Source organism: Triturus cristatus, chromosome 1_1 (genome assembly GCF_964204655.1).
Source record: "Triturus cristatus chromosome 1_1, aTriCri1.1, whole genome shotgun sequence".
NCBI classification, from domain to species: domain Eukaryota; kingdom Metazoa; phylum Chordata; class Amphibia; order Caudata; family Salamandridae; genus Triturus; species Triturus cristatus.
Window position 1 is genome coordinate 380573061 of NC_140579.1, and position 70292 is coordinate 380643352.

A 70292-nucleotide genomic window follows, 5' to 3' on the forward strand; every position below is an offset into this window, starting at 1 on the left:
AGCCAGAGAACAAGGTCAGCAGATCTGCTTTAGAGGGAGAGAAACAGGTCAGCAGAGCTGTTGTAGAGCCAGAGAACCAGATCAGCAGATCTGCTCTAGAGCCTAAGAACCAGGTCAGCAGAGATGCTCTAAACTCAGAGAACCAGGTCAGGAGATCTGTTTTACAGCCATAGAATCAGGTCAGCAGAGCTGCTTTAGAGCCAGAGAACCAGGTCAGCAGAGCTGCTCTTGAGCCTAAGAACCAGGTCAGCAGAGCTCCTTCAGAGGGAGAGAACAAGGTCAGCAGAGCAGCTTAACAGCCAGAGAACCAGGTCAGCAGAGCTGTTTTAGAGCCAGACAACCAGGTCAGCAGAGCTGCTTTAGAGTCAGAGAACCAGGTCAGCAGAGCCGTTGTAGAGCCAGACAACCAGGTCAGCAGAGCTGCTCTAGAGCCTTAGAACCAGGTCAGCAGAGCTGCTCTAGAGCCAGAGAAACAGGTCAGAAGAGCTGCTTTAGAGGGAGAGAACCAGTTCAGCAGAGCCGCTTTACAGCCAGAGAACCAGGTCAGCAGAGCTGATTTACAGCCAGAGAACCAGGTCAGCAGAGCTGCTTTAGAGCCAGAGAACGAGGTCAGCAAAGCTGCTCTAGAGCCTTAGAAGCAGGTCAGTAGAGCTGCTGTAGAGTCAGAGAACCAGGTCAGTAGAGGTGCTGTAGAGCCAGAGAACCAGGTCAGCAGAGCTGCCTTAGAGCAAGATAACCAGGTCAGCAGAGCCGTTGTAGAGCCAGAGAACCATGACAGCAAAGCTGCTCTAGAGACTAACAACCAGGTCAGCAGAGCTGCTCTAGACCCAGAGAACCACGTCAGCAGAGCTGTTGTAGAGCCAGAGAACCAGGTCAACTGAGCTGCTTCAAAGCCAGAGAACCAGGCCAGCAGAGATGCTTTAGAGACAGAGAACCAGGTCAGCAGAGCTGCTTTAGAGCCAGAGAACCAGGTCAGCAGATCTGCTCTAGAGCCTAAGAACCAGGTCAGCAGAGATGCTCTAGAGTCAGAGAACCAGGTCAGGAGAGCTGTTTCACAGCCATTGAAGCAGGTCAGCAGAGCTGCTTTAGAGCCAGAGAACCAGGTCAGCTGAGCTGCTCTTGAGCCTAAGAACCAGGTCAGTAGAGCTGCCATAGAGCAAGAGAACCAGGTCAGCAGAGCCGTTGTAGAGCCAGAGAACCATGACAGCAGAGCTGCTCTAGAGCCTAACAACCAGGTCAGCAGAGCTGCTCTAGAGCCAGAGAACCAGGTCTGCAGAGCTGCTCTAGAGCCTAATAACCAGGTAAGCAGAGCTGCTCTAGAGCCAGAGAACTAGGTCATCAGAGCTGTTGTAGAGCCATCGAAACCACGTCAACAGAGCTGCTTTAGAGCCACAGTACAAGGTCAGCAGAGCTGCTTTAGAGGGAGAGAAACAGGTCACCAGAGCCGTTGTAGAGACAGACAACCAGGTTAGCAGAGCTGCTCTAGAGCCTAAGAACCAGGTCAGTAGAGCTGCTCTAGAGCCAGAGAACCAGGTCAGCAGAGCTGCTGTAGAGCCATAGAAACTAGGTGAACAGAGCTGTTTTAGAGCCAGAGAACAAGGTCAGCAGAGCTGCTTTAGAGGGAGAGAAACAGGTCAGCAGAGCTGTTGTAGAGCCAGAGAACCAGGTCAACTGAGCTGCTTCAAAGCCAGAGAACCAGACCAGCAGAGATGCTTTAGAGACAGAGAACCAGGTCAGCAGAGCTGCTTTAGAGCCAGAGAACCAGGTCAGCAGAGCCGTTGTAGTGCCAGAGAACCAGGTCAGCAGAGCCGTTCTAGAGCCAGAGAACCAGGTCGGAAGAGCTGCTCTAGAGCCTAAGAACCAGGTCAGCAGAGCTGCTCTTGAGCCAGAGAACCAGGTCAGCAGATCTGCTCTAGAGCCTAAGAACCACGTCAGCAGAGCTGCTCTTGAGCCAGAGAACCAGGTCAGCAGATCTGCTCTAGAGCCTAAGAACCAGGTCAGCAGAGATGCTCTAGAGTCAGAGAACCAGGTCAGGAGAGCTGTTTCACAGCCATTGAAGCAGGTCAGCAGAGCTGCTTTAGAGCCAGAGAACCAGGTCAGCAGAGCTGCTCTTGAGCCTAAGAACCAGGTCAGTAGAGCTGCTCTAGAGCCAGAGAACCAAGTCAGCAGAGCTGCTGTAGAGCCATAGAAACTAGGTTAACAGAGCTGCTTTAGAGCCAGAGAACAAGGTCAGCAGAGCTGCTTTAGAGGGAGAGAAACAGGTCAGCAGAGCTGTTGTAGAGCCAGAGAACCAGGTCAGCAGATCTGCTCTAGATCCTAAGAACCAGGTCAGCAGAGATGCTCTAAACTCAGAGAAACAGGTCAGGAGAGCTGTTTTACAGCCATAGAATCAGGTCAGCAGATCTGCTTTAGAGCCAGAGAACCAGGTCAGCAGAGCTGCTCTTGAGCCTAAGAACCAGGTCAGCAGAGCTCCTTCAGAGGGAGAGAACAAGGTCAGCAGAGCAGCTTAACAGCCAGAGAACCAGGTCAGCAGAGCTGTTTTAGAGCCAGACAACCAGGTCAGCAGAGCTGCTTTAGAGTCAGAGAACCAGGTCAGCAGAGCCGTTGTAGAGCCAGACAACCAGGTCAGCAGAGCTGCTCTAGAGCCTAAGAACCAGGTCAGCAGAGCTGCTCTAGAGCCAGAGAAACAGGTCAGAAGAGCTGCTTTAGAGGGAGAGAACCAGTTCAGCAGAGCCGCTTTACAGCCAGAGAGCCAGGTCAGCAGAGCTGATTTACAGCCAGAGAACCAGGTCAGCAGAGCTGCTTTAGAGCCAGAGACCGAGGTCAGCAAAGCTGCTCTAGAGCCTTAGAAGCAGGTCAGCAGAGCTGCTGTAGAGTCAGAGAACCAGGTCAGTAGAGGTGCTGTAGAGCCAGAGAACCAGGTCAGCAGAGCTGCCTTAGAGCAAGATAACCAGGTCAGCAGAGCCGTTGTAGAGCCAGAGAACCATGACAGCAAAGCTGCTCTAGAGACTAACAACCAGGTCAGCAGAGCTGCTCTAGACCCAGAGAACCACGTCAGGAGAGCTGTTTTACAGCAATAGAAGCAGGTCAGCAGAGCTGCTTTAGAGCCAGAAAACCAGGTCAGCAGAGCCGTTGTAGAGTCAGAAAACCAGGTCAGCAGAGCTGCTCTAGAGCATAAGACCCAGGTCAGCAGAGCTGCTTTAGAGCCAGAGAACCAGGTCAGCAGAGCCGCTTTAGAGCCAGAGAACCAGGTCAGCAGAGCCATTGTAGAGCCAGAGAACCAGGTCAGCAGAGCTGCTCTAGAGCCTAAGCATCAAGTCAGCAGAGCTGCTCTTGAGCCAGAGAACCAGGTCAGCAGAGCTGCTCTAGAGCAAGAGAAGCAGGTCAGCAGAGCCGTTGTAGAGCCAGAGAACCATGACAGCAGAGCTGCTCTAGAGCCTAACGACCAGGTCTGCAGAGCCGCTCTAGAGCCTAAGAACCAAGTCAGCAGAGCTGCTCTAGAGCAAGAGAAGCAGGTCAGCAATGCCGTTGTAGAGCCAGAGAACCATGACAGCAGAGCTGCTCTAGAGCCTAACAACCAGGTCAGCAGAGCTACTCTAGAGCCAGAGAACCAGGTCTGCAGAGCTGCTCTAGAGCCTAAGAACCAAGTCAGCAGAGCTGCTCTAGAGCCAGAGAAACCACGTCAACAGCGCTTCTTTAGAGCCAGAGTACATGGTCAGCAGAGCTGCTTTAGAGGGAGAGAAACAGGTCAGCAGAGCCGTTGTAGAGACAGACAACCAGGTCAGCAGAGCTGCTCTAGAGCCTAAGAACCAGGTCAGTAGAGCTGCTCTAGAGCCAGAGAACCAAGTCAGCAGAGCTGCTGTAGAGCCATAGAAACTAGGTTAACAGAGCTGCTTTAGAGCCAAAGAACAAGGTCAGCAGAGCTGCTTTAGAGGGAGAGAAACAGGTCAGCAGAGCTGTTGTAGAGCCAGAGAACCAGGTCAGCAGATCTGCTCTAGAGCCTAAGAACCAGGTCAGCAGAGATGCTCTAAACTCAGAGAACCAGGTCAGGAGAGCTGTTTTACAGCCATAGAAGCAGGTCAGCAGAGCTGCTTTAGAGCCAGAGAACCAGGTTAGCAGAGCTGCTCTTGAGCCTAAGAACCAGGTCAGCAGAGCTCCTTTAGAGGGAGAGAACAAGGTCAGCAGAGCAGCTTAACAGCCAGAGAACCAGGTCAGCAGAGATGCTCTAGACTCAGAGAACCAGGTCAGCAGAGCTGCTCTTGAGCCTAAGAACCGGGTCAGCAGAGCTCCTTTAGAGGGAGAGAACAAGGTCAGCAGAGCAGCTTAACAGCCAGAGAACCAGGTCAGCAGAGCTGTTTTAGAGCCAGACAACCAGGTCAGCAGAGCTGCTTTAGAGTCATAGAACCAGGTCAGCAGAGCCGTTGTAGAGCCAGACAACCAGGTCAGCAGAGCTGCTCTAGAGCCTAAGAACAGGTCAGCAGAGCTGCTCTAGAGGCAGAGAAACAGGTCAGAAGAGCTGCTTTAGAGGGAGAGAGCCAGTTCAGCAGATCCACTTTACAGCCAGAGAACCAGGTCAGCAGAGCTGATTTACAGCCAGAGAACCAGGTCAGCAGACCTGCTTTAGAGCCAAAGAACCAGGTCAGCAGAGCTGCTTTAGAGCCAGAGAACCAGGTCAGCAAAGCTGCTCTAGAGCCTTAGAAGCAGGTCAGCAGAGCTGCTGCCGAGTCAGAGAACCAGGTCAACAGAGGTGCTGTAGAGCCAGAGAACCAGGTCAGCAGGGCTGCCGTAGAGCAAGAGAACCAGGTCAGCAGAGCCGTTGTAGAGCCAGAGAACCATGACAGCAAAGCTGCTCTAGAGACTAACAACCAGGTCAGCAGAGCTGCTCTAGACCCAGAGAACCCGGTCAGGAGAGCTGTTGTACAGCCATAGAAGCAGGTCAGCAGAGCTGCTTTAGAGCCAGAGAACCAGGTCAGCAGAGCCGTTGTAGAGTCAGAAAACCAGGTCAGCAGAGCTGCTCTAGAGCATAAGAACCAGGTCAGCAGAGCTGCTTTAGAGCCAGAGAACCAGGTCAGCAGAGCCGTTGTAGAGCCAGAGAACCAGGTCAGCAGAGCTGCTCTAGAGCCTAAGAATCAAGTCAGCAGAGCTGCTCTTGAGCCAGAGAACCAGGTCAGCAGAGCTGCTATAGAGCAAGAGAAGCAGGTCAGCAGAGCCGTTGTAGAGCCAGAGAACCATTACAGCAGAGCTGCTCTAGAGCCTATCAACCAGGTCTGCAGAGCTGCTCTAGAGCCTAAGAACCAGGTCAGCAGAGCTGCTCTAGAGCAAGAGAAGCAGGTCAGCAATGCCGTTGTAGAGCCAGAGAACCATGACAGCAGAGCTGCTCTAGAGCCTAACAACCAGGTCTGCAGAGCTGCTCTAGAGCCTAAGAACCAGGTCAGCGGAGCTGCTCTAGAGCCAGAGAAACCACGTCAACTGAGCTGCTTCAAAGCCAGAGAACCTGGCCAGCAGAGATGCTTTAGAGACAGAGAACCAGGTCAGCAGAGCTGCTTTAGAGCCAGAGAACCAGGTCAGTTACAGGAATCTGTCTATGGGACTGCCGTTCCTGCTTCCAGCAGCGCCACTGGTGATCACCACCGATGCATCTCTGGCGGGCTGGGGAGCTGTCCTTCAGGACCTCCGAGTAAGCGGCAAATGGTCAGATCAGGAGCAGCATCTCCATATCAATCTTCTGGAGTTGAGGGCTGTGTATCTAGCGCTACAAGCCTTTTTACCACGCATCCAGAACTCCCAGGTGCTCTTCAGAACGGACAACACCACGACAATGCACTATCTCAACAAACAGGGAGGAACGCGTTCGCTCACTCTATCACGCGAATCGCAAAAGATCTGGAACTGGCTTGTTCTCCATGGGATCCCTCTCAGAGCGGACTATGTCCCGGGCAAGGACAAAACCATTGCAGACGCCCTAAGCAGACAGAAATCCCCCTCCCACGAACGGGAGCTCGACGAGAATACGCTAACGCACATATTCTCAGAATGGGGAGTCCCAGGAATCGACCTGTTTGCCACCATGGAGAACGCCAAATGCCCAAACTACGCAAGCTGGCATCCCCAACCAAGGTCACTCGGAAATGCCTTTTCCATCGGCTGGTTCAGCGTATTTGCGTACGCTTTTCCGCCGTTCCCGATGATTTCCAGGGTCCTCAGGAAGATGAAGGCGGAGCCTTGTACCCTGATCCTAATTGCCCCGTTCTGGCCGAGGCAGCACTGGTTCTCGGACCTTCATCGCCTCTCCATCAGGACACCGATTCGTCTGAAACAGCACCCGAACCTGCTGACAATGTCCAACGGGCAGGTGCAATTCCCGAACCTGCAATCGCTCAGGTTATCGGCCTGGCTCCTGAGCACAGGGAGTTCTGTCATCTAAACATCCCGCAGGACTGCAGGGACGTGCTGGCAAAAGCGAGGGCGGACAGTACCAACAAAACCTACTCTCTCAAATGGAAACGCTTCTGCGTATGGTGTTCAGAGAAAGGCCTGAGACCACTCCATATCACACCTGAACAGATATTGCCATATCTGCTACACTTGGCACAGTCGGGATTGGCGCATGCATCCATAAAGGTGCATCTGGCGGCCATTTCACGTTTTACCCCAATCCTTTGTCCAGCTCGCCCCAGGTCCGGGGCTGGTGTGCCCCAGGACCGGATTGAACTGGCATATGCACCGAGGCTCCTTGTGAGCCTCAGGCATGTCTGGTTTCTTTCAAGCCCTACCTGACCAATACACAAAATCCTGTCTGGGGTGGTGCACGCACCTCCCCTGGCAGGAAACCCTTTGTCCACACCGCCCAAGCTGGAAGGGCTCCCAGCAGCAGGAGGGCAGACTTGTGTCTGTGGTGGCAGCATCCATTTTGTGGAGCTGTGGCTGTGTCTGATTTTACCCGGGTTCCAGGTACTGTACATGTCGTGTCCCTCTAGAAGGGTGAAATGCTAACCCCGTCGCCAGAATTGGCGAGGGGTTAGTATTCCAATTCGTATGACACCTTACTCGACATGTTTTGATAAAGCCAAACCAAAGATAGCATTTAACCGCGAGGTTCATAATGCACTTAAGAGTATATGGTATGGCGATATCTGGAAACAGTAAAAGGAAGTGGTTCCGATCACTGCAGACAGGCTCAGCTCATGCCAGAGCACCATCTCACATGAATCCAAGCACTCTGCCTTCAGGATTGTTAAGGCCTGCCATAGGAGTGACTTATAGGTTGACATGTGTCCCATTTAAGGTTAGGTATAGGTATACTACACCTAAGTAAGAGGTGGTTACACCAACTTACCCCAGCTGAGTGATCAGCCAGTTGTGTCAAATTGATAGGCCAGGCCAGGGGTGGCACAATACATGCTTCAGCCCCTGGTAGGCCTTAGATACACCAATGCCCTGGGTACCTAGTGTACACTGGTACAAGGGGCTCACAGGGTGATCTAGTTCCAATTGGTCATGCACCTAAAGTGCATAGTGTGAATTTAGTAGAGAGAACAGCAGGCTGGGGGTCTGATTAGCAGGCCCACAGCCTAAATATGTCAAAAACCAGTGAAGCAAAAAGCAAGAATTTGGGGTGACCATAGGATAGCAGACCCTACTCTCCTACACAACCCCCCCCCCAAACGCAGGGACATTAAACTAGCCTTGACCAGTCTCGTCTTCATGTCCTAAGTGGAAGTACCTGGAGAGACAATCTGCATTCCCATGGTCTGTACCTGGCCGGTGCTCCACTGTAAAGTCCATCCCCTGTAGGGAAATGGACTACCTAAGCAGTTTGGGGTTTTCACCCTTCATCTGATTTAGCCACAAGAGGGGCTTATGGTCGGTCTGAATCTTGAAGTGAGTGCCAAACAAGTATGGCCTCAGCTTCTTCAGGGCCCACACCACAGCAAAGGCCTCCCTCTCAATAGCTGACCAATTCTTCTCTCTGGGGGTCAACCTTCTACTAATAAAAGCAATGGGTTGGTCTTGACCATCTATATTAAGTTGTGACAGCACAGCTCCCACACCCAACTCAGAAGCATCTGTTTGGACAATAAACTCTTTGGAGTAGTCAGGACTTTTCAGGATAGGTGCAGAGCACATGGCCTTCTTCAGGTCATCAAATGCCTTTTGACAGCTTACTGTCCACTGAACCTTTTTGGGCATCTTCTTGGATGTCAGATCATTAAGAGGAGTCACAATGGACCCATAGTTCTTAACAAACTTCCTGTAGTACCCAGTCAAGCCCAAGAAAGCTCGAACTTGAGTCTGGGTGGTCGGAGGAGACCAGTCCTTGATGGATTGTATCTTACTCTCCAGGGGTTGAACTTGGCCTCCACCTACAAGGTGGCCCAAATACACAACCTTACTCTGCCCTATCTGGCACTTAGTAGCCTTGATAGTGAGGCCTGCCTTTTGCAGAGCCTCAAGTACCTTCTTCAGGTGGATCAGGTGATCCTCCCAGGTGGAGCTAAAGACAGCAATGTCATCAAGATATGCTGCACAAAAGTCATCCAACCCAGTAAGGACTTGATTCACCAACCTTTGGAAGGTGGCAGGTGCATTCTTCAGACCAAAGGGCATCACCAAAAATTGATAATGCCCACCTGGGGTTGAGAATGCTGTTTTGGCCTTAGACTCCTCAGCTAATCTGATTTGCCAATAGCCAGCTGTCAAGTCAAATGTGCTCAAAAACTTAGCAGAAGAAACGCGTTACTTACCTGTAACAGCAGTTATCCAGTATTGGTGTCTTTCATAGATTCACATGCCTGAATCATTCCCCGTCGTCGAGACGGGAGCCTCCGGTACATAAAAAAGTAATGTCCTATAGACATACATAGAGAAAAATAGGCCTAAGGGCCTCCCCTTAGCAGCCTATCCTAGTCCTTATGTAAAAAGGACCAAACTCTTAGAGCCAGCCAATCAGATGTCGCCTCCCTCTAGAACCTTCCTGACAGGAGCCTCAGTCCCTCAGATTTTCGTACGCACCAAGCTAGGTAGGCGTAATATAGTTAGAGAGAGACGTGAGTCCTTCCAGGGGAGGCGGGAGGGTTGCATGTGAATCTATGAAAGACACCAATACTGGATAACTGCTGTTACAGGTAAGTAACGCGTTTCTTATCCAGTATTAGGGGTGTCTTTCATAGATTCACATGCCTGAATCAGAGTAGTCAGCAATACATTATGCACATTTCTTATGTAACATGCCATATAGTTATTTTAGATAATACACATATTACCATATCAGTTTGAAACATTGGCATACGTCAAAACAGTATATCAGCAAAAGATGTGCATACCAGGATGGCGGGATGTTGGAAGGCTCACCTCACTGCCGCATCCTTCATAAGTTCGGCATCCAGGCAGTAGTGTCTGGAGAAGGTGTGCGGAGACTTCCACGTCGCCGCTCTACAAATGTCCAAAATCGGCACTCCAGCGAACAGCGCTGCTGATGTGGACATCGCTCTGGTGGAGTGCGCTTCCACCCTGTCTCTTAAAGGCCGTCCGGCCCCGTCATGGCAGAATGCTATCGCTGAGGAGATCCACCGTGAGATGCTCTGTTTCGTTAGAGGCATACCCAACCTTGGCCTACTGTAGGCCACAAATAGCTGTGATGACTTCCTGAAGCTCTTTGTTTTGTCTATGTAAAACTTAAGACACCTTTTGAGGCCCAGAGAGTGGAGCGTCCTTTCTGCTGCCGTGGTAGGGTTTGCAAAGAAGGAACGTAGAACCACCGGCTCGTTGAGGTGAAAGTCTGAAGGCACTTTCGGTATGAACTTGGGATTCGTCCTCAGCACCACCCTGTCCTGTTTGAACTGCATGAAGGGTTCCTGAATGGAGAGAGCTTGTAGCTCGCTGACTCTCCTGGCAGATGTTAGAGCGAGCAGCAGAGCCGTTTTCCATGAGATGTACTTGATGGAAGCTCGATGAATGGGCTCAAAAGGGTGCTTCATGAGTTGGTTAAGGACCAAGTTGAGGTGCCACGTCGGTGGGACCCGTCTAGGTCTTGGGAAGGACCTATATAGTCCCTTGAGGAACTGTTTGATAAGCCTACTGGGGTGTAACCACCCCCCTTCCTGGTCCCACCCTTAGGGAGGGACCTAGCAGGTAGTCCGGCCCCTAGAATCCGCTTAAAGGTAGGAGCTGTGTCCTAAGACTTCAGACATCCTGGAATCAACTTAACCACAAGAAGAAGACGGGAACTTCGACGCTCTGCTGCACAGAGGACTGAAGGAAATCTCCCCTATGGTCAGGGAGTGACCATCTTGCTAACGCAAGCACCAACCAGCTATTGAACGTCTGCTTTGCCGCCGCCTCCTGCCGGAGCCCGAGCCCAGAGCCCGACAAGACCTGGACCTCCAGACCTCTCACCGCCCGATCCACAGTCCCTGCAAAGAAGGAACCCGTGGAGGCACCGAGACACGTGGAGCCAGCCATCTTGAAAGACCGACGACAAGCTGCAAGCGCAACGACAGAGGCTCCCTCCAAGTTGTGCTTTGGGTCCTGAGAAGCCCAACACCCGAGCAGCATCTGCACCAAAGGTGAGCCCTCCAGCATCTCCACGATCTGCGTGGGGCCCCTCTGCACTTTGCATCTCGACGCGCCTGCCCGGTCCCTGGCCTGTTGGCTAGTGGCCATTTTGGCGACGAACTTTGAAATCAACGATGCTGGTCTGGTTGCTCCAGACTGGCCCTAGCTGCTCTCCAAAAGAGCAGCCCCTCTGACCTTGCTGGTCAGAACAATCAGCTTTCTTGAACTTCCACGACTCCTGCCTTTGCCAAGGCTTGTTTGCTTCTTTCGAGTCGCCGACACCGCCGACAGCAAGAGCCTGCGTGGGACAGCTCGTGACTTGACTCCTGGATGTCGTCGACCTTCAGGAACCACGTGGCTGCGGAGACAAGCTACACCTAACCACCTGTTTGCACCCGACATCGCCTTGTACCTACCTGGTGCCACGCCGGTCACTGGCTAGTGACTGTGAACACTGTCCCCTCTGCTTTCAGGTCTTCTACAACTCCGATCCACTCTTGGATCCACCGCATCTCTCCTGGACCGACCGCCTGCAGCATCTTTGTCATCAGGCTCCATTGAATCGATAGAAGAAACCCGACGCACTTCGAGACCTATGCACCCGCTTCCTGTGGGTGAGGTAAAGCTGGCACTCCGGTGCCCAAGTGTAGAGAATCATCTCTACTGTCTGTGTTTCAAATCTTACGATCGCAGTCCACCCAGAAGACCCTTTCTGCAGTAACTTTCTAACTTTTACGCACCCATTGAAAACCTATGGGAGCCCGCGTGTAACTTTCCTCACTGCACACGCGACCCGTGGACCTCCTGGTCACTAACTGAAGTTAGCTCCTTGTAGGCCCAGCGATTCTAGAGGCCCTAGGCCTTTTCCCTTTCCTGTTTGTGGTACTTATACCACTATTTTAGTATATGGTTTGAGTGGCCACCAGGGCCCATCCATATAAAGTGCAACTTCTGTATATTATAACATTGTCTTGTTTAACGATTTGTGCTCCTGTGCTCATAAAGAGTCTAGGGGATACTTTGAGAAATAAATACATATATATTTTGAATATATATCTGTGTGGTGTCCTTTCATTGGTATAAAGGGGGGTTACATTTGGTAAAACAGCCTGCTTAACACGCTTTAACGAGTTTAGACTCAAAGACTGCTTAGCCTACGCTACCACTAGGGCAGCTAGTCCGAAAAGGTTGACTTACAACCACACCATAAGGGTTGCTTGGCATGGTACAAGGTGGTCACTTTAACTAGTGAACATCATATACCAGGCCAACTTCTCAGCTAAGGATGTTGTTCTGCACCTCCGGTTTGAATCCCGAGATTCTTAGCCATGCATGTCTTCTCTCGGTGACCCCTATGGCCATTAGTCTTGCCGAAGTCTCTGCCCCGTCCAGCGCCGTCTTTATACAAGAGTTGGCGATGTTTTTCCCTTCTTCCACCAGGTGGGAGGCTCTTTGGCGGTATTCTTCGGGGAGGTGTTTTACTAGCTCCCCCATCTCGTCCCAGTGCTGGTACTGGTGCCTATTGAGAAGTGCATTGGAATTCGCCATGCGCCAGTGCATTGTGGCGTTCCTCTCGACCCTTCTTCCCGTGAGGTCTATCCTCCTGCTTTCTTTATCTGGTGGTGGCCCCGACGTTGCTGGCACGTTGGCCCTTCTCCTGGCCGTGGAAGCTATGATAGAGTCGGCCGTGATACTACCCTTGATGTAAGGGGGGTCCAGAGAAGAGTGTTTATACTTCTTCTCCGTCCTGGGCGTGATCGAACGGCAGGTCGCTGGTTCTTTAAAGGCCTCTCTCCCCTGATTCATCACACTTTGTAGCATGGGAAGGAATTGGCTCCTCGTCTGGATGGGGAGCAGGGTCTCGAGGAGGAAATCTGCTTTCGGCCTCTCCTCATCCAGCTTCACGCCGAAGGCCGTCGCTGCGCTCCTGACCACCATATTGTACACCCCGATGTCGTCGGGTGGAGAAGGCCTCGAAGGGTACGTGTCCACGGGCTCCTCGGGGTTCTCGATGTCGAGATCCTGCCATTCGACGTCGTGGCTGGTTGATGGCGCCGAGCTGTAGAACGACTGCTGGTCTTCTTCCTCGGGATCGCCTTCATAATAGGTCTCGTCTTCCTCTTCGAGATCTCACGCCAGCCCCTCGGTGTCAAATTCGTCCTCGATTTCGACGACGTTCGTCAGTGGAGCCGTTGGCATTTTGTATTCCTTCATCTTGGCGTCGAACTCCTTCTTCCTCTGAAGGATGTTCTCCATTTCGGCCTCGAGCCACCTCTTCTTTTTCTTCTCCATCTCGGAGATGCTTTCGACGTCGACCGCGGGCCTCTTCGACGAAACTTGCGTCGACGTCGACCTGTCCTTCTGCGTCGAGTGCCCCGTTTCATGGGTTGCCTTCGACGAACCTTGCCTTTCGGCGTCTTTCGGCACCAGGGAGTCCTTCTCGAAGGATCCGCTCTGCCTCTTGTCCATGGTCCCGCCCTTCGTCGTCGAAGTTTTCGGTGCCGGGGCTCCCTTCGTGGACTTTGACTCAGATTTCTTCGAGTCACCCTCGGGTTTTCGAGGCACCTTCGTGTGTTTTGAGCTCGACGATTCTCTTACCTCGTCTTCGTTTTTCTTGTCGGTCTCTACGACCGTGAAGTTTTATGGTCCCTCGGCGACGTTGTCCTCGTCGTCTGTGGAGAGGCCCAGATCGTAGATCGACGGGGCCTTACCCTTGCCTTCCATGCTGGCGTTGGCTCTTCGCTGACGTTCTCTCACCCGGAGCGTCTTCAGCGCGAAGGCTGAGCAGGCGTTGCAGTCCTTGCTCTGGTGGTCGACCGGTAGGCAGAGGTTGCAGACCGGATGCTGGTCCTTCTGCGCGAACTTGTGGTGGCAGTTAGGGCAGAACTTGAATGGCGTCTTGTCCATTGCGCTCAGGGCCTCTGAGTGCGCATTCTCCAAGGGCGTCGAAGAAAAAGGGTGGAAAACTTCCTTCTTCACGCTCCTGATGTGAAATATTCCTTTCCTGTGATATCTTCGTAGTTATTTATCGACGAAACTCGCTTTTCCTTCTTCTTCCTTCGATGGTATCTCTGGAGCTTCCCGATGACGATCCAGACCCAACGGCGGAAAAAAGAATCTGAAGATGGCGCCCCAAAGGTGGGACTTCCGCAGGAAGCACGACGACGTCACGAGAGGTGCACCAAATGGTGGGTCGTCGCCGCCCACCTGGACTACAAAAAAAAAAAAAAAAAAAGGAAAGACTACGAATCCGGACTCAACCAGAAGATCGCGGAATAATGCACAGCATAGTGAATCCAGAAAGATTCACGCTGCAAAACTCTATTTTCTTCATAGGGTAACATTGACTGGCTTTTCCTGAAATTTCTTCTAAGTGTGGACTTTTCAAATCTTAAAATATTCACCAAAAATCAGCCGAGTAACGAAAACAAAATTACTCACCTGCTCTTAGGTGAGCTTCCAGTGCTGGATCTTGGTGCCCAGCACTAACTCTGAAAAATACTTACAACTGTACTTACCAGTAACCCAATTTTCTCCCATAGGAAATCATTGACTGTTTTTCTGTGAAATTTCTTCCAAGTGTCAATTTCTGCAATCTTTAAATATTCTTTAAAAATCGCATAATATCTGAAAACATAATTACTTAACTGTTTTGGATAAAGGTCCCAGTACTAAGTCTAGGTACCCAGTACTGGATTACAAAAGTAACGAGAACATACTATACCTGTAACTTGCATTTACTGCCATAGAAAATATTTCATGGAAAACAGTCAATGATTACCTAAGTGTCAACTTTTAAAATAGCTAAATATTGTTTAAAAATCATCACAGTAATTAAGTCGACTTTCATCACTTGATTCTAAGTACTGACCCAGGACTGAATCTAGGATCCAGTCCTGGAATTCCAAAAGTAATCCTAAAAGTAATCTGTGGCAAATACCATGAACCTTCCATTGAACTCAATGCATTATTATGTTTAAAATAGTGTTGCCTATTGCAACCACTTGTAACTGTTTACAAAAGTCAATTGCATATGGCAAAAGTATTTATATAAAGCATCTCATTCTGAGAAAGTATATTTTAATTCCAATTGTTGGTTCTAAAATAAAACCAGCATATATTTTTTTTATATATAAACCATTGGCTTAGAGTTCAGTTATTGAGTGTGCGAGACCATTTGCTGACTGAGTGTGTACAACAAATGCTTTACACTGTCCTCTGATACTGCCTTACTGCTCGACCAAGCTACCACTTTAGAGAGTAAGGTTATATCTAACGTTAGCCTCTGTCAAACCCTTGGGGACTGTGAACTCTGTACACCCTGTACCTATTAAGGAACAGTATATACAGAGCCACTTTCTCACATGTTGTACCCGTAATACAGACCTATTGCTGGTCAAGCTGTTGAATGTATCTGTTGTTTTGTCTTTGGCCTTGCAAGGATTCGCAGTGGGCAGTCTTAGAGATTGTCAGACTAGCTGTGCTTGTTTAAATCACCTGTTGTAATGCGATGCGTTAAAGGCTTAACTCGTGTTTACTCCTAAACCTTTTGTGAAGCCACAGTGGGATCTTAACGTGGCCCCCACTTTTCATATGTGCACCCCTGTTCGAGGCATATGAGCTGCAGATCACACACTGAGGATAAGATCGCCATCTGGTGTTGGGCTCGGATGATTGCAGGTTGTTGTTGTCTTCGGAAGAAGCCTTTGGTCACGAGATAGGTGACTCCTCCCCTGGACAACAGTGCGCATGGGCATCCACTCCATCGTCAGATTGTTTTTTTCCGCCATTGGGTTCGGATGAACTTTTTTCCGCTCCAGCAGAAAACTTCCAGCAATCAAAATAACTCTTCAATCTTCATTCCATCGACGTCGAAATCAACTCAGACCGGTTCCGGAAGCGGCTGATGGACAGGACACCTTTTAAAAAATGCCCCCAGTGTGGAGCGAAGTTCCCCCACAGTGACCACCACGAGGTTTGCAACCTCTGCCTGTCGCCGGAACACAACGAATCGAACTGTCCAGCTTGTGCCGCTTTCCGTTCCAAGAAGACCCTCCGGGACCGAAGAGCTCGACGCCATATTATGGCCAAACCAGCTCCAGAACCAGAGGACATCTTTGCTCAGGATGTTCCTGAAGATGACACCGAAGATCTCGAGATCGTGTCCGAGGCCGACGATTCCGATGACCTCATCACTCCAGGGCAGCGTGTGAGTACCACCCCCCCTGCCCCTACCCCATCCAAAAAGACATTGGTCAAGACTCCGCCAGCTGGGCCCAGTCGCGACCGAAAATCCTCTTCAGAAGCCCCGCCCTCGGGCCCGGCTCCGAAGACATCTAAGCCTGTAGGTGGCTCGGGCTCGAGCAAACCTCATGTTATGGTACCTACAATACCTTCGGCACCGAAAACTCCACTGTCGGCACCGAAACAGGCTTCAAGACCGAAATCTCCTTCGGCACCAAAACGTTCCTCGGCACCGAAGTCTCCACCGGCACCGAAACGTTCTTCGACACCGATGCCTAAAAGTCCCTCGGCACCGAAGATTCCATCGGCACCGAAAAAATCGGCATCGAAGATTCCATCGGCACCGAAAACTCCGTCCACACCGAAAAAAGTTCATAAAGACCCGAAACGGCCATCGCCACCACCACTTTCGGACCCGGATGAACTTTTTCGCCCAGATCCTACTCAAAAGCGGATCTACATTAACCCCGAAACCGGACATGTGACTGCAGTCCCATACAAAAAACGGAAGCTGGACATCACACCGCCTCCAGCTCCCATAAGGAAGAAGGACTGTGCTACTTCACCGCTTCGTCCTTCCTCTCCTGTGTTACCTCCTGACCTATCCCTCCCTCCTCCTCCTCCTTCTCCTTTACCTTTACCATCTCCTTCTCATTCACCTCCTCCACAGGATGATACTGATGATTTAGGGGGAGGGGCGGACCCTGATTTCTTTAATGATCCTCTTGATCCAAACGACCCTTTTACGTTACCAGACACAGCACCAGTAGATGACTGGTCTTATCCAGTGCCTGACATGCCTGACCCCACTACCTACCCTTCCAAGCCCTCCCCTCCTGATGACCATTTGGGGTTTGGCCAACTCATAAATAGGGCAGCAACATTCCATGGCATCACAATGCACACAGACGCCCTTGAGGAGGACTTTCTCCTCGATACTTTTGAGCAGTCACAAAAAACTGTTCACATACTGCCCATGATTAAAGGGGTTATAAAGCATGCCACTGAAGTCTTTAAAGACCCTGTTAGAGCTAGGGTTCTCAACCCCCGCATCGAAAAAAAATACAGACCAGCCCCGCAGGACCCTGCATACATTAAAGCTCAGCTCCCTTTAGACTCCTTGGTCGTGTCAAATGCCAGGAAGCGTGTTAACTCACAGACAACTGGAGAAACGCCTCCCCCGGACAAGGAGTCTAAGCTTTTAGAGGCCTCAGGCAAACGAGTCACCGCACAGGCGGCAAACCACTGGCGTATTGCCAATACTCAAGCCCTGTTAGCCCGGTATGATAGAGCGCATTATGACCAACTTGAGGACCTTATGCAACATCTGCCTGAGCCCTTTAAATCCCAGGCTACTGACCTCATTCAAGAAGGCAAATTAATATCTAATGCCTCCATTAAATGCGCCTTAGATGCAGCAGACACGGCTTCTAGGGCGGTCAATACCAGCGTCTTACTCAGACGACATGCCTGGCTCCGTATTTCCGGGTTTAAACCGGAGGTTCAAACCACAATTCTAGCTCAACCTTTCAACCAAGAGCAGCTATTTGGCCCTGCAGTGGACACTGCATTAGAAAAAATGAAGAAAGATAATGAGACTGCCAAATCTATGGGAGCACTGCAGTCTCCTCAAACCCGGGGTTCCTTTCGTCGCTCCTTTTATAGAGGAGCCTCCAAAAATCTGGGAACTGAGACCACGTCCACCTTCAAAAATTCTAGACAAACATCCCCTAACAGAGGATATTTTCGAGGGGGTTATAGGGGAAACAATAACAAAGGTCGAGGGCGGGGCAACAACAACAACACCCGCACCTCCCCAGCCACTAAACAGTGACTTGCCACCACTCCCCCAGACCATTCCACTCCGGTCGGGGGGCGGCTCCAACAATTCCTACCTGTCTGGACTTCCATCACCACAGACAGGTGGGTAAGACAAATTATCCAGTCTGGCTACTGCCTCGAACTAATACAATCCCCCCCCAACATACCGCCCAAACAACGTCCAATGTCCTCACATCATCTCTCTCTCCTCAAACAAGAAGTTCAATCCCTGTTACAAAAACATGCAATAGAACCAGTCCCTCTTCAACATCAGGGAACAGGAGTTTATTCCCTATACTTCCTCATTCCCAAAAAGGACAAAACGTTAAGGCCCATACTGGATCTCAGACTACTAAACCAGTATATACAATCAGATCATTTTCATATGACCACCCTCCAACAAGTCCTCCCACTATTACAACAGGGAGACTTTCCCGCCACATTGGACCTCAAGGACGCATACTTTCACATCCCTATGCATCCCGCTCACAGAAAATATCTACGATTTGTGGTAGACGGGCAACACTATCAATTTACAGTTCTCCCATTCGGAGTAACAACAGCACCCAGAGTGTTCACCAAGTGCTTAGCAGTCGTGGCAGCGCACCTCAGAAGACAACAGATCCATGTCTTCCCCTATCTGGACGATTGGCTCATAAAAGCCAATACTCACCAAAAATGCGTTCTCCACACTCATCACACTATTCAAACCCTCCACAACTTGGGATTCATTATCAACTACCCCAAATCCCATCTACAGCCCTCCCACTTACACCAGTATCTAGGAGCAACCATAGATACATCCAAAGCCATAGCTTATCCCAGCACTGCCAGGATAACCAGTATACAAAATCTCATCTCTCAATTTCAAACTCATCAATCTCTTCCAGCAAGAGTGTTCATGCAGCTCCTAGGCATGATGGCGTCATGCATCTCCATAGTCCCACACGCACGACTTCAAATGCGTCCCTTACAGGAATGTCTAGCACAACAGTGGAACCAAGCTCACGGACAACTTACCGATCTGGTGTTGGTGGACAGTCGCTCACTTCGCTCACTGAAATGGTGGAACACCATCAACCTGTCCAAAGGGCGGCCGTTCTTAGAGCCTCTTCCACAAGTTGTGCTGACTACCTACGCATCTCTCACGGGGTGGGGAGCCCACCTCCTTCAACATACCACTCAGGGCAGATGGACCAGTCAACAAAAACTGCTCCACATCAATCACCTAGAACTCTTAGCAGTGTTCCTGGCACTAAAATCCTTTCAGGTACACCTAAAGAACAAAACTGTCCTCATACGCACAGACAACATGACGACAATGTATTATATACAGAAGCAAGGGGGGACACATTCTCTCCAACTGTCCCAACTGGCACAGCAAATCTGGAGATGGGCAATTCCCCAAAACATCTACCTGTTAGCAGAACATCTCCCAGGGATCCACAACCAGGTGGCCGACCTCCTAAGTCGCCACACACAGCAGATCCACGAATGGGAATTACACCCCAAGGTTCTACTCCCATTCTTCCAAAAATGGGGACAACCAGACATAGACCTATTCGCCACTCCCGAAAACACAAAATGCCCAACCTTCGCCGCCAGGTTTCCACACCCGCAGTCGAAGGGCAATGCCCTATGGATGAACTGGTCCGGCAGATTTGCATACGCTTTTCCGCCTCTTCCACTCATTCCATTTGTGGTACGCAAACTGAAGCAACAGTCGCTAACACTAATTCTAGTAGCTCCCACTTGGGCACGCCAACCATGGTTCACCACACTTCTGGAACTATCTCTAGTCCCACATCAAAAACTACACCTCTCCCCGGATCTATTAACCCAGAACCATGGAGAAATCAGACACCCAGATCCTCAAACACTGAACCTGGCGATCTGGCTCCTGAAGTCTTAGAGTTCGGGTACCTCAACCTCCCTCCAGACTGTATGAATATCATAAAGGAAGCCAGACGACCTACTACTAGAGCATGTTATGCCGCAAAATGGAAACGATTTGCCATTTACTGCGCTAATGATGACATACATCCATTGCATGCTTCCATCCAAAACATCATTTGCTATCTATTACACTTGCAAAGATGCAATCTGGCGTATTCCTCTATACGTTTACACTTAGCAGCCTTGGCAGCCTACTTGCAAAATAGGCAACACCTGTCCCTGTTTAAGGTACCAGCCATCAAAGCGTTTATGGAAGGTCTTAAAAGAATTCTTCCTCCAAGATTACCACCTTCCCCAGTGTGGAATCTCAATGTTGTTCTAACAAGACTTATGGGTCCCCCATTTGAACCGATGCACAAATGTGAATTACAGTTCCTGACATGGAAAGTAGCTTTCCTTATCGCAATCACTTCCCTACGAAGAGTAAGTGAAATACAAGCCCTAACTCTGGAGGAACCTTTCTTACAACTACACCGTAACAAAGTAGTTCTTAGGACAAACCCTAAGTTTCTTCCAAAAGTGATTTCCCCTTTCCACCTTAACCAATCAGTAGAGCTACCAGTCTTTTTCCCTAACCCAGACTCCGTAGCTGAAAGGGCCCTACATACCTTAGATGTTAAAAGAGCCTTGCTTTATTACATCGACAGGACAAAACCTTTTCGAAAGACAAAACAACTCTTTGTTGCTTTCGCGCCACCACATAAAGGCAATCCTATCTCCCAATCAGGTATCGCCCGGTGGATAGTTAAGTGTATCCAAATTTGCTACCTAAAGGCTAAACGTACTCTTACAGTTCCCCCTAGGGCGCACTCCACGCGTAAAATAGGGGCTTCTATGGCCTTCTTAGGTAACATTCCCTTAGAAGATATTTGCAAGGCAGCCACGTGGTCTACCACGCATACCTTCACTAAACACTACTGTGTTGATGTGCAAGCCAAACAACAGGCCTCAGTGGGCCAGGCTGTCCTAAAAACCTTATTTCAAACTGCTGCAACGGATACAGGTGACCACCGCTAAGGGGAGACACTGCTATATAGTCTATCCTCAGTGTGTGATCTGCAGCTCATATGCCTCGAACGGAATATGCTACTTACCAGTATGCATCTGTTCTTGGCATGTAGAGCTGAAGAGTCACACACGCCCACCCGCCTCCCCGGGACCTGTCTCTGTTCCAGCATTTGTCTTACTTAGACATTACACATGGACATCCTTTCTTTTCATTCCTATACACTCCATCTTTTCCCATCATGGCGAAAAACAATCTGACGATGGAGTGGATGCCCATGCGCACTGTTGTCCAGGGGAGGAGTCACCTATCTTGTGACCAAAGGCTTCTTCCGAAGACAACCACAACCTGCAATCATCCGAGCCCAACACCAGATGGCGATCTTATCCTCAGTGTGTGACTCTGCAGCTCTACATGCCAAGAACAGATGCATACTGGTAAGTAGCATATTCCTTTTGAGCTGATGGGGAAACTACCCTCTGTCTCCTGACTACGAAGATGGACTTTTCCATCGCTATAACTTCAGCTTCTTGTTTGAGCGCACTTCAGGTCTTTTGTTCCAGCCGTTCTACACCACCTTTCTTAGTGCTGAGGACTAAATTGGTCTTTTAGCCAAAGGTTGTGAATCGATTTCTTATCAGACAATCCATCACACTTCGGACATCCTTTGCTCCACCTCACCCCTAGAAAGACGAAACACCATCGTTTGGACCCCAAAAGAGTTTAGTTTTCACATTAATCACACCAAAGACCATTAGGTGGACAATCAGCTCTTTGTAAGGTACTCAGCAGCAAAGAAAGGCAAGGCAGTGCAGAAAAGGACTTTGTCCAGCTGAATGTCCTCTCTATTAAGATCCGCGAAGTACTAGTCAAGAAGCAGTCTCTAGAAAGACTGAGGGTGCATTCCGCCAGGGTCAAGGCTTCTATCACTGCCTTGGCACATAGGCATCCGAGCATATGTTCATGTAGCACTACTATCTTAGCAGCCAGATTCAAAGGAACGGGCACTTTGTGTACTCCTTCCTGCAGGACTTTTTGATTTGAGGTACTGCTTTGGTATCTGTTCTAAAGGTGAGCAATCTGTGGATAAGATTATCCATCAAAAGAAAAAGTTACTTACCTTTGGTAATGCTCTCTGATGGATACTCTGTCTAACTGCAGGTTCTTCAACGCCCTCTCACTTTTCAGTTCTGTGGAATGGCCTAATTTCCATCTTAAAAGTTCCCAAATTAGAGATCTGCATACTAGCACGAATAATTCTTTTTGTGCTCTTTATCGGTGGGAACAGGTAGTGTCAAGAATATTCAATTTATTTGAAAACCTATTTTCTTTAACTTTTGTTTTTTTTTCAATTACTAAACATTTTAGAGCTGGTATGCAATCTGAACCAAACATGCCTTTGTGCATATTTGTGTGATCCTTAATAGTGTGCCACTGCTCTAGCTCTCGCTTTTTCTGCAAGTTAAAGGGGCTTCTGGGACAGCCTGTGGAAGATTATCTAACGGCAGCTTCTTTCCATTTGTGCAGAACATTGGGTTCTCTTGTAGCAGTCCAGTTCTCCACTCTGTAGGTGTGCACCCCAAGAAGTTATCTTGAGGCACTTTATGGAGATGCTGTAACTTTATCTCTGGCCTTGTATTTATGTTGATCAGAGAGTGCTCCATGGACTGACTATAGGAGATATCACAGCTGTAGGTTGTTCGGAGAAAGATATGATCCTGTGGCTGCCTAATGAGATGTCATGCTTTCAAATGTCTTGCTGTATTTGGGCCGATATTCCTAGGGCAGTCTTCGGACGACCTGTGGTTCAATTCAGTATAGTTATATTTTATTTCCAGAGCACATGTTTGCCATTTTCTTGATTTTGGCTGTAACTAAATCTGGGGGAGTGTGCAGCTTTGTCTCGCTCCTTAATTTTTGTTCATATTGTGGACTGTACTGGGGCAGCCTGCTGGAGATGTTGCAACTTGACCTCTCCCCTTGTGTTAACAGGTGATGTTGAACACAGAGCGCCTGATCAAGCATGCAGTCCAAGAGCACTTGGCAGTTACAGTCTGCATCAATAAGATTGATCGGCTGATCCTGGAGCTGAAGTTGCCACCCACAGATGCGTACTACAAACTGCGCCACATAGTGGACGAGGTCAACGGCTTGCTCAGGTAATGTGGATGCAGTGATGAGACCACCTGTGTTTCTACTACAGGTGTTATTCTTAGTTGTAAAAATTTCAGCACAGCTCACTAACTTATCACGTTTTCAACTGTAAACGATTTGCAGACATTTTACCATGGGGCAAACACCACCTCACTCTCAATGCCAGTGTTTGCCCTTTGGAGATCGCTGCTTCTACATTTTTTTGCTCCCCGGTGCCCCCACTCCCATCTTGCTGACTGGATTTTCGCCCCCTACAACTGCAGTGCTGTTTGTTTAACCACTGCAGTGTAGAAAGCTGAATTCTAGTCAGCAAGAATAACGCGGCACAAAGTTCACATACCATTTCTTACATTCCCAAGGTGTTTACTGCTGTACACCATGGGTTTGCATACTACGCGCTCTGTGATGTGACCATGAACACTATTGCTGGACGACCTGTATAAAGTATACCTCCAGTCAGAAGTATTGCATGTTAGAGACCGGCATTCTCTTTACAGTAAATACATTTAATGTGAAGATGTTGTGAATAAAACACGATTTTATTATTATTTATCCTCGACCCGTCACAATCCGGCTTAAAAAAAAAAACACAGCACAGAAACCGCCCTCCTCGCCGCAACAGACGCCATCCGCTCCCTACTTTACAAAGGAGAAACAGTAGACCTCATCCACCAAGACCTCTCTGCGGGCTTCGACACGGTATCCCACCGCACCCTAATCCACAGACTCCATGACGCAGGGATCCGGGACAAAGCCCTCGACTGGACCTACTCTTTCCTCTCTGGCAGAACGCAGAGGATAAGACTCCCCCTTTCCTCTCAGACCCTACACCTACCACCTGAAGAGTCCCCCAAGGGTCCTCCCTCAGCCCAATGCTCTTCAACGTCTACATGACTCCATTCGCCCCCATCGTCCGAGCCTACGGACTCAACATTGTTTCATACGCAGATGACAGCCAACTCATCCTCTCCCTATTCAATGAAGTCAACGTAGCCAAACTCATCTTCCAAGAAGGCATGGAAGCTGTTGCCAGATGGATGAAAAGCAGCTGCCTACAAATCAATACCGACAAGACTGAAGTACTCATCATGGGCCCATACCCCGACGTCTGGAACAACACCTGGTGGTCCCCGCCCTCGAGAGCCCACTCACCCCCACGAACCACGCACGCAACCTCGGAATCATCCTCGACTCCGAGCTCAAAATGGACCGCCAGATCAACTCCGTCACATCCTCCTGCTTCCACATCCTCTGCCTCCTATGTAAGACCTTCAAATGGATCCCCCTCAAGCACAGAAAAAATTTCGCCCTCGTCACCAGCAGACTCGAATACGGCAACGCACTCTACGCTGGCATTAACAAAAACCTCACCCGCATGCTACAAAACGTCCAGAACGCCGCCGCAAGATTGGGCCTCCACCTACCACGAAACTGCTACATCTCACAACACCTACACACACACACACACACACACTCCACTGGCTCCCCATCGAGGCTAGAATCACCTTCAAGATCCTTACCCACGCCCAGAAAAGCCCTCCACAACACTGGACCAGCATACCTCAACAACTGTTTAACTTCCACGCACCCCAAAGAATCTTACGATCATCCCAACTCTCCTACGCCGTGGTTCCCTGCGCCAGAAAGACCAGAGCAGGAACCCGCTCCTTCTCCTTCCTCGCGGCCAAAGTATGGAACGCCTTACCGCTCCACCTCTGACAGACAACATCGCTCCACATCTTCACGAAAAACCTCAAACCCTGGCTCTTCGACAGGCCCCCTCCTTGATGGGCTGGATCCTGCACCCCCTCCCCCAGCGCCTTGAGACCCTTGCGGTGAGTAATCGCGCTTAACAAATCCGTGATTGGTTGAAAGACGGTCAAACTCTTCCAGTAAGCACGCTGCTGCTATGATCTGCACCAAATCCTACAAATGTGTTGGAAGGGGCACCATTTGGTGGTGTTTCAAGAGTGTGACCAAGTAACTAATCCTCCATTAGTTAGAGACTAAAGCCTGGAAATGCAGTGCTCAGAATTGGAATTACTGCATAATTTTAGTAGTACATCCATTTAGTTTGGCAAAATTCATCTTACATTGTTAATAATGTTTTAATTGTAATGTTTGTAATAGTAGGCGCTGGCTTTGTATATGGTATACCACTAGGTGGTTATACAGTGCACAGGGTCCAGAACTTCCCCAAAAGTGTACAGTGCTCAATGTAAAACCCAAAGTGCTCTATTAGTGGAAGTGTGGGCGAGCAGTCTTGGGCCTAACACACAGTGTAAGACATTCATTGCACAAAAGTGATCAATAATGGACACACGACTCCAATAGGAGATCCACACCAATTTTAGGAAAATCTACTTTGTATTTTATTTTAAGACCAAGATCTTCGCAGTAAGGTAAGTATATTTTTAAATAAAAATACTTTTCACATATTCTGCACAGTTCAATGTTATGCTATGGGGAAAACAGTATCGCGGTTAAAGAGGTAAGTATCACACTTACACTTCCAGTCTTTGGGACCAAAGGTAATCAAGGGGCCAGGGTCAGTTGAGTACCAAAACTGCACCTCCAGCGATACAAGGGCGGCCGGGTGCAGAGGTCAAATTCGAAGTTTGGCCTAATGCGTTTCAGTGGAGACTGGGGGTGCTTGGGACCACACTGCTTGCCTGGAAGTAGATTGGTTGCAGGGTCCAAGTTTTGATGGTTAGAACCAGCAACGGGGGTGGGCTGCTTTGTGGCCCCCTTGGGTGGAGAGCCTCTGCTCTCTGGGACCAGAGATAATGCACATCCTGGGCAGAGGTGTCACACCTCCTCCTCAAGGATGGGCCAGTGCTCGAAGGTGAAGCTTCAAAGGCCTGCCGCCTTTGTATTGCGACCCCCAGCCTCTGCTGCTAGCAGCAGATGGCAGCCCCCGGTTTACACAACCACTTTGGGCTGGAAAACTTTGGAAGAATAGGAGGTGTGCCCACCTCTGCCAACTCCACCCCTTAATTGAAGGAGGCGAGGTGAAGCACATCAAGACCAAGAAAGATAGTCCCCGGGGTAATCTTCACTTGTTGATGTAACACGTCCTCCAAAAATTCCTGTATCTCAATCCAATAATTAGAGATCTTCGGACAATCCACGAACATATGGAGATCGTCCGCAGCCGGGTGCTTACACCTAGGGCAATGATTTTCTAGACCTGTCACCTTAAATAATTTTCCAGGTGTTAAATATTCCCTATGTGTAGTATATAAATGATTTCTTTTAAGTGCTGCAGGTTTAACAACTGCCTGCAACATAGTAAAGGAGTCCCCCCAAATGCCCTTGATTTCATTAGAGTTGAAACTAATGACATTGCCCCAGAGTTTTTGGAGTTCGGATTCAGTCACTCCTCCGGCTTCTAGAAGGGTCCAATACCAAAAAGAAACCTCCCGTTTCCATCCACCCCTCCTTGAGACTGAATCAAATTTGGAGTTTGATGCTTCTAGGTCCCAGGATTTCGTTGCCCACCATCCTGACAACTGGTAATACTTAAATCTAGTGAGTGTCCCTCCTGTCAAACCCGAGAGGGACTCCCTGCTCAAGAGCTGCGAATCTTTCTGCAGATCACCCCAACATGTTATGCCTGCCATTTTTAAGGGCCGGGACAATTATATCTTTAAGACAGTCCGGGGTACCGGGGGAGTCCCAAATTGGGGCCTGAGATGCATAGTAGGGGATTTTAAGACTTTTCCTAATGTATAACCAGTTCTTCAAGGCAGCACCCAGAATCTTAATCCTGACTTTTTTATAGAACTTCGGATCTCCGAATTTAAAAAGAAAAAACTCTTGCCCCTGGGGGATGTCATACAATATGGCCTGAAACAATAAACCCAGTGAAGATGCATCCGTCTTATTGGCCAATATTCTGAAGTTTTTAAAATGAAATGAGTGACAGTAAGTGAATAGGTCTGGTAGAGCTAGACCACCCATGTATAAACTTCTCCTAAGCTTTTTCCAGGAGATTCTAGAGGACTTAGTGTTCCAAATAAAAGAGCCGATTTTTCCCTGCAGTTTCGCGATATCTGGTGTCATAAAAGATAGCGGAATAGAGTTAAATAGGAAAGTTATTTTTGGCAAAAAGATCATTTTTATCAAATTAACCCTTCCAAAAATATTTAGAGGGAGGCTTGACCACCGCTGAAGCAAACCGCAAACATCGTTAGAAACTCTGGTCAAATTAATTTTAGATAAATCTCCAATTTTCTGGGCCAGATGGATCCCCAACTACCTCATGCGAGGCTTAGCCCCTTGTGTCCCCTCATCTTGGTTCCATTCCATAATCTCGGTCTTATCTTTATTTATTTTAAATCCCGAGATTTCCCCAAACAATTCAGCCTGATCTACTAATCTGGAGATAGCTTCAGATGGATTAGATGTTAACATAAGCAGATCATCTGCGTATAGAGAAAATTTCAACTCCAGATCTGCAATTTTGAAGGGTTTGATCAATGGATCGGACCTAAGCTGACAAACAAAAGGTTCGATATAAAGATTGAACAATAGGGGTGACAAGGGGCACCCTTGCCGAGTGCCCCGAGCGATTGTAACCCAATCTGTTAAGGCTCCATTGACTAAAATTCTTGCCCGAGGGCAAAAATAAAGAGACCTAACAGCTGAAACAAAATTATTGGGAAAACCAAACCCAGATAGAGCTTCCCATAGGTATGACCAGTTCACCTGGTCAAAAGCCTTAGCGGCACCAATAGCTACTAAAGTCAATGGAAGCTTCTTATCTGTTGCCACATCTATTGCCGCGATAGCTTGAAAAGTTCATTCATTCAGCTGCCTATCGGGAATAAAACCCCTCTGATCCGGATGTACTATTGTTTTAATAATTCTTGCTGTTCTTGCTGCCAAGACCCCCGCAAAAAGTTTATAATCCGTGTTTAACAGGGAAATGGGTCTATAAGACTCAATTTTTAACGGGTCTTTGTTGGACTTCAGGGTGACTGTGGCTTCAGACCATGATTTTGGGACGGTCTCACCTGATAAATAGATTCTATTAAACAGATTTGTTAGGACAGGGACAACCTTTTTGAGGATTACCAAGTATAACTCTATTGGGAGCCCATCTGGGCCCGCTGCCTTCCCTCTGGCCATTTTCTTAATCTGGGTTTTAACTTCGCCCTCTTTTATGCTCGAGCATAGAAAGACTCTATCCAACATAGCTATCTAAGGCAGCCCTAACTGATTCAACCAATCTTTAGCTCTTTGAGGTACAGAGCAAGTGTCTTCTTTGTATAGATCTTGCATAAATATTCTCGCCTCCTCCCTAATTTGGTCATCATCATATATGATGGCTCCTGTGCTGCTCTGAGCTAGGCTTTTAACTTGATTCCTTACCCTATCTGCCCTGGTTTTCTAGGCTAGAAAAGAGCCACATCTTTCGCCATAGGAGAAATTTTGAAGCTTGCTGGCATCCCACCTATCTTTTAAAATCTTATCCAAACTAGCTTGGAATTCTGCCCGTAATCCGTCCAGCTCACTTTGCAGGTGTGGTACTGTATTCTGATGGTCTGCCGATGCCCTCTGAAGCTCTTGTTCTTTTTGCTTAAGCTTAGAGAGGCGCTCTTCCTCCAGCCTCCTCCTGAACTTTCTCCTAATCCTCAGTATACTTAACGATCCTCTAAAAAGGCCTTAAATGCCTCCCAAACCACCCGATCAGTTGCGGTGCAACAGTTATACTTAAAGTATTCCTCTGCCTGATTCACTAAGTCCAACTTGACCTCCTCCTTTAGTAATAAGGATCTATCCAGGGTCCACCTTCTCTGACATTCTTTTTGCTTAAAATTAACTACCAGCTCCGCAGAATGATCAGAGAGTAGTGCTGGAGTATATAAGATGGAGTCTACTGCTGAGAAAAGGGACTGATCTAATAAAAAGAAATCAATTCTGGAGTGATGTCTGTACTTCCGGCTGTAAAAGGAAAAATCCTTTTTAGATCCGTTTTTTGCTCTCCAGATATCTATCAAATTAAACTCTTTAATAATATTTCTCAATTCCGAATGTGATTTACGGGGAGGGGCATATTTAACCCTTGAAATACGATCTAGGAATTCATCCAAGGGTGGTCGGGGGGTACGGGTAAGAGGAGTAAAAATGGGAAAAAATTAATCCTCACACAACTGTGGAGAAAAGAGAACTATAATGGCCGGGTGGGAGCAAAATTTAGTCTACCTAAGGCAGTCCCAAGATGAATAGCATTCCTAATAAAATCAAGATAAAAAGCTGGAACGTCAATGGGTTCAGAGATACGAGAAAGATGTCTAGAGGAGTGTAAGCTAGCGTTTGGCAAGCTCAGATGGGTCCAAGATCTTCTCTGCTCGGAACAAAATGGTAGTACCAGGGGAGTCGCAATAGTAAGCATCAAACCATGCTGGGATTAAAGTAGAGAAGTTCGAGACAGATCAATCTGGGAGGTGGCTGGTAGCTTCATTGTTAATAGCGAGCTCTCCATTGGTGTGTGCAGTTTACTATGGGCCTAATCAAGATGTTCCAGATGCTCTCTTGAAATTACAAGCTAGCCTTTCTGATATGGCAACACCCATTATCTTAGGGGGAGATTTTTAGTCCCCGCCATCTTGAAGATGGTGGGACTTCTCCAATCAGGGCTAGTTCTATGCCCCCTCCCACAGAAGGGTGGCATAATAGAGGGTGTAGTCACCACAGATAAGGTGGCCATTGGACCTACCTGCTACTCCCCTAAAACGTGCCTAAATATAGTATTTAGGTGGCTCCCCCAGACTTAGAAACTAGTTCCTGCCGACCTAAGAAGGAGGACGAAGACGACGTGCAGAGAGGACTGTCAACACCCACTGACTTGGTCACAGCCCTACCAGCTTGTCTGCAGCCCTCAAAGATCCAGTGAAGAAACGAAACCTGTCCTGCATCCAGCAACCTCCACAACACCTGGGAGGACAACCTTCCTTTAAAGAAGACCAGAACTCCAGAGGACAGTGGCTCTGTCCATAAGAAAGCAACACCATGGACTCTGGTGCCATCCGGATCCGCTATCCTTGATTACTCGGCACCCAACGCTTCTGGCCTGTATCCAGGTGGCCCAGATCCAGAAAAGGTTCTCCCGTGATCCTGAGTCCAAGTCCAGCATTGACTGACCCCCTCCAGGATTCTATGACGACACCTACAGTGTGAATCCGAAGACCCCCCCCCAACCCGGAACGGCTCTGGTTAGAAAACTAGACATAAAAGTACATCCCTGCACCCGAAGCCCCTGGGCCTTGGTGATCTTGACCGACGGTGTCCCTACCACCTACAGCATCTCAACATAGCCCTGCTGTCGCTTCTTTCCTTCGTACAGCTCCAGTTCATCTCCTACAGCCTATTTTCCAAACCGAGTTTCTCCATTGAATTGCATTGAGTGCCTGACAGCATGTTTGCACCCTGCACTCGGCCTCTCCTGTGCCACTGGTGTTGTATGTTAGGTGCTGCCTTGTGAGCCCCTGTGCTTGTTTTAACGTCCGAAGCATGAGCCCTGCAACCAATCTACTTACTTGCAAGCGGTGTGTCTTCAAGCACCCACATTCTCCTTTGGGTAACATAAGGCCTGATCTTCAAATTTGACCGCTGCACTCGGCCACCCCGTGCCGTTGGTGGTCCAGTGTCTGTGTCTACCTGAACCTTGCCCTCTGCTGTCCCTGCAACCTGAAGACTGGATTTGTAGTTTGGTTACTTACCTGTAAAATTGCATTGTTGTTTTCCTCCATAGGTTAACTTTGTAAAGACTGAAAATTGCACTAAGTGTCCACTTATGAAACTAAAAAGTATCTGTATTTAAAAACGTACTTATCATTTTGTGAAGATCTTGGTCTTAAAATAAATCTTGAGCAAAGCTTATCTTTGTAAAATTCGTGTCGATCTCCTTTTTGAGTCGTGTGTCATTTATTGGTCATTGTGTGCACAAAAAATGTCTTGCACTCCTTTGTGGATGCACACACTACCACAAATGGAGCACCCTGGGTTTGCATTGAACTCTGTACACTTCTGGGGGAATCTCTGGATTCTGTGCACAGTCTAACCACCTAGTGCTGTACCATATACAGACCCAACTTACTAAACTCCTACTTTTTTTTTCTTTTTTTTTTTTTTAGAATTTTATATAACTCGAACTAGACCCGAGACATTGGGTATCAGAGCCCTTTACATGAGCACCAGATTCGTTACATGAGGACACATTATTTTTTGTTAGGCACGGGGAGATTAAGTGATTTGCCCAGAATCATAGGATGTTGAGCATCGTTGCCGAGACTCGAACCCGGTTCCCCGCTTCGAGGTCGACCGCTCGAGCCATAAGGCTACATCCTCTCCCCAAAATAAGATTGATTGTAGGACTTATGAGTCTGGTAACATCATTAATTTACTTGACCTGTAGATCTTGTGGCAGAAAGGTGATGTTCTCAGTCATGCCAGTACATAGCTCATTGTTTGAGTGAGCAAAGTGCTTTCCGTTCTCCTTGTTCGAAATATATGTAACTATAATGTAATGGCTGCAGTTTGTTATATTGAAAGCAATCTGTATTATTTTATTCTATATTATAGACCGCTTTAAAATCTTAATAACGTACTGCAGAACGGACGCTGCATTTGGGACCTTGCAGATTACCTTTCTGGCTGATCACCTTTCTCCTCCACCCCTCGCGGTACCCGCTCCGCGGGTCCCGCATCGCAAGGGGAGTTTGACCAACACCGGGGGCCACTGCTGAGGGACGTGCAAGGCGGAGTGGACTGAGCGAGGCGGGGCTGCGAGCGCGGGTGCTGGGACTCTGTTTCCCAGGAGCACCCGCCTGCCTGATTGTGACCACCTGGGCTGCTCTCCCCGACCCCTCCCCCCCCTAGTCAGTGATTACCATATCTGGAGGCCAGTTCTCCCGCGGCGCGGGAGCGCGCGGGAGGGCGCCGGGAGAAGCCCGGGACAAGGGCGGGACCGTCCTAGGCCGTCAGTGGCCGAAGGAGGCCGGGCTGGGCCCTCTCTCTTGATTCCTGCCCGCGCCATAACCAAGGAAATGCCCTCGCCTACACACCGGGAAACCCCCTTAAGGGATGGAGCCTCCAGCTCCGGGACTTTGGATAACTATTTTAAACCCAATAAAGGTGAGGCGGACATGGACGGTTCACTTCAGAAACGCAGGGCGGACCGCAGGCGCTCCATTGAATCTATAAAAAACAGGCCCTTGATAGACATCAGCCCCTTCCCCACCACTCAAGAGGGAGGCGTGCTACCCAGCGGTCCAAATATTTCGACACTAGAGGACTTCCCTGTCCTATTAAGGGAAATCCCCCCCACCCCAGGGATAGCGCTTGCACAAAACATAGAGCCAGTCCCCCCAGAGACCTCTCATTCCCCCGTCAACCTGGTAACCCAAATTCCACCTATCCAATTGGCCAATAAGAGTAAGCCCAAAATAAACGTAGTGGTGGAGTTACATAGGCCCCCACCCAGCAAACGTGCTCGGAAATCAACGGGGGGGCGGGGGAAACCCAAAATATCCCATCTGGATTTTGGCAAGAAACGGCCAAATATTGCTCTACCAGGGAAGCACACGGAGATAGTGCCTCCTACTAAGCTCTCAAACACCGGAACCACTGCCATCACCAAAGAACAAGAGGGTACTACGCCAAATCCAAATAATCTACTCTCTGCTAAGGGGAACATTGAATTCCTACTCTGCTCCCTTCTACAGCCCATCACCGACAGCTTAAAAAAGGTCGAGATTAGGCTCACCTTACTAGAAACTTCTCTTACCACCCTGAGCACTCTAGTAAGTAAGCAGACAAAGTTAGTGGAAATCCCTCCCCCGGCTGAGGAACCTTCCAAAGGAGATGTCGCAATTAATGCCAATAGAGCCCCCCCCAGAAGCATGCCATCTGCTCCCCCTCTGCAACCCCCTATGGCCATTCAAATTCAGGCACGGCACAACAACCAAAGCCCCAGACCTACTCATCATGCGGCTTTAATCCCACATAGCTCACAATTAGAGCCTTCTGGAATGCATCAAGGCCAGGTCAATGTTCCCCCACTCACGCCCGTTTGTCCAACTCCCAGACCCCGGAGACCAGACCTTCCACCTGAGGCCAATAGATTAATGGTGGTTCTAGCGGGTGCCCCTCACTTAAGATCAGGGGAAAACGAGGATTACCAGTCACTTAAGAAAAAGGTAATCAAATGGCTCAATTGGAACCGACCTTTGCCTCCCCAGTATAATAACGAAATCATCATGGTGAGAAGGGTCCCATGGCTAGGGAAGACCAGGAAAACTATAGTGGGGGACTGTATCATGGTAACCTTTAAGGATCCAGGCACGGTTTGACATATTTGCAGAGGAATGAACCGTTCCCTGGACTCCACCATACAGACCCTCCCAGTATCTTTTTTCTTTCCCCCGATTCCTAAGCGTCAGGCCCCAATATACGATGACTGGACAAGGGTGGAACATAGACATAATCACAAAGGCTCTGTACAACCCCCGTATTTCCAACCACCGGATACACCTTTTTGCGATTTCAATCGCTTCAACTGTCTGGACGGCTTGGATGGGGTTGACTGACTTACTGCCTGTAAGACAGCGTCAGGGGTTTTGGGTTCTCGTGGGTCGTTGGAGCATTTCACTTTGTCCTCCGGCCCAAGTTTTGGCCTATTGAATGACTCACCTGCCATAGATCATGGCAGAATCGAATTCTCTCACCTAGCCACTGATGGAGTAGTTGCTGCCGAGGGGATAACTTTGGTTCCCCTCCCTGTTGGCGAGGGGGAGAGGGGAGCCATGGCGCCATATGAAACTTACGCTGCTCTCGCTCCAGGCTTTGCAACACAAGAGGAGCCAGGACCTACCTCTTCCAACCCTTGCGTTTTGACACCTCCCACTTCTGAACATCTGAGGATAATCTCCTGGAACATTGCTGGATTAGCAAACAAATTGGAAGAGCCGACTTGGGAAAAGTATATAGAAACTGGCGACATATGCATGTTCCAGGAAACCTGGGCTAGAGAGGACCATGGGCACCAAGGCTACATATCATTCTTTATTCCAGCTAGGTGGGAAGGCAAAGGCCGCCCTTCAGGGGGCCTTGTGATATGGGTTGCTGTCCATCTGGGCTGTGTGGCATCACGGCTCCCATGTAACACTGATGACATCCTGGTGGTCTCATTAACATGGCCAAACAAAGCAAACCTCTTGTTGGTTAACATCTATTCCAGGCCGATGGGAAAAGCAAAAGAATCACCGACTTTTAATGAACTCTCGAACTTTTTATCTGAACTGTCGACTGATTCATACTATGTGGTGGGTGGGGATTTTAATTCTCACTTTGAGCCACTCCCCGGCCTTCAGGAAGGGTTTTTATCAGATGAAGAAGCTAGGTGGGCATTACCAGGGGTTGATGTTCCATCTCCGAAAGCTTGGACCCCATTAGCGTTGCAAATCACTGCTCTTACCTTAAGGTATGGACTTAGAGCGTGTAATGGGAGAGTTAAATCGGACACACCAGGCAAAAATACTTACAACCGCCGGGGAAGAGAGTCACACTTGGACTACATTCTGGTCCAACTAGCGAGGTGGTCAACTATACAGGATTTTAGGGTAATAGATAGGTTGGATAGTGACCATAATGCCCTCGAGTTAGATCTTGTTCATCCAGCACCTCAGGGCTTAGTGACCCAGGAAGAAGGGAACCACCCCACGCTCCTTATAGACAACAGTAGGAGAAGAATTAGGTGGGAGCACCTGGTCACAAAAAAGGACAAACTCCCACTGCTCTATGCAGAGATTACCCCTATCCTGGAAATTGTTGGGGACCTTGATAGTGTAGCAAGAAAAATAGACATAAGGAGCAAATTGTCTGATGCCCACAAGGAACTTATAAAAGTTGCGGCACCCCACTTCACATGTAAGGTACGAAAGCCAAGAGAGAGGTGCCAAGGCAAAACCCAATGGTACAATGTGGCCTGTAGACGGGCCAAAACAGAACTCCTCGGAGTAATAAAGGAGGGCAAAGGAGGGGAACGCCTCAAGCAACATAGGCAAGCCTATAAGAAACTTCTCGCCCAGGCTAAAATAGAATGGGAGGAAAACCAGTGGGAAGAACTCACTAAGGCCCTAGCAGTGCAAGATCAACGCCTGTTCTGGAGAATGGTGAATGGGGGATCAGGGAGTTTACATTCGGCAGTGGAGCCTAACATAGCTTCTGGAGCGTGGCAGGCCCACTTCCAGTCCTTATACAGCGCTGAGTCCGGAGAACTTCCTGTGTCAATTGAACCAGAAAGGCAGGGCTCTCAGGTGGACCAAATAACACTGAGTGAGGTCACTGCTGCCATTTCAGGCCTGGCTTCGGGGAAGGCCCCTGGGCTGGATGGGCTACCGGGAGACCTGTACAAGCAGGAGCCCACCGTCTGGGCGCCCTACCTCGCTGCTCTTTTTAATGGTATCCTCGGTGGGATGGAAATCCCTAGTACTTGGCTGGGGGCTGAGGTGGTCCCGATTTTCAAAAAGGGATCCCCCCTCCTCCCAGCCAACTACAGACCGATCAGCCTGATAGATGTAGCGCAGAAGTTGTTCGGCAGGGTTCTCCTGAATAGGCTTCAGGAATGGATTGAGGAGGCAGGCGCCCTCAGTCCATACCAGGCAGGTTTTAGGAAAGGGGTATCGACTGTGGACCAGGTCTTTAGATTGAACCTGGTGTACTGGAAGACAGTGAGGTTCGAGGGTGGCAGTTTGTACACGATTTTCGTGGACCTACGAGCCGCCTTCGACCTCGTGCCCAGGGGAAAACTCTGGGCCATTCTGGCAGGGATGGGCGTACCACCAGACATCTTATTGACCTTGCAGAGGCTGCACCATAACAATTATGCCCAGGTGAGGTGTGGGAGGTCGGGGGAGCTGACTGACAGATTCCCCGTGGGCAGAGGGGTAAGACAGGGCTGTGTGCTGGCGCCGACCCTGTTTTGCCTCTTCGTCAACGGGGTAATCGCTCATCTGAACGCCACCGACTACACAGATGCCCCCAAACTAAATGGCAACAGTGTGCCCGCAATAATGTTTGCGGACGACACACTGTTGGTATCTAAAACTCCCATGGGCATCCAAAGGATACTTGATGCCTTTGTGGCCTTCTGTCAGGACAGAGGACTGGAAATCAATGCCGCAAAAACCAAATATATGGTATTGAATCCAAGCCCCAAACAGCGCCCGAATCCCCTGCTGGGAGCAGCACGGCTGGAAAGAGTAGCCACGTTTGAATATCTCGGCGTGACACTCAACGAAAATATGACCTGGGGGACTCATCAAACCAGGGCTAACCTTAAACTAGTACAAATTACCGGGGGTATCTCCCGGATGATGACCGGTTCGACCTATCGTCCATTGGGGGCCCTAATTCAGATATATAAAGCACAGGCCAGGGGGGCGATCCTGTATGGGGCTGAACTGTGGGGCCATACCCCATGTCGGAATCTGTCATCCACGGAAAACAGATTCATAAGACAAATTACCGCACTTCCTTCTAGCACCCCACTTCTCCCTTTGAGGCTTGATCTAGGGCTACGGCCTCTCGCCGACGAGATAAGTCTAAGACCCATTGCCTTCTGGCGCAGGCTTTGGAGCAGCGACGATCTCGCCGACTATAGGGCGGAACTGGTCGAACTATTAAAACACCCCAAGGCGCTCAGTATCCCCTGGGTCCAAAATATCCAGTCAACCTGCACAGATCTGGGGCTCCCCGAACTGTGGACTAAACCAGCAGATACAGCACCTAGAATCTCTAAGAGATTTTTGGCGAATCTGTATCATGAACACAAAAGGGTAAGGGCTTTAGCTACCCAGACAGAGGGGTCCCTTTCTTCTAAATTCCTGCAAAATAAGGATCTCTATGCACTTGAAAAGGCTTTTGATCCCATATATCCCGTACTCACTAGAAAGTTATTTCTCCAGTGGAGATACGGTACATTGCCTTTGCGCTCCTTTTCTAGCACCTGGTCTCAAGTCCCTTCCACTAAGTATTGCCCCCTTTGCGTTGACAAAGAGGAAAATGACTTACATGTGATCTTTTTCTGCCCAGCATATAAGGCAGCCAGAAAGTACTGGCTGCTGCCTCTGATTAAGAACTTGGGTGGCAGGGAATATATACCTATGTACAGGATTTTAAAATGTGATGTTTCCGGCCCAATCGTTTTTGCGCTTGCCAAATTTTTTACAAATGTATGGCATATGCGTAATCGTCTTTTAAAAAATGCTGGGTAGTCTGCAGATTGCTCTATTTTTAACATTGTTAATAATGTTTGAAGTGGATTTTTAAATCACGCACTGATGTTTTATCAAATGTGACAGAATTTTTGTGATTTTAATGTATGTGTATCTTTTATGACCAAATGGTCGAAATAAAGATTGAAACTGAAACTAATAATAATAATAAACCCGAATTTGTAAAGCGCAAACTATTCACCTTTACGGGTCTCAAGATGCTGGGGGCCGTCGTGGAAATTACGTGAGCTATTGCCCAGAGTCACACGGTGCTGAGCTGAGCTGTCGCTGGAGCCGGGATTGAACCGTGAACCCGTGCTCCGAAGTCAGCTACCCTGGCCACTGCACCACACCTCTCCGCCGCTGCACCACACCTCTCCCCTCAAACGTAACCGTCTTTAATTGTACTTTCAGAGTAGTAAAAAATCCAGTTTATCAATGGAGGAGGTGAGAATAGCTCTATTTTTCTAGGGCACAGTGCCGCTATTTCGTTTCACAAATCGTCAGAATAGACTGTGTGTAAGCCGTGTCTAAACACTGCTTTTGTGTCTCGAGCTATGGAACTAGGACCTTTGAAAATGTTTTCCTTTCTTTTCCTTCCAGCATGTATTCTACGGATGAGAACCTGGTGTTGTCCCCGCTGCTGGGGAACGTCTGCTTTGCCAGCTCTCAGTACAGCATCTGCTTCACACTAGGCTCGTTTGCCAAGATTTATTCTGACACCTACGGTAAGGATCCGTTTCCTGCCTCCACCCCGCGTCAGCTGTTACAAAGGGACTACTGAAGTTACATTGCCATGTCTACTGTTCCTCGAAGAAGCATCGCAAGTCTCCAACCAGGCCTTGGCTTAAGCAATTGGAATACCTGCAGTGCCTGGTGCACTTCTAAGGCATTATGTGCTCTGAACTACAGAGCTGGACATGGATTGTGTTGCAGATGGTTTTATTGATGTGTTTGTTCTGAGTTAAAATCAGTAGATTTCAGTTTCTGCCTGAAAGCAGATTGTTCTGTGTAGCTTGTTGTTTTTCAGGTTGTGGGTGCTTTGTATGCAATGTACATTTCTGCCCCGGCTTGTTAATGTCAGTGGACATTTCTATCTATCATTAAAGGGGAACATGTGAAGGTGTGATGCATTTCTACTGTAGGTACACAGAGCATCCTATTTGGAATCCTTGTCTTCACTGTTGATGCCAAAAAGGCAATGGAAGTAGGGCCCTGGGTTTCCCAGTCTTAAATCCACTCCGCTTTCTCTCTCAGACTGCCAGCATCCCCTATTCACTTGCTGTCTATATCCTGCTGTCTCTTTCTCTCTCTGTCCTGTCAGTCACTGCCTTTTTCTGTGCTCTCACTGTTCCTGTCTAGTTGCTCTCTCCTTTGGCCTGCTCTCTCTCTAACTCCACACTCTTTCCTGCTGTTCCCTCAATGTACGCTTTCTGATTTTAGGTCTTTGCTCTTTTAGTAGACTTCAGTAATCTGCCGTTTCTCATTTCTCAAACTCCCTTATGAGTTAATGAATCTGTAGTCTTCGGTCCATCTTGTCTACTTCGCTTTATGTATTTGTCTAAAATTGTGTTAATATTATTTTCCCACGTATACAGGTGACATCAACTTCCAAGAATTTGCAAAGCGACTTTGGGGAGACATCTACTTCAATCCCAAAACGTAAGTAGTTGTACTCTTTGCTAAACATTAGCAGTTGGAACTTTTGTGTTTGAGATTTTTTTTTCTTCAGAGTTTTATATAGCGCGAACTTGACCCAAAGGTATCAGAGCGCTTTACATGAGCACCAGTTTCGTTACACACTGACACATTTATTTTTGTTAGGCACGGGGAGATTAGGTGGTTTGAGCGTCGTTGCTGAGACTCGAACCCAGTTCCCAAGATTTGAGGTTGAACGCCCTAGCCGATAAGCTACATCCTCTCCCCTTTTTAGGTCTCGCCTGACCCAGCGCATGCGCTGGTCTGGCGGGACTTGGGCTCTAAAAAGTGCTACCAGGCCAGCATAGAGCTACAGTGCGTTCTTAGGCTCTAGAGCAGCTCTGCTGACCTGGTTCTCTGGCTCTAAAGCAGCTCTGCTTACCTGGTTCTCTGGCTCTAAAGCAGTTCTGCTGACCTGGTTCTCTGGCTGTAAAGCAGCTCTGCTGACCTGGTTCTCTGGCTGTAAATCGGCTCTGCTGACCTGGTTCTCTCCCTCTAAAGCAGCTCTGCTGAACTGGTTCTCTGGCTCTAGAGCAGCACTGCTGACCTGGTTCTTAGGCTTTAGAGCAGATCTGCTGACCTGGTTCTCTGGCTCTTAAGCGTCTCTGCTCACCAGGTTCTCTGACTTTGAAGTAGCTCTGCTGACCTGGTTCTCTCGCTCTAAAGCAGCTCTGCTGACCTGGTTCTCTCCCTCTAAAGCAGCTCTGCTCACCTGGTTCTCCGGCTCTAAAGCAGCTCTGCTGACCTGGTTTCTCTGGCTCTACAGCATCTCTGCTGACCTGGTTCTCTGGCTCTAGAGCAGCTCTGCTTACCTGGTTCTTACGCTCTAGAGCAGCTCTGCTGACCTGGTTCTCTGGCTCTACAACGGCTCTGCTAATCTGATTCTCTGGCTCTAAAGCAGGTTTGCTGACCTGGTTCTCTGCCTCTACAGCAGCTCTGCTGACCTGGTTCTCTGGCTTTGAAGCAGCTCTGCTGACCTGGTTCTCTGGCTCTAGAGCAGCTCTGCTGACCTGGTTCTCTGGCTCTACAGCAGCTCTGCTGACCTGGTTCTCCGGCTCTAAAGCAGCTCTGCTGACCTCGTTCTTAGGCTCTAGAGCAGCTCTGCTGACGTGGTTCTCTGGCTCTAGAGCAGCTCTGCTGACCTGGTTCTCTGGCTCTAGAGCAGCTCTTCTGACCAGGTTCTCTGGCTCTACAGCAGCTCTGCTGACCTGGTTCTCTGGCTCTAAAGCAGCTCTACTGATCTCGTTCTTAGGCTCTAGAGCAGCTCTGCTGAAGTGGTTCTCTGTCTCTAGAGCAGCTCTGCTGACCTGGTTCTTAGGCTCTAGAGCAGCTCTGTTGACCTGGTTCTCTGGCTCTAAAGCAGCTCTGCTGACCTGGTTCTCTGGCTCTAGAGCAGCTCTTCTAACATGGTTCTCTGGCTCTACAACGGCTCTGCTGCCCTGGTTCTCTTGCTCTAAGGCAGTTCTGCTGACCTGGTTATCTGGCTCTACAGCAGCTCTGCTGACCTGGTTCTCTGCCTCTACAGCAGCTCTACTGACCTGGTTCTTAGGCTCTAGAGCAGCTCTGCTGACCTGGTTCTCTGGCTCTAATGCAGCTCTGCTTACCTGGTTCTCTGGCTCTAAAGCAGTTCTGCTGACCTGGTTCTCTGGTTTTAAAGCAGCTCTGCTGACCTGGTTCTCTGTCTGTAAAGCGGCTCTGTTGACCTGGTTCTCTCCCTCTAAGGCAGCTCTGCTGACCTGGTTCCTCTGGCTCTACAGCATCTCTGCTGACCTGGTTCTCTGGCTCTAGAGCAGCTCTGCTTACCTGGTTCTTAGGCTCTAGAGCAGCTCTGCTGACCTGGTTCTCTGGCTCTACAACGGCTCTGCTAATCTGATTCTCTGGCTCTAAAGCAGGTCTGCTGACCTGGTTCTCTGCCTCTACAGCAGCTCTGTTGACCTGGTTCTCTGGCTTTGAAGCAGCTCTGCTGACCTGGTTCTCTGGCTCTAGATCAGCTCTGCTGACCTGCTTCTCACCCTCTAAAGCATCTCTGCTGACCTGGTTCTCTAGATCTAAAGCAGCTCTGCTTCCCTGGTGTCTCTGACTCTACAGCAGCTCTGCTGACCTCTGTCTCTGGCTCTAGAGCAGCTCTGATGACCTGGTTCTCAGGCTCTATAGCAGCTCTGTTGACCTCGTTCTCTGGCTCCACAATGCCTCTGCTGACCTGGTTCTCTGGCTCTAAAGCTTCTCTGCTGACTTGGTTCTCTGGCTCTAAAGCAACTATGCTGACCTGTTTCTCTCCCTCTACAGCAGCTCTGCTGAGCTTGTTCTCTGACTATGAAGCAACTCTGCTGACCTGGATCTCTGGCTGTACAGCAGCTCTGCTGACCTGGTTCTCACCCTCTAAAGCAGCTCTGCTGATCTGGTTCTCTGGATAAAAAGCAGCTCTGCTGACCTGGTTCTTAGGCTCTCAACGGCTCTGCTGACCTGGTTCTCTGGCTCTAAAGCGGCTCTGCTGACCTGGTTCTCTGGCTCTAAAGCAACTCTTCTGACCTGGTTCTCTGGCTCTAGAGCAGCTCTGCTGACCTGGTTCTCTGGCTCTACAGCAGCTCTGCTGACCTGGTTCTCTGGCTCTAAAGCAGCTCTGCTGACCTGGTTCTCTGGCTCTGGAGCAGCTCTTCTGACCTGGTTCTCTGTCTCCAGAGCATCTCTGCTGACCTGGTTCTTAGGCTCTAGTTCAGCTCTGCTGACCTGGTTCTCTGGCTCTAAAGCAGCTCTGCTGACCTGGTTCTCTGGCTCTAATACAGCTCTGCTCACCTGGTTCTTAGGCTCTAGAACAGCTCTGCTGACATGGTTCTCTGGCTCTACAATGGCTCTGCTGCCCTGGTTCTCTTGCTCTAAGGCTGTTCTGCTGACCTGGTTATCTGGCTCTACAGCAGCTCTGCTGACCTGGTTCTCTGCCTCTACAGCAGCTCTACTGACCTGGTTCTTAGGCTCTAGAGCAGCTCTGCAGACCTGGTTCTCTGGCTCTAATACAGCTCTGCTCACCTGGTTCTCTGGCTCTAAAGCAGGTCTGCTGACGTGGTTCTCTGGCTGTAAAGCAGCTCTGCTGACCTGGTTCTCTGGCTGTAAAGCAGCTCTGCTGACCTGGTTCTCTCCCTCTAAAGCAGCTCTGCTGAACTGGTTCTCTGGCTATAGCGCAACTCTGCTGACCTGGTTCTTAGGCTCTAGAGCATATCTGCTGACCTGGTTCTCTGGCTCTAAAGCGGCTATGCTCACCTGGTTCTCTGGCTCTAAAGCAGGTCTGCTGACCTGGTTCTCTCCCTCTAAAGCAGCTCTGCTGACCTCGTTCTTAGGCTCTAGAGCAGCTCTGCTTACGTGGTTCTCTGTCTCTAGAGTAGCTCTGCTGACCTGGTTCTTAGGCTCTAGAGCAGCTCTGCTGACCTGGTTCTCTGCCTCTAAAGCAGCTCTGCTGACCTGGTTCTCTGGCTCTAGAGCAGCTCTTCTGACCCGGTTCTTAGGCTCTAGAACAGCTCTGCTGACATGGTTCTCTGGCTCTACAACGGCTCTGCTGCCCTGGTTCTCTTGCTCTAAGGCAGTTCTGCTGACCTGGTTATCTGGCTCTACAGCAGCTCTGCTGACCTGGTTCTCTGCCTCTACAGCAGCTCTACTGACCTGGTTCTTAGGCTCTAGAGCAGCTCTGCAGATCTGGTTCTCTGGCTCTAATACAGCTCTGCTCACCTAGTTCTCTGGCTCTAAAGCAGCTCCGCTGACCTGGTTCTCTGGCTGTAAAGCAGCTCTGCTGACCTGGTTCTCTGGCTGTAAAGCGGCTCTGCTGACCTGGTTCTCTCCCTCTAAAGCAGCTCTGCTGAACTGGTTCTCTGGCTCTAGAGCAACTCTGCTCACCTGGTTCTTAGGCCCTAAAGCGGCTCTGCTCACCTGGTTCTCTGACTTTGATGCAGCTCTGCTGACCTGGTTCTCTCGATCTAAAGCAGCTCTGCTGACCTTGTTCTCTCCCTCTAAAGCAGCTCTGCTGACCTGGTTCTCCGTCTCTAAAGCAGCTCTGCTCACCTGGTTTCTCTGGCTCTACAGCAGCTCTGCTGACCTGGTTCTCATGGTCTAAAGCAGCACTGCTGACCTGATTCTCTGGCTCTACAGCAGCTCTGCTGACCTGGTTCTCTACCTCCAGAGCAGCTCTGCTGACTTGGTTCTTAGGCTCTAGAGCAGCTCTGCTGACCTGGTTCTCTGGCTCTAAAGCAGCCCTGGTGACGTGGTTCCATGGCTCTGTAGCAGGTCTGGTGACCTGGTTCTCTGGTTGTAAAGCAGCCCTGCTGACCTGGTTCTCTGGCTGTAAAGCAGCTCTGCTGACCTTGTTCTCTCCCTCTAAAGCAGCTCTGCTAAACTGGTTCTCTGGCTCTAGAGCAGCTCTGCTGACCTGGTTCTTATGCTCTACAGCAGCTCCGCTGACCTGGTTGTCTGGCTCTCCAGCAGCTCTGCTGATCTGGTTCTCTGGCTCTAGAGCTGCTCTGCTGACCTGGTTAATAGGCTCTAGATCACCTCTCATGACCTGGTTCTCTGGCTCTACAAAATCTCTGCTGACCTACTTCTCTGGCTTTGAAGCACCTCTGCTGACCTGGTTCTCTGGTTCTAAAGCAGCTCTGCTGACCTGGTTCTATGGCTCTTAGGCGGCTCTGCTGACCTGGTTCTCTGGCTTTGAAGCAGCTCTGCTGACCTGGTTTTCTGGCTCTAGAGCAGCTCTGCTGGCGTGGTTCTCTCCCTCTAAAGCAGCTCTGCTGACCTGGTTCTCTGGCTCTAAAGCAGTCCTGCTGACCTAGATCTCTACCTCTAAAGCAGCTCTGCTGACCTGGTTCTTTGGCTCTAGAGCAGCTCTGATGACCTGGTTCTCTGGCTCTAAAGCACCTCTACTGACCTGGCTCTAAAGCAGCTCTGCTGACCTGGTTCTTTGGCTCTAAAGCAGCTCTGCTGACCTGGCTTCTTTGCCTCTACGGCAGATCTGCTGATATGGTTCTATAGCTCTAAAGCAGCTCTGCTGGCCTGGTTCTCTGGCTTTGAAGCAGAGCTGCTGAGCTGGTTCTCTGGCTCTAAAACAGGTCTGCTGACCTGGTTCTCTGGCTGTAAAGCAGTTATGCTTACCTGGTTCTCTGGCTGAAAAGCGGCTCTGCTGACCTGGTTCTCTGGTTCTAAAGCAGTTCTGCTGACCTAGATCTCTCCCACTAATGCAGCTCTTCTGACCTGGTTCTCTGGCTTTGAAGCAGCTCTGCTGACCTGGATCCCTGGCTCTAGATCAGCTCTGCTGACCTGGTTCTCACCCTCTAAAGCATCTCTGCTGACCTGGTTCTCTGGCTCTAAAGCAGCTCTGCTGACCTGGTTCTCTCCCTCTAAAGCAACTCTGCTGACCTGGTTTCTCCGACTCTACAGCAGCTCTGTTGACCTCTGTCTCTGGCTCTAGAGCAGCTCTGCTGACCTGGGTCTCAGGCTCTATAGCAGCTCTACTGACCTTGTTCTCTGGCTCTACAATGGCTCTGCTGACCTGGTTCTCTGGTTCTTAAGCTTCTCTGCTGACCTGGTTCTCTGGCTCTAAAGCAACTATGCTGACCTGTTTCTCTGGCTCTAGAGCAGTTCTGCTGACCTGGTTCTTATGCTCTAGAGCAGCTCTGCTGACCTGGTTCCCTTGCTGTAAAGCAGCTCTGCTGACCTGGTTCTCTGGCTCTAAAGCAGTTCTGCTGACCTAGATCTCTCCCTCTAAAGCAGCTCTGCTGATCTGCTTCTCTGGCTTTGAAGCAGCTCTGCTGACCTGGTTCTCCGGCTCTAGATCAGCTCTGCTGACCTGCTTCTCACCCTCTAAAGCATCTCTGCTGACCTGGTTCTCTGGCTCTAAAGCAGCTCTGCTGACCTGGTTCTCTGGCTCTAAAGCAACTCTGCTGACCTGGTTCTCTGGCTCTAGAGCAGCTCTGCTAACATGGTTCTCTGGCTCTACAGCAGCTCTGCTGACCTGGTTCTCTGGCTCTAAAGCAGCTCTGCTGATCTCGTTCTTAGGCTCTAGAGCAGCTCTGCTGACGTGGTCCTCTGTCTCTAGAGCAGCTCTGCTGACCTGGTTCTTAGGCTCTAGAGCAGCACTGCTGACCTTGTTCTCTGGCTCTAAAACAGCTCTGCTGACCTGGTTCTCTGGCTCTAGAGCAGCTCTTCTGACCCGGTTCTTAGGCTCTAGAACAGCTCTGCTGACATGGTTCTCTGGCTCTACAACGGCTCTGCTGCCCTGGTTCTCTTACTCTACGGCAGTTCTGCTGACCTGGTTATCTGGCTCTACAACAGCTCTGCTGACCTGGTTCTCTGCCTCTACAGCAGCTCTACTGACCTGGATCTTAGGCTCTAGAGCAGCTCTGCTAACCTGGTTCTCTGGCTCTAATACAGCTCTGCTCACCTGGTTCTCTGGCTCTAGAGCAGCTCTGCTGACCTGGTTCTTATGCTCTACAGCAGCTCTGCTGACCTGGTTGTCTGGCTCTCCAGCAGCTCTGCTGATCTGGTTCTGTGCCTCTAGAGCTGCTCTGCTGACCTGGTTAATAGGCTCTAGATCACCTCTGCTGACCTGGTTCTCTGGCTCTACAAAAGCTCTGCTGACCTACTTCTCTGGCTTTGAAGCACCTCTGCTGACCTGGTTCTCTGGTTCTAAAGCAGCTCTGCTGACCTGGTTCTATGGCTCTTGGGCGGCTCTGCTGACCTGGTTCTCTGGCTTTGAAGCAGCTCTGCTGACCTGGTTTTCTGGCTCTAGAGCAGCTCTGCTGGCGTGGTTCTCTCCCTCTAAAGCAGCTCTGCTGACTTGGTTCTCTGGCTCTAAAGCAGTCCTGCTGACCTAGATCTCTCCCTCTAAAGCAGCTCTGCTGACCTGGTTCTCTGGCTTTGAAGCAGCTCTGCTGACCTGGATCTCTGGCTGTACACCAGCTCTTCTGACCTGGTTCTCACCCTCTATAGCAGCTCTGCTGATCTGGTTCTCTGGATATAAAGTAGCTCTGCTGACCTGGTTTTCTCCCTCTAAAGCAGCTCTGCTGACCTGGTTTCTCTGGCTCTACAGCATCTCTGCTGACCTGTATCACTGGATCTAGAGCAGCTCTGCTGACCTGGTTCTTTGGCTCTAGAGCAGCTCTGATGACCTGGTTCTCTGGCTCTAAAGCAGCTCTACTGACCTGGCTCTAAAGCAGCTCTGCTAACCTGGTTCTTTGGCTCTAAAGCAGCTCTGCTGACCTGGCTTCTTTGCCTCTACGCCAGATCTGCTGATCTGGTTCTATAGCTCTAAAGCAGCTCTGCTGACCTGGTTCTCTGGCTTTGAAGCAGAGCTGCTGAGCTGGTTCTCTGGCTCTAAAAGAGGTCTGCTGACCTGGTTCTCTGGCTGTAAAGCAGTTATGCTTATATGGTTCTCTGGCTGAAAAGTGGCTCTGCTGACGTGGTTCTCTGGTTCTAAAGCAGTTCTGCTGACCTAGATCTCTCCCTCTAATGCAGCTCTTCTGACCTGGTTCTCTGGCTTTGAAGCAGCTCTGCTGACCTGGATCACTGGCTCTAGATCAGCTCTGCTGACCTGGTTCTCACCCTCTAAAGCATCTCTGCTGACCTGGTTCTCTGGCTCTAAAGCAGCTCTGCTGACCTGGTTCTCTCCCTCTAAAGCAACTCTGCTGACCTGGTTTCTCTGACTCTACAGCAGCTCTGTTGACCTGGGTCTCAGGCTCTATAGCAGCTCTACTGACCTTGTTCTCTGGCTCTACAATGGCTCTGCTGACCTGGTTCTCTGGTTCTTAAGCTTCTCTGCTGACCTGGTTCTCTGGCTCTAAAGCAACTATGCTGACCTCTTTCTCTGGCTCTAGAGCAGTTCTGCTGACCTGGTTCTTATGCTCTAGAGCAGCTCTGCTGACCTGGTTCTCTTGCTGTAAAGCAGCTCTGCTGACCTGGTTCTCTGGCTCTAAAGCAGTTCTGCTGACCTAGATCTCTCCCTCTAAAGCAGCTCTGCTGATCTGCTTCTCTGGCTTTGAAGCAGCTCTGCTGACCTGGTTCTCCGGCTCTAGATCAGCTCTGCTGACCTGCTTCTCACCCTCTAAAGCATCTCTGCTGTCCTGGTTCTCTGACTCTAAAGCAGCTCTGCTGACCTGGTTCTCTGGCTCTAAAGCAACTCTGCTGACCTGGTTCTCTGGCTCAAGAGCAGCTCTGCTAACATGGTTCTTTGGCTCTCCAGCAGCTCTGCTGATCTGATTCTCTGGCTCTAGAGCTGCTCTGCTGACCTGGTTAATAGGCTCTAGATCACCTCTCATGACCTGGTTCTCTGGCTCTACAAAATCTCTGCTGACCTACTTCTCTGGCTTTGAAGCACCTCTGCTGACCTGGTTCTCTGGTTCTAAAGCAGCTCTGCTGACCTGGTTCTATGGCTCTTAGGCGGCTCTGCTGACCTGGTTCTCTGGCTTTGAAGCAGCTCTGCTGACCTGGTTTTCTGGCTCTAGAGCAGCTCTGCTGGCGTGGTTCTCTCCCTCTAAAGCAGCTCTGCTGACCTGGTTCTTTGGCTCTAGAGCAGCTCTGATGACCTGGTTCTCTGGTTCTAAAGTCCCTCTACTGACCTGGCTCTAAAGCAGCTCTGCTGACCTGGTTCTTTGGCTCTAAAGCAGCTCTGCTGACCTGGCTTCTTTGCCTCTACGGCAGATCTGCTGATCTGGTTCTATAGCTCTAAAGCAGCTCTGCTGACCGGGTTCTCTGGCTTTGAAGCAGAGCTGCTGAGCTGGTTCTCTGGCTCTAAAACAGGTCTGCTGACCTGGTTCTCTGGCTGTAAAGCAGTTATGCTTACCTGGTTCTCTGGCTGAAAAGCGGCTCTGCTGACCTGGTTCTCTGGTTTTAAAGCAGTTCTGCTGACCTAGATCTCTCCCTCTAATGCAGCTCTTCTGACCTGGTTCTCTGGCTTTGAAGCAGCTCTGCTGACCTGGATCCCTGGCTCTAGATCAGCTCTGCTGACCTGGTTCTCACCCTCTAAAGCATCTCTGCTGACCTGGTTCTCTGGCTCTAAAGCCGCTCTGCTGACCTGGTTCTCTCCCTCTAAAGCAACTCTGCTGACCTGGTTTCTCTGACTCTACAGCAGCTCTGTTGACCTCTGTCTCTGGCTCTAGAGCAGCTCTGCTGACCTGGGTCTCAGGCTCTATAGCAGCTCTACTGACCTTGTTCTCTGGCTCTACAATGGCTCTGCTGACCTGGTTCTCTGGTTCTTAAGCATCTCTGCTGACCTGGTTCTCTGGCTCTAAAGCAACTATGCTGACCTGTTTCACTGGCTCTAGAGCAGTTCTGCTGACCTGGTTCTTATGCTCTAGAGCAGCTCTGCTGACCTGGTTCTCTTGCTGTAAAGCAGCTCTGCTGACCTGCTTCTCTGGCTCTAAAGCAGTTCTGCTGACCTAGATCTCTCCCTCTAAAGCAGCTCTGCTGATCTGCTTTTCTGGCTTTGAAGCAGCTCTGCTGACCTGGTTCTCCGGCTCTAGATCAGCTCTGCTGACCTGCTTCTCACCCTCTAAAGCATCTCTGCTGACCTGGTTCTCTGGCTCTAAAGCAGCTCTGCTGACCTGGTTCTCTGGCTCTAAAGCAACTCTGCTGACCTGGTTCTCTGGCTCTAGAGCAGCTCTGCTAACATGGTTCTCTGGCTCTACAGCAGCTCTGCTGACCTGGTTCTCTGGCTCTAAAGCAGCTCTGCTGATCTCGTTCTTAGGCTCTAGAGCAGCTCTGCTGACGTGGTCCTCTGTCTCTAGAGCAGCTCTGCTGACCTGGTTCTTAGGCTCTAGAGCAGCTCTGCTGACCTGGTTCTCTGGCTCTAAAGCAGCTCTGCTGAACTGGTTCTCTGGCTCTAGAGCAGCTCTTCTGACCCGGTTCTTAGGCTCTAGAACAGCTCTGCTGACATGGTTCTCTGGCTCTACAACGGCTCTGCTGCCCTGGTTCTCTTACTCTACGGCAGTTCTGCTGACCTGGTTATCTGGCTCTACAACAGCTCTGCTGACCTGGTTCTCTGCCTCTACAGCAGCTCTACTGACCTGGGTCTTAGGCTCTAGAGCAGCTCTGCTGACCTGGTTCTCTGGCTCTAATGCAGCTCTGCTCACCTGGTTCTCTGGCACTAAAGCAGTTCTGCTGACCTGGTTCTCTGGCTGTAAAGCAACTCTGCTAACCTGGTTCTCTGGCTCTAGAGCAGCTCTGCTGACCTGGTTCTTATGCTCTACAGCAGCTCTGCTGACCTGGTTGGGTGGCTCTCCAGCAGCTCTGCTGATCTGGTTCTCTGCCTCTAGAGCTGCTCTGCTGACCTGGTTAATAGGCTCTAGATCAATTCTGCTGACCTGGTTCTCTGGCTCTACAAAAGCTCTGCTGACCTACTTCTCTGGCTTTGAAGCACCTCTGCTGACCTGGTTCTCTGGTTCTATAGCAGCTCTGCTGACCTGGTTCTATGGCTCTTAGGCGGCTCTGCTGACCTGGTTCTCTGGCTTTGAAGCAGCTCTGCTGACCTGGTTTTCTGGCTCTAGAGCAGCTCTGCTGGCGTGGTTCTCTCCCTCTAAAGCAGCTCTGCTGACCTGGTTCTCTGGCTTTGAAGCAGCTCTGCTGACCTGGATCTCTGGCTGTACACCAGCTCTTCTGACCTGGTTCTCACCCTCTAAAGCAGCTCTGCTGATCTGGTTCTCTGGAAATAAAGTAGCTCTGCTGACCTGGTTTTCTCCCTCTAAAGCAGCTCTGCTGACCTGGTTTCTCAGGCTCTACAGCATCTCTGCTGACCTGTATCACTGGATCTAGAGCAGCTCTGCTGACCTGGTTCTTTGGCTCTATAGCAGCTCTGCTGACCTGGTTCTCTCTCTCTAAAGGAGCTCTGTTGTACTAATTTTCATCCTCTAAAGCAGCTCTGCTGACCTGGTTCTCTGGCTCTAAAGCAGCTCTGCTGACCTGGCTTATTTGCCTCTACGGCAGATCTGCTGATCTGGTTCTATAGCTCTAAAGCAGCTCTGCTGACCTGGTTCTCTGGCTCTAAAGCAGGTCTGCTGACCTGGTTCTCTGGCTGTAAAGCAGTTATGCTTACCTGGCTCTCTGGCAGAAAAGCAGCTCTGTTGACCTGGTTCTCTGGCTCTAAAGCCGTTCTGCTGACCTAGATCTCTCCCTCTAATGCAGCTCTTCTGACCTGGTTCTCTGGCTTTGAAGCAGCTCTGCTGACCTGGTTCTCACCCTCTAAAGCATCTCTGCTGACCTGGTTCTCTGGCTCTAGAGCAGCTCTGCTGACCTGGTTCTCTGGCTCTAAAGCAGCTCTGCTGACCTGGTTCTCTGGCTCTAGAGCAGCTCTGCTGACCTGGGTCTCAGGCTCTATAGCAGCTCTGCTGACCTGGTTCTCTGGCTCTACAATGGCTCTGCTGACCTGGTTCTCTGGTTCTTAAGCTTCTCTGCTGACATGGTTCTCTGGCTCTAAAGCAACTATGCTGACTTGTTTCTCTGGCTCTAGAGCAGTTCTGCTGACCTGGTTCTTATGCTCTAGAGCAGCTCTGCTGACCTGGTTCTCTTGCTGTAAAGCAGCTCTGCTGACCTGGTTCTCTGGATCTAAAGCAGTTCTGCTGACCTAGATCTCTCCCTCTAAAGCAGCTCTGCTGACCTGGTTCTCTGGCTTTGAAGCAGCTCTGCTGACCTGGATCTCTGGCTGTACAGCAGCTCTTCTGACCTGGTTCTCACCCTCTAAAGCAGCTCTGCTGATCTGGTTCTCTGGATATAAAGCAGCTCTGCTGACCTGGTTTTCTCCCTCTAAAGCAGCTCTGCTGACCTGGTTTCTCTGGCTCTACAGCATCTCTGCTGACCTGTATCACTGGATCTAGAGCAGCTCTGCTGACCTGGTTCTTTGGCTCTAGAGCAGCTCTGATGACCTGGTTCTCTGGCTCTAAAGCAGCTCTACTGACCTGGCTCTAAAGCAGCTCTGCTGACCTGGTTCTTTGGCTCTAAAGCAGCTCTGCTGACCTGGCTTCTTTGCCTCTACGCCAGATCTGCTGATCTGGTTCTATAGCTCTAAAGCAGCTCTGCTGACCTGGTTCTCTGGCTTTGAAGCAGAGCTGCTTAGCTGGTTCTCTGGCTCTAAAACAGGTCTGCTGACCTGGTTCTCTGGCTGTAAAGCAGTTATGCTTACCTCGTTCTCTGGCTGAAAAGTGGCTCTGCTCACGTGGTTCTCTGGTTCTAAAGCAGTTCTGCTGACCTAGATCTCTCCCTCTAATGCAGCTCTTCTGACCTGGTTCTCTGGCTTTGAAGCAGCTCTGCTGACCTGGATCCCTGGCTCTAGATCAGCTCTGCTGACCTGGTTCTCACCCTCTAAAGCATCTCTGCTGACCTGGTTCTCTGGCTCTAAAGCAGCTCTGCTGACCTGGTTCTCTCCCTCTAAAGCAACTCTGCTGACCTGGTTTCTCTGACTCTACAGCAGCTCTGTTGACCTGGGTCTCAGGCTCTATAGCAGCTCTACTGACCTTGTTCTCTTGCTCTACAATGGCTCTGCTGACCTGGTTCTCTGGTTCTTAAGCTTCTCTGTTGACCTTGTTCTCTGGCTCTAAAGCAACTATGCTGACCTCTTTCTCTGGCTCTAGAGCAGCTCTGCTGACCTGGTTCTCTTGCTGTAAAGCAGCTCTGCTGACCTGGTTCTCTGGCTCTAAAGCAGTTCTGCTGACCTAGATCTCTCCCTCTAAAGCAGCTCTGCTGATCTGCTTCTCTGTCTTTGAAGCAGCTCTGCTGACCTGGTTCTCCGGCTCTAGATCAGCTCTGCTGACCTGCTTCTCACCCTCTAAAGCATCTCTGCTGACCTGGTTCTCTGGCTCTAAAGCAGCTCTGCTGACCTGGTTCTCTGGCTCTAAAGCAACTCTGCTGACCTGGTTCTCTGGCTCTAGAGCAGCTCTGCTAACATGGTTCTCTGGCTCTACAGCAGCTCTGCTGACCTGGTTCTCTGGCTCTAAAGCAGCTCTGCTGATCTCGTTCTTAGGCTCTAGAGCAGCTCTGCTGACGTGGTCCTCTGTCTCTAGAGCAGCTCTGCTGACCTGGTTCTTAGGCTCTAGAGCAGCTCTGCTGACCTGGTTCTCTGGCTCTAAAGCAGCTCTGCTGACCTGGTTCTCTGGCTCTAGAGCAGCTCTTCTGACCTGGTTCTTAGGCTCTAGAACAGCTCTGCTGACATGGTTCTCTGGCTCTACAACAGCTCTGCTGCCCTGGTTCTCTTGCTCTAAGGCAGTTCTGCTGACCTGGTTATCTGGCTCTACAACAGCTCTGCTGACATGGTTCTCTGCCTCTACAGAAGCTCTAGTGACCTGGGTCTTAGGCTCTAGAGCAGCTCTGCTGACCTGGTTCTCTGGCTCTAATGCAGCTCTGCTCACCTGGTTCTCTGGCTCTAAAGCAGTTCTGCTGACCTGGTTCTCTGGCTGTAAAGGAACTCTGCTAACCTGGTTCTCTGGCTCTCCAGCAGCTCTGCTGATCTGGTTCTCTTGCTGTAAAGCAGCTCTGCTGACCTGGTTCTCTGGATCTAAAGCAGTTCTGCTGACCTAGATCTCTCCCTCTAAAGCAGCTCTGCTGACCTGGTTCTCTGGCTTTGAAGCAGCTCTGCTGACCTGGATCTCTGGCTGTACAGCAGCTCTTCTGACCTGGTTCTCACCCTCTAAAGCAGCTCTGCTGATCTGGTTCTCTGGATATAAAGCAGCTCTGCTGACCTGGTTTTCTCCCTCTAAAGCAGCTCTGCTGACCTGGTTTCTCTGGCTCTACAGCATCTCTGCTGACCTGTATCACTGGATCTAGAGCAGCTCTGCTGACCTGGTTCTTTGGCTCTAGAGCAGCTCTGATGACCTGGTTCTCTGGCTCTAAAGCAGCTCTACTGACCTGGCTCTAAAGCAGCTCTGCTGACCTGGTTCTTTGGCTCTAAAGCAGCTCTGCTGACCTGGCTTCTTTGCCTCTACGCCAGATCTGCTGATCTGGTTCTATAGCTCTAAAGCAGCTCTGCTGACCTGGTTCTCTGGCTTTGAAGCAGAGCTGCTTAGCTGGTTCTCTGGCTCTAAAACAGGTCTGCTGACCTGGTTCTCTGGCTGTAAAGCAGTTATGCTTACCTGGTTCTCTGGCTGAAAAGTGGCTCTGCTGACGTGGTTCTCTGGTTCTAAAGCAGTTCTGCTGACCTAGATCTCTCCCTCTAATGCAGCTCTTCTGACCTGGTTCTATGGCTTTGAAGCAGCTCTGCTGACCTGGATCCCTGGCTCTAGATCAGCTCTGCTGACCTGGTTCTCACCCTCTAAAGCATCTCTGCTGACCTGGTTCTCTGGCTCTAAAGCAGCTCTGCTGACCTGGTTCTCTCCCTCTAAAGCAACTCTGCTGACCTGGTTTCTCTGACTCTACAGCAGCTCTGTTGACCTGGGTCTCAGGCTCTATAGCAGCTCTACTGACCTTGTTCTCTGGCTCTACAATGGCTCTGCTGACCTGGTTCTCTGGTTCTTAAGCTTCTCTGCTGACATGGTTCTCTGGCTCTAAAGCAACTATGCTGACTTGTTTCTCTGGCTCTAGAGCAGTTCTGCTGACCTCGTTCTTATGCTCTAGAGCAGCTCTGCTGACCTGGTTCTCTTGCTGTAAAGCAGCTCTGCTGACCTGGTTCTCTGGATCTAAAGCAGTTCTGCTGACCTAGATCTCTCCCTCTAAAGCAGCTCTGCTGATCTGGTTCTCTGGCTTTGAAGCAGCTCTGCTGACCTGGTTCTCCGGCTCTAGATCAGCTCTGCTGACCTGCTTCTCACCCTCTAAAGTATCTCTGCTGACCTGGTTCTCTGGCTCTAAAGCAGCTCTGCTGACCTGGTTCTCTGTCTCTAAAGCAACTCTGCTGACCTGGTTCTCTGGCTCTAGAGCAGCTCTGCTGACCCCGTTCTTAGGCTCTAGAGCAGCTCTTCTGACGTGGTTCTCTGGCTCTAGAGCAGCTCTGCTGACCTGGTTCTCTGGCTCTAGAGCAGCTCTGCTGACTTGGTTCTCTGGCTCTACAGCAGCTCTGCTGACCTGGTTCTCTGGCTCTAAAGCAGCTCTGCTGATCTTGTTCTTAGGCTCTAGAGCAGCTCTGCTGACGTGGTTCTCTGTCTCTAGAGCAGCTCTGCTGACCTGGTTCTAAGGCTCTAGAGCAGCTCTGCTGACCTGGTTCTCTGGCTCTAAAGCAGCACTGCTGACCTGGTTCTCTGGCTCTAGAGCAGCTCTTCTGACCCGGTTCTTAGGCTCTAGAACAGCTCTGCTGACATGGTTCTCTGGCTATACAACGGCTCTGCTGCCCTGGTTCTCTTGCTCTAAGGCAGTTCTGCTGACCTGGTTCTCTCCCTCTAATGCAGCTCTTCTGACCTGGTTCTCTGGCTTTGAAGCAGCTCTGCTGACCTGGATCCCTGGCTCTAGATCAGCTCTGCTGACCTGGTTCTCACCCTCTAAAGCATCTCTGCTGACCTGGTTCTCTGGCTCTAAAGCAGCTCTGCTGACCTGGTTCTCTCCCTCTAAAGCAAGTCTGCTGACCTGGTTTCTCTGACTCTACAGCAGCTCTGTTGACCTGGGTCTCAGGCTCTATAGCAGCTCTACTGACCTTGTTCTCTGGCTCTACAATGGCTCTGCTGACCTGGTTCTCTGGTTCTTAAGCTTCTCTGCTGACATGGTTCTCTGGCTCTAAAGCAACTATGCTGACTTGTTTCTCTGGCTCTAGAGCAGTTCTGCTGACCTGGTTCTTATGCTCTAGAGCAGCTCTGCTGACCTGGTTCTCTTGCTGTAAAGCAGCTCTGCTGACCTGGTTCTCTGGAACTAAAGCAGTTCTGCTGACCTAGATCTCTCCCTCTAAAGCAGCTCTGCTGATCTGGTTCTCTGGCTTTGAAGCAGCTCTGCTGACCTGGTTCTCCGGCTCTAGATCAGCTCTGCTGACCTGCTTCTCACCCTCTAAAGTATCTCTGCTGACCTGGTTCTCTGGCTCTAAAGCAGCTCTGCTGACCTGGTTCTCTGTCTCTAAAGCAACTCTGCTGACCTGGTTCTCTGGCTCTAGAGCAGCTCTGCTGACCCCGTTCTTAGGCTCTAGAGCAGCTCTTCTGACGTGGTTCTCTGGCTCTAGAGCAGCTCTGCTGACCTGGTTCTCTGGCTCTAGAGCAGCTCTGCTGACTTGGTTCTCTGGCTCTACAGCAGCTCTGCTGACCTGGTTCTCTGGCTCTAAAGCAGCTCTGCTGATCTTGTTCTTAGGCTCTAGAGCAGCTCTGCTGACGTGGTTCTCTGTCTCTAGAGCAGCTCTGCTGACCTGGTTCTAAGGCTCTAGAGCAGCTCTGCTGACCTGGTTCTCTGGCTCTAAAGCAGCACTGCTGACCTGGTTCTCTGGCTCTACAGCAGCTCTTCTGACCCGGTTCTTAGGCTCTAGAACAGCTCTGCTGACATGGTTCTCTGGCTATACAACGGCTCTGCTGCCCTGGTTCTCTTGCTCTAAGGCAGTTCTGCTGACCTGGTTCTCTGGCTCTAGAGCAGCTCTGCTGACCTGGTTCTCTGGCTCTAGAGCAGCTCTGCTGACTTGGTTCTCTGGCTCTAAAGCAGTCCTGCTGACCTAGATCTCTCCCTCTAAAGCAGCTCTGCTGACCTGGTTCTCTGGCTTAGAAGCAGCTCTGCTGACCTGGTTCTCTGGCTCTAGATCAGCTCTGCTGACCTGCTTCTCACCCTCTAAAGCATCTCTGCTGACCTGGTTCTCTAGCTCTAAAGCAGCTCTGCTGACCAGGTTCTCTCCCTCTAAAGCAGCTCTGCTTTCCTGGTTTCTCTGGCTCTACAGCAGCTCTGCTGACCTCTGTCTCTGGCTCTAGAGCAGCTCTGATGACCTGGTTCTCAGGCTCTATAGCAGCTCTGTTGACCTCGTTCTCTGGCTCCACAATGCCTCTGCTGACCTGGTTCTCTGGCTCTAAAGCTTCTCTGCTGACTTGGTTCTCTGGCTCTAAAGCAACTAAGCTGACCTGTTTCTCTGGCTCTAGAGCAGCTTTGCTGACCTGATTCTCTCCCTCTACAGCAGCTCTGCTGAGCTTGTTCTCTGACTTTGAAGCAACTCTGCTGACCTGGATCTCTGGCTGTACAGCAGCTCTGCTGACCTGGTTCTCACCCTCTAAAGCAGCTCAGCTGATCTGGTTCTCTGGGTATAAAGCAGCTCAGCTGACCTGTTTTCTCCCTCTAAAGCAGCTCTGCTGACCTGGTTTCTCTGGCTCTACAGCATCTCTGCTGACCTGTATCACTGGATCTAGAGCAGCTCTGCTGACCGGGTTCTTTGGCTCTAGAGCAGCTCTGCTGACCTGGTTCTCTGGCTCTAAAGGAGCTCTGCTGACCTTGTTCTATGCCTCTAAAGCAGCTATGCTGACCTGGTTCTCTGTCTCTAGAGCAGCTCTTCTGACCTGGTTCTCTTCCTCTAAAGCAGCTCTACTGACCTGGCTCTAAAGCAGCTCTGCTGACCTGGTTCTCTGGCTCTAAAGCAGCTCTGCTGACCTGGTTCTCTGGCTGTAAAGCATCTATGTTTACCTGGCTCTCTGGCAGAAAAGCGGCTCTGCTGACCTGGTTCTCTGGCTCTAAAGCAGTTCTGCTGACCTAGATCTCTCCCTCTAATGCAGCTCTTCTGACCTGGTTCTCTGGCTTTGAAGCAGCTCCGCTGACCTGGTTCTAACCCTCTAAAAAATCTCTGCTGACCTGGTTCTCTGGCTCTAGAGCAGCTCTGCTGACCTGGTTCTCTGGCTCTAAAGCAGCTCTGCTGACCTGGTTCTCTGCCTCTAGAGCAGCTCTGCTGACCTGGGTCTCAGGCTCTATAGCAGCTCTGCTGACCTGGTTCTCTGGCTCTACAATGGCTCTGCTGACCTGGTTCTCTGGTTCTTAAGCTTCTCTGCTGACATGGTTCTCTGGCTCTAAAGCAACTATGCTGACCTGTTTCTCTGGCTCTAGAGCAGTTCTGCTGACCTGGTTCTTATGCACTAGAGCAGCTCTGCTGACCTGGTTCTCTTGCTGTAAAGCAGCTCTGCTGACCTGGTTCTCTGGATCTAAAGCAGTTCTGCTGACCTAGATCTCTCCCTCTAAAGCAGCTCTGCTGATCTGGTTCTCTGGCTTTGAAGCAGCTCTGCTGACCTGGTTCTCCGGCTCTAGATCAGCTCTGCTGACCTGCTTCTCACCCTCTAAAGTATCTCTGCTGACCTGGTTCTCTGGCTCTAAAGCAGCTCTGCTGACCTGGTTCTCTGTCTCTAAAGCAACTCTGCTGACCTGGTTCTCTGGCTCTAGAGCAGCTCTGCTGACCCCGTTCTTAGGCTCTAGAGCAGCTCTTCTGACTTGGTTCTCTGGCTCTAGAGCAGCTCTGCTGACCTGGTTCTCTGGCTCTAGAGCAGCTCTGCTGACTTGGTTCTCTGGCTCTACAGCAGCTTTGCTGACCTGGTTCTCTGGCTCTAAAGCAGCTCTGCTGATCTCGTTCTTAGGCTCTAGAGCAGCTCTGCTGACGTGGTTCTCTGTCTCTAGAGCAGCTCTGCTGACCTGGTTCTAAGGCTCTAGAGCAGCTCTGCTGACCTGGTTCTCTGGCTCTAAAGCAGCACTGCTGACCTGGTTCTCTGGCTCTAGAGCAGCTTTTCTGACCCGGTTCGTAGGCTCTAGAACAGCTCTGCTGACATGGTTCTCTGGCAATACAACGGCTCTGCTGCCCTGGTTCTCTTGCTCTAAGGCAGTTCTGCTGACCTGGTTCTCTGGCTCTAGAGCAGCTCTGCTGACTTGGTTCTCTGGCTCTACAGCAGCTCTGCTGACCTGGTTCTCTGGCTCTAAAGCAGCTCTGCTGATCTCGTTCTTAGGCTCTAGAGCAGCTCTGCTGACATGGTTCTCTGTCTCTAGAGCAGCTCTGCTGACCTAGTTCTAAGGCTCTAGAGCAGCTCTGCTGACCTGGTTCTCTGGCTCTAAAGCAGCACTGCTCACCTGGTTCTCTGGCTCTAAAGCAGTTCTGCTGACCTGGTTCTCTGGCTGTAAAGCAGCTCTGCTGACCTGGTTCTCTGGCTGTAAAGTGGCTCTGCTGACCTGGTTCTCTCCCTCTAAAGCAGCTCTGCTGAACTGGTTCGCTGGCTCTAGAGCAGCTCTGCTGACCTGGTTCTTAGGCTTTAGAGCAGATCTGCTGACCTGGTTCTCTGGCTCTTAAGCGTCTCTGCTCACCTGGTTCTCTCGCTCTAAAGCAGCTCTGCTGACCTGGTTCTCTCCCTCTAAAGCAGCTCTGCTGACCTAGTTCTCCGGCTCTAAAGCAGATTTGCTGACCTGGTTTCTCTGGCTCTACAGCATCTCTGCTGACCTGGTTCTCTGGCTCTAGAGCAGCTCTGCTTACCTGGTTCTTACGCTCTAGAGCAGCTCTGCTGACCTGGTTCTCTGGCTCTACAACGGCTCTGCTAATCTGGTTCTCTGGCTCTAAAGTAGGTCTGCTGACCTGGTTCTCTGCCTCTACAGCAGCTCTACTGACCTGGTTCTTAGGCTCTAGAGCAGCTCTGCTGACCTGGTTCTCTGGCTCTAATGCAGCTCTGCTCACCTGGTTCTCTGGCTCTAAAGCAGGTCTGCTGACCTGGTTCTCTGGCTGTAAAGCAGTTCTGCTGACCTGGTTCTCTGGCTGTAAAGCGGCTCTGCTGACCTGGTTCTCTCCCTCTAAAGCAGCTCTGCTGAACTGGTTCTCTGGCTCTAGAGCAGCTCTTCTGACCCGGTTCTTAGGCTCTAGAACAGCTCTGCTTACATGGTTCTCTGGCTCTACAACGGCTCTGCTGCCCTGGTTCTCTTGCTCTAAGGCAGTTCTGCTGACCTGGTTATCTGGCTCTACAGCAGCTCTGCTGACCTGGTTCTCTGCCTCTACAGCAGCTCTACTGACCTGGTTCTTAGGCTCCAGAGCAGCTCTGCAGACCTGGTTCACTGGCTCTAATACAGCTCTGCTCACCTGGTTCTCTGGCTCTAAAGCAGGTCTGCTGACCTGGTTCTCTGGCTGTAAAGCAGCTCTGCTGACCTGGTTCTCTGGCTGTAAATCGGCTCTGCTGACCTGGTTCTCTCCCTCTAAAGCAGCTCTGCTGAACTGGTTCTCTGGCTCTAGAGCAGCTCTGCTGACCTGGTTCTTAGGCTTTAGAGCATATCTGATGACCTGGTTCTCTGGCTCTAAAGCGTCTCTGCTCACCTGGTTCTCTGACTTTGAAGTAGCTCTGCTGACCTGGTTCTCTCGCTCTAAAGCAGCTCTGCTGACCTGGTTTTCTCCCTCTAAAGCAGCTCTGCTGACCTGGTTCTCCGGCTCTAAAGCAGCTCTGCTGACCCAGTTTCTCTGGCTCTACAGCATCTCTGCTGACCTGGTTGTCTGGCTCTAGAGCAGCTCTGCTTACCTGGTTCTTAGGCTCTAGAGCAGCTCTGCTGACCAGGTTCCCTGGCTCTAGAGCAGCTCGGCTGGCCTGGTTCTTAGACTCGAGAGCAGCTCTGCTGACATGGTTCTCTGGTTCTAAAATGGCTCTGCTGACCTGGTTCTCATGGTCTAAAGCAGCTCTGCTGACCTGGTTCTCTGGCTCTACAGCAGCTCTGCTGACCTGGTTTTCTACCTCCAGAGCAGCTCTGCTGACTTGGTTCTTAGGCTCTAGAGCAGCTCTGCTGACCTGGTTCTCTGGCTCTAAAGCAGCTCTAGTGACGTGGTTCCATAGCTCTATAGCAGGTCTGCTGACCTGGTTCTCTGGCTGTAAAGCAGCCCTGCTGACCTGGTTCTCTGGCTGTAAAGCGGCTCTGCTGACCTTGTTCTCTCCCTCTAAAGCAGCTCTAAACTGGTTCTCTGGCTCTAGAGCAGCTCTGCTGACCTGGTTCTTATGCTCTACAGCAGCTCTGCTGACCTAGTTGTCTGGCTCTCCAGCAGCTCTGCTGATCTGGTTCTCTGGCTCTAGAGCTGCTCTGCTGACCTGGTTAATAGGCTCTAGATCACCTCTCATGAACTGGTTCCCTGGCTCTACAAAATCTCTGGCTTTGAAGCACCTCTGCTGACCTGGTTCTCTGGTTCTAAAGCAGCTCTGCTGACCTGATTCTATGGCTCTTAGGCGACTCTGCTGACCTGGTTCTCTGGCTTTGAAGCAGCTCTGCTGACCTGGTTTTCTGGCTCTAGAGCTGCTCTGCCGGCGTGGTTCTCTCCCTCTAAAGCAGCTCTGCTGACCTGGTTCTCTGGCTCTAAAGCAGTCCTGCTGACCTAGATCTATACCTCTAAAGCAGCTCTGCTGACCTGGTTCTCTGGCTTTGAAGCAGCTCTGCTGACCTGGTTCTCTGGCTCTAGATCAGCTCTGCTGACCTGCTTCTCACCCTCTAAAGCATCTCTGCTGACCTGGTTCTCTAGCTCTAAAGCAGCTCTGCTGACCTGGTTCTCTGGCTCTAAAGCAGTCCTGCTGACCTAGATCTATACCTCTAAAGCAGCTCTGCTGACCTGGTTCTCTGGCTTTGAAGCAGCTCTGCTGACCTCTGTTTTTGGGTCTAGAGCAGCTCTGATGACCTGGTTCTCAGGCTCTATAGCAGCTCTGTTGACCTCGTTCTCTGGCTCCACAATGCCTCTGCTGACCTGGTTCTCTGGCTCTAAAGCTTCTCTGCTGACTTGGTTATCTGGCTCTAAAGCAACTATGCTGACCTGATTCTCTCCCTCTACAGCAGCTCTGCTGAGCTTGTTCTCTGGCTTTGAAGCAACTCTGCTGACCTGGATCTCTGGCTGTACAGCAGCTCTGCTGACCTGGTTCTCACCCTCTAAAGCAGCTCTGCTGATCTGGTTCTCTGGATATAAAGCAGCTCTGCTGACCTGGGTTTCTCCCTCTAAAGCAGGTCTGCTGACCTGATTTCTCTGGCTTTACAGCATCTCTGCTGACCTGTATCACTGGATCTAGAGCAGCTCTGCTGACCTGGTTCTTTGGCTCTAAAGCAGCTCTGCTGACCTCATTCTATGCCTCTAAAGCAGCTATGCTGACCTGGTTCTCTGTCTCTAGAGCAGCTCTGCTGACCTGGTTCTCTTCCTCTAAAGCAGCTCTGCTGACCTGGTTCTCTCTCTCTAAAGCAGCTCTACTGACCTGGCTCTAAAGTAGCTCTGCTGACCTGGTTCTCTGGCTCTAAAGCAGCTCTGCTGACCTGGCTTCTTTGCCTCAACGGCAGATCTGCTGATCTGGTTCTATTGCTCTAAAGCAGCTCTGCTGAGCTGGTTCTCTGGCTCTAAAACAGGTCTGCTGACCTGGTTCTCTGGATGTAAAGCAGTTATGCTTACCTGGTTCTCTGGCTGACAAGCGGCTCTGCTGACCTGGTTCTCTGGTTCTAAAGCAGTTCTGCTGACCTAGATCTCTCCCTCTAATGCAGCTCTGCTGACCTGGTTCTCTCCCTCTAAAGCATCTCTGCTGACCTGGTTCTCTGGCTCTAAAGCAGCTCTGCTGACCTGGTTCTCTCCCTCTAAAGCAACTCTGCTGACCTGGTTTCTCTGACTATACAGCAGCTCTGTTGACCTCTGTCTCTGGCTCTAGAGCAGCTCTGCTGACCTGGGTCTCAGGCTCTATAGCAGCTCTACTGACCTCGTTCTCTGGCTCTACAATGGCTCTGCTGACCTTGTTCTCTGGTTCTTAAGCTTCTCTGCTGACCTGGTTCTCAGGCTCTAAAGCAACTATGCTGACCTGTTTCTCTGGCTCTAGAGCAGTTCTGCTGACCTGGTTCTTATGCTCTAGAGCAGCTCTGCTGACCTGGTTCTCTTGCTGTAAAGCAGCTCTGCTGACCTGGTTCTCTGGCTCTAAAGCAGTTCTGCTGACCTAGATCTCTCCCTCTAAAGCAGCTCTGCTGATCTGCTTCTCTGGCTTTGAAGCAGCTCTGCTGACCTGGTTCTCTGGCTCTAGATCAGCTCTGCTGACCTGCTTCTCACCCACTAAAGCATCTCTGCTGACCTGGTTCTCTGGCTCTAAAGCAGCTCTGCTGACATGGTTCTCTGGCTCAAAAGCAACTCTGCTGACCTGGCTTCTTTGCCTCTACGGCAGATCTGCTGATCTGGTTCTATAGCTCTAAAGCAGCTCTGCTGACCTGGTTCTCTGGCTTTGAAGCAGAGCTGCTGAGCTGAGCTGGTTCTCTGGCTCTAAAGCAGGTCTGCTGACCTGGTTCTCTGGCTGTAAAGCAGTTATGCTTACCTGGTTCTCTGGCTGAAAAGCGGCTCTGCTGACCTGGTTCTCTGGCTCTAAAGCAGTTCTGCTGACCTAGATCTCTCCCTCTAATGCAGCTCTTCTGACCTGGTTTTCTGGCTTTGAAGCAGCTCTGCTGACCTGGATCCCTGGCTCTAGATCAGCTCTGCTGACCTGGTTCTCACCCTCTAAAGCATCTCTGCTGACCTGGTTCTCTGGCTCTAAAGCAGCTCTGCTGACCTGCTTCTCACCCTCTAAAGCATCTCTGCTGACCTGGTTCTCTGGCTGTAGAGCAGCTCTGCTGACCTGGTTCTCTGGCTCTAAAGCAGCTCTGCTGACCTCGTTCTTAGGCTCTAGAGCAGCTCTACTGACGTAGTTCTCTGGCTCTAGAGCAGCTCTGCTGACGTAGTTCTCTGGCTCTAGAACAGCTCTGCTGACCTGGTTCTCTGGCTCTAGAGCAGCTCTGCTGACCTGGTTCTCTGGCTCTACAGCAGCTCTGCTGACCTGGTTCTCTGGCTCTAAAGCAGCTCTGCTGATCTCGTTCTTAGGCTCTAGAGCAGCTCTGCTGACGTGGTTCTCTGTCTCTAGAGCAGCTCTGATGACTTGGTTCTTAGGCTCTAGAGCAGCTCTGCTGACCTGGTTCTCTGGCTCTAATGCAGCTCTGCTTACCTGGTTCTCTGGCTCTAAAGCAGTTCTGCTGACCTGGTTCTCTGGCTGTAAAGCAGCTCTGCTGACCTGGTTTTCTGGCTGTAAAGCGGCTCTGCTGACCTTGTTCTCTCCCTCTAAAGCAGCTCTAAACTGGTTCTCTGGCTCTAGAGCAGCTCTGCTGACCTGGTTCTTATGCTCTACAGCAGCTCTGCTGACCTAGTTGTCTGGCTCTCCAGCAGCTCTGCTGATCTGGTTCTCTGGCTCTAGAGCTGCTCTGCTGACCTGGTTAATAGGCTCTAGATCACCTCTCATGACCTGGTTCTCTGGCTCTACAAAATCTCTGCTGACATACTTCTCTGGCTTTGAAGCACCTCTGCTGACCTGGTTCTCTGGTTCTAAAGCAGCTCTGCTGACCTGGTTCTATGGCTTTGAAGCAGCTCTGCTGACCTGGTTTTCTGGCTCTAGAGCTGCTCTGCCGGAGTGGTTCTCTCCCTCTAAAGCAGCTCTGCTGACCTGGTTCTCTGGCTCTAAAGCAGTCCTGCTGACCTAGATCTATACCTCTAAAGCAGCTCTGCTGACCTGGTTCTCTGGCTTTGAAGCAGCTCTGCTGACCTGCTTCTCACCCTCTAAAGCATCTCTGCTGACCTGGTTCTCTAGCTCTAAAGCAGCTCTGCTGACCAGGTTCTCTCCATCTAAAGCAGCTCTGCTTCCCTGGTTTCTCTGGCTCTACAACAGCTCTGCTGACCTCTGTCTCTGGCTCTAGAGCAGCTCTGATGACCTGGTTCTCAGGCTCTATAGCAGCTCTGTTGACCTCGTTCTCTGGCTCCACAATGCCTCTGCTGACCTGGTTCTCTGGCTCTAAAGCTTCTCTGCTGACTTGGTTATCTGGCTCTAAAGCAACTATGCTGACCTGTTTCTCTGGCTCTAGAGCTGCTTTGCTGACCTGAATCTCTCCCTCTACAGCAGCTCTGCTGAGCTTGTTCTCTGGCTTTGAAGCAACTCTGCTGACCTGGATCTCTGGCTGTACAGCAGCTCTGCTGACCTGGTTCTCACCCTCTAAAGCAGCTCTGATGATCTGGTTCTCTGGATATAAAGCAGCTCTGCTGACCTGGGTTTCTCCCTCTAAAGCAGCTCTGCTGACCTGGTTTCTCTGGCTCTACAGCATCTCTGCTGACCTGTATCACTGGATCTAGAGCAGCTCTGCTGACCTGGTTCTTTGGCTCTAGAGCAGCTCTGCTGCCCTGGTTCTCTGGCTCTAAAGCAGCTCTGCTGACCTCGTACTATGCCTCTAAAGCAGCTATGCTGACCTGGTTCTCTGTCTCTAGAGCAGCTCTGCTGACCTGGTTCTCTTCCTCTAAAGCAACTCTGCTGACCTGGTTCTCTCTCTCTAAAGCAGCTCCACTGACCTGGCTCTAAAGTAGCTCTGCTGACCTGGTTCTCTGGCTCTAAAGCAGCTCTGCTGACCTGGCTTCTTTGCCTCAACGGCAGATCTGCTGATCTGGTTCTATTGCTCTAAAGCAGCTCTGCTGACCTGGTTCTCTGGCTTTGAAGCAGAGCTGCTGAGCTGGTTCTCTGGCTCTAAAACAGGTCTGCTGACCTGGTTCTCTGGATGTAAAGAAGTTATGCTTACCTGGTTCTCTGGCTGACAAGCGGCTCTGCTGACCTGGTTCTCTGGTTCTAAAGCAGTTCTGCTGACCTAGATCTCTCCCTCTAATGCAGCTCTGCTGACCTGGTTCTCTCCCTCTAAAGCATCTCTGCTGACCTGGTTCTCGCTCTAAAGCAGCTCTGCTGACCTGGTTCTCTCCCTCTAAAGCAACTCTGCTGACCTGGTTTCTCTGACTCTACAGCAGCTATGTTGACCTCTGTCTCTGTCTCTAGAGCAGCTCTGCTGACCTGGGTCTCAGGCTCTATAGCAGCTCTACTGACCTCGTTCTCTGGCTCTACAATGGCTCTGCTGACCTCGTTCTCTGGTTCTTAAGCTTCTCTGCTGACCTGGTTCTCTGGCTCTAAAGCAACTATGCTGACCTGTTTCTCTGGCTCTAGAGCAGTTCTGCTGACCTGGTTCTTATGCTCTAGAGCAGCTCTGCTGACCTGGTTCTCTTGCTGTAAAGCAGCTCTGCTGACCTGGTTCTCTGGCTCTAAAGCAGTTCTGCTGACCTAGATCTCTCCCTCTAAAGCAGCTCTGCTGATCTGCTTCTCTGGCTTTGAAGCAGCTCTGTTGACCTGGTTCTCCGGCTCTAGATCAGCTCTGCTGACCTGCTTCTCACCCCCTAAAGCATCTCTGCTGACCTGGTTCTCTGGCTCTAAAGCAGCTCTGCTGACCTGGTTCTCTGGCTCTAAAGCAACTCTGCTGACCTGGTTCTCTGGCTCTAGAGCAGCTCTGCTGACATGGTTCTCTGGCTCTACAGCAGCTCTGCTGACCTGGTTCTCTGGCTCTAAAGCAGCTCTGCTGATCTCGTTCTTAGGCTCTAGAGCAGCTCTGCTTACGTGGTCCTCTGTCTCTAGGGCAGCTCTGCTGACCTGGTTCTTAGGCTCTAGATCAGCTCTGCTGACCTGCTTCTCACCCCCTAAAGCATCTCTGCTGATCTGCTTCTCTGGCTTTGAAGCAGCTCTGCTGACCTGGTTCTCCGGCTCTAGATCAGCTCTGCTGACCTGCTTCTCACCCCCTAAAGCATCTCTGCTGACCTGGTTCTCTGGCTCTAAAGCAGCTCTGCTGACATGGTTCTCTGGCTCAAAAGCAACTCTGCTGACCTGGCTTCTTTGCCTCTACGGCAGATCTGCTGATCTGGTTCTATAGCTCTAAAGCAGCTCTGCTGACCTGGTTCTCTGGCTTTGAAGCAGAGCTGCTGAGCTGAGCTGGTTCTCTGGCTCTAAAGCAGGTCTGCTGACCTGGTTCTCTGGCTGTAAAGCAGTTATGCTTACCTGGTTCTCTGGCTGAAAAGCGGCTCTGCTGACCTGGTTCTCTGGCTCTAAAGCAGTTCTGCTGACCTAGATCTCTCCCTCTAATGCAGCTCTTCTGACCTGGTTTTCTGGCTTTGAAGCAGCTCTGCTGACCTGGATCCCTGGCTCTAGATCAGCTCTGCTGACCTGGTTCTCACCCTCTAAAGCATCTCTGCTGACCTGGTTCTCTGGCTCTAAAGCAGCTCTGCTGACCTGCTTCTCACCCTCTAAAGCATCTCTGCTGACCTGGTTCTCTGGCTGTAGAGCAGCTCTGCTGACCTGGTTCTCTGGCTCTAAAGCAGCTCTGCTGACCTCGTTCTTAGGCTCTAGAGCAGCTCTACTGACGTAGTTCTCTGGCTCTAGAGCAGCTCTGCTGACGTAGTTCTCTGGCTCTAGAACAGCTCTGCTGACCTGGTTCTCTGGCTCTAGAGCAGCTCTGCTGACCTGGTTCTCTGGCTCTACAGCAGCTCTGCTGACCTGGTTCTCTGGCTCTAAAGCAGCTCTGCTGATCTCGTTCTTAGGCTCTAGAGCAGCTCTGCTGACGTGGTTCTCTGTCTCTAGAGCAGCTCTGATGACTTGGTTCTTAGGCTCTAGAGCAGCTCTGCTGACCTGGTTCTCTGGCTCTAATGCAGCTCTGCTTACCTGGTTCTCTGGCTCTAAAGCAGTTCTGCTGACCTGGTTCTCTGGCTGTAAAGCAGCTCTGCTGACCTGGTTCTCTGGCTGTAAAGCGGCTCTGCTGACCTGGTTCTTATGCTCTACAGCAGCTCTGCTGACCTAGTTGTCTGGCTCTCCAGCAGCTCTGCTGATCTGGTTCTCTGGCTCTAGAGCTGCTCTGCTGACCTGGTTAATAGGCTCTAGATCACCTCTCATGACCTGGTTCTCTGGCTCTACAAAATCTCTGCTGACATACTTCTCTGGCTTTGAAGCACCTCTGCTGACCTGGTTCTCTGGTTCTAAAGCAGCTCTGCTGACCTGGTTCTATGGCTTTGAAGCAGCTCTGCTGACCTGGTTTTCTGGCTCTAGAGCTGCTCTGCCGGAGTGGTTCTCTCCCTCTAAAGCAGCTCTGCTGACCTGGTTCTCTGGCTCTAAAGCAGTCCTGCTGACCTAGATCTATACCTCTAAAGCAGCTCTGCTGACCTGGTTCTCTGGCTTTGAAGCAGCTCTGCTGACCTGCTTCTCACCCTCTAAAGCATCTCTGCTGACCTGGTTCTCTAGCTCTAAAGCAGCTCTGCTGACCAGGTTCTCTCCATCTAAAGCAGCTCTGCTTCCCTGGTTTCTCTGGCTCTACAACAGCTCTGCTGACCTCTGTCTCTGGCTCTAGAGCAGCTCTGATGACCTGGTTCTCAGGCTCTATAGCAGCTCTGTTGACCTCGTTCTCTGGCTCCACAATGCCTCTGCTGACCTGGTTCTCTGGCTCTAAAGCTTCTCTGCTGACTTGGTTATCTGGCTCTAAAGCAACTATGCTGACCTGTTTCTCTGGCTCTAGAGCTGCTTTGCTGACCTGATTCTCTCCCTCTACAGCAGCTCTGCTGAGCTTGTTCTCTGGCTTTGAAGCAACTCTGCTGACCTGGATCTCTGGCTGTACAGCAGCTCTGCTGACCTGGTTCTCACCCTCTAAAGCAGCTCTGCTGATCTGGTTCTCTGGATATAAAGCAGCTCTGCTGACCTGGGTTTCTCCCTCTAAAGCAGCTCTGCTGACCTGGTTTCTCTGGCTCTACAGCATCTCTGCTGACCTGTATCACTGGATCTAGAGCAGCTCTGCTGACCTGGTTCTTTGGCTCTAGAGCAGCTCTGCTGACCTGGTTCTCTGGCTCTAAAGCAGCTCTGCTGACCTCGTACTATGCCTCTAAAGCAGCTATGCTGACCTGGTTCTCTGTCTCTAGAGCAGCTCTGCTGACCTGGTTCTCTTCCTCTAAAGCAACTCTGCTGGCCTGGTTCTCTCTCTCTAAAGCAGCTCCACTGACCTGGCTCTAAAGTAGCTCTGCTGACCTGGTTCTCTGGCTCTAAAGCAGCTCTGCTGACCTGGCTTCTTTGCCTCAACGGCAGATCTGCTGATCTGGTTCTATTGCTCTAAAGCAGCTCTGCTGACCTGGTTCTCTGGCTTTGAAGCAGAGCTGCTGAGCTGGTTCTCTGGCTGACAAGCGGCTCTGCTGACCTGGTTCTCTGGTTCTAATGCAGCTCTGCTGACCTGGTTCTCTCCCTCTAAAGCATCTCTGCTGACCTGGTTCTCGCTCTAAAGCAGCTCTGCTGACCTGGTTCTCTCCCTCTAAAGCAACTCTGCTGACCTGGTTTCTCTGACTCTACAGCAGCTATGTTGACCTCTGTCTCTGTCTCTAGAGCAGCTCTGCTGACCTGGGTCTCAGGCTCTATAGCAGCTCTACTGACCTCGTTCTCTGGCTCTACAATGGCTCTGCTGACCTCGTTCTCTGGTTCTTAAGCTTCTCTGCTGACCTGGTTCTCTGGCTCTAAAGCAACTATGCTGACCTGTTTCTCTGGCTCTAGAGCAGTTCTGCTGACCTGGTTCTTATGCTCTAGAGCAGCTCTGCTGACCTGGTTCTCTTGCTGTAAAGCAGCTCTGCTGACCTGGTTCTCTGGCTCTAAAGCAGTTCTGCTGACCTAGATCTCTCCCTCTAAAGCAGCTCTGCTGATCTGCTTCTCTGGCTTTGAAGCAGCTCTGTTGACCTGGTTCTCCGGCTCTAGATCAGCTCTGCTGACCTGCTTCTCACCCCCTAAAGCATCTCTGCTGACCTGGTTCTCTGGCTCTAAAGCAGCTCTGCTGACCTGGTTCTCTGGCTCTAAAGCAACTCTGCTGACCTGGTTCTCTGGCTCTAGAGCAGCTCTGCTGACATGGTTCTCTGGCTCTACAGCAGCTCTGCTGACCTGGTTCTCTGGCTCTAAAGCAGCTCTGCTGATCTCGTTCTTAGGCTCTAGAGCAGCTCTGCTTACGTGGTCCTCTGTCTCTAGGGCAGCTCTGCTGACCTGGTTCTTAGGCTCTAGATCAGCTCTGCTGACCTGCTTCTCACCCCCTAAAGCATCTCTGCTGATCTGCTTCTCTGGCTTTGAAGCAGCTCTGCTGACCTGGTTCTCCGGCTCTAGATCAGCTCTGCTGACCTGCTTCTCACCCCCTAAAGCATCTCTGCTGACCTGGTTCTTTGGCTCTAAAGCAGCTCTGCTGACATGGTTCTCTGGCTCAAAAGCAACTCTGCTGACCTGGCTTCTTTGCCTCTACGGCAGATCTGCTGATCTGGTTCTATAGCTCTAAAGCAGCTCTGCTGACCTGGTTCTCTGGCTTTGAAGCAGAGCTGCTGAGCTGAGCTGGTTCTCTGGCTCTAAAGCAGGTCTGCTGACCTGGTTCTCTGGCTGTAAAGCAGTTATGCTTACCTGGTTCTCTGGCTGAAAAGCGGCTCTGCTGACCTGGTTCTCTGGCTCTAAAGCAGTTCTGCTGACCTAGATCTCTTCCTCTAATGCAGCTCTTCTGACCTGGTTTTCTGGCTTTGAAGCAGCTCTGCTGACCTGGATCCCTGGCTCTAGATCAGCTCTGCTGACCTGGTTCTCACCCTCTAAAGCATCTCTGCTGACCTGGTTCTCTGGCTCTAAAGCAGCTCTGCTGACCTGCTTCTCACCCTCTAAAGCATCTCTGCTGACCTGGTTCTCTGGCTGTAGAGCAGCTCTGCTGACCTGGTTCTCTGGCTCTAAAGCAGCTCTGCTGACCTCGTTCTTAGGCTCTAGAGCAGCTCTACTGACGTAGTTCTCTGGCTCTAGAGCAGCTCTGCTGACGTAGTTCTCTGGCTCTAGAACAGCTCTGCTGACCTGGTTCTCTGGCTCTAGAGCAGCTCTGCTGACCTGGTTCTCTGGCTCTACAGCAGCTCTGCTGACCTGGTTCTCTGGCTCTAAAGCAGCTCTGCTGATCTCGTTCTTAGGCTCTAGAGCAGCTCTGCTGACGTGGTTCTCTGTCTCTAGAGCAGCTCTGATGACTTGGTTCTTAGGCTCTAGAGCAGCTCTGCTGACCTGGTTCTCTGGCTCTAATGCAGCTCTGCTTACCTGGTTCTCTGGCTCTAAAGCAGTTCTGCTGACCTGGTTCTCTGGCTGTAAAGCAGCTCTGCTGACCTGGTTCTCTGGCTGTAAAGCGGCTCTGCTGACCTTGTTCTCTCCCTCTAAAGCAGCTCTAAACTGGTTCTCTGGCTCTAGAGCAGCTCTGCTGACCTGGTTCTTATGCTCTACAGCAGCTCTGCTGACCTAGTTGTCTGGCTCTCCAGCAGCTCTGCTGATCTGGTTCTCTGGCTCTAGAGCTGCTCTGCTGACCTGGTTAATAGGCTCTAGATCACCTCTCATGACCTGGTTCTCTGGCTCTACAAAATCTCTGCTGACATACTTCTCTGGCTTTGAAGCACCTCTGCTGACCTGGTTCTCTGGTTCTAAAGCAGCTCTGCTGACCTGGTTCTATGGCTTTGAAGCAGCTCTGCTGACCTGGTTTTCTGGCTCTAGAGCTGCTCTGCCGGAGTGGTTATCTCCCTCTAAAGCAGCTCTGCTGACCTGGTTCTCTGGCTCTAAAGCCGTCCTGCTGACCTAGATCTATACCTCTAAAGCAGCTCTGCTGACCTGGTTCTCTGGCTTTGAAGCAGCTCTGCTGACCTGCTTCTCACCCTCTAAAGCATCTCTGCTGACCTGGTTCTCTAGCTCTAAAGCAGCTCTGCTGACCAGGTTCTCTCCATCTAAAGCAGCTCTGCTTCCCTGGTTTCTCTGGCTCTACAACAACTCTGCTTACCTCTGTCTCTGGCTCTAGAGCAGCTCTGATGACCTGGTTCTCAGGCTCTATAGCAGCTCTGTTGACCTCGTTCTCTGGCTCCACAATGCCTC

General features: G+C 50.5%; 1 long non-coding RNA gene across 1 annotated transcript; it reads left to right on the forward strand.

The window, feature by feature from the left end:
* The first annotated feature begins 22582 nt into the window (after nt 1-22582).
* LOC146870243 (uncharacterized) lies at nt 22583-38659 on the forward strand. Its single transcript, XR_014959364.1, has 3 exons — nt 22583-22740; nt 37621-37745; nt 38616-38659. It is a non-coding gene; the product is annotated as an uncharacterized LOC146870243 (long non-coding RNA).
* Nucleotides 38660-70292: the final 31633 nt, after the last annotated feature.